The sequence below is a fragment of the Rutidosis leptorrhynchoides genome, chromosome 2 (genome assembly GCF_046630445.1).
Source record: "Rutidosis leptorrhynchoides isolate AG116_Rl617_1_P2 chromosome 2, CSIRO_AGI_Rlap_v1, whole genome shotgun sequence".
Taxonomy (NCBI): domain Eukaryota; kingdom Viridiplantae; phylum Streptophyta; class Magnoliopsida; order Asterales; family Asteraceae; genus Rutidosis; species Rutidosis leptorrhynchoides.
In genome coordinates this window covers 457285219-457357307 of record NC_092334.1, presented here as the reverse complement: position 1 = coordinate 457357307, position 72089 = coordinate 457285219, and the positions used below count along the sequence as shown (strand labels likewise).

Genomic DNA, 72089 nt, shown 5'->3' with positions numbered 1-72089 from the left:
AGAATGATCAAGAGCACGAAGAACATTTGAGAAAAGTGCTAGAGTTGTTGAGGAAAGAAAAATTGTATGCTAAGTTTTCAAAGTGTGCATTTTGGTTGGAAGAAGTTCAATTCCTCGGTCACATAGTGAACAAAGAAGGTATTCAGGTAGATCCGGCAAAGATTGAAACCGTTGAAAAGTGGGAAACCTTGAAAACTCCGAAGCATATACGCCAATTTTTAGGATTGGCCGGTTACTACAGAAGATTCATCCAAGATTTTTCCAAAATAGCAAAACCCTTGACTGCATTAACGCATAAAGGGAAGAAATTTGAATGGAAGGATGAGCAAGAGAAAGCATTTCAATTGTTGAAGAAAAAGTTAACTACGGCACCTATATTATCATTGCCTGAAGGGAATGATGATTTTGTGATTTATTGTGACGCTTCAAAGCAAGGTCTCGGTTGTGTATTAATGCAACGAACGAAAGTAATTGCTTATGCGTCCAGACAATTGAAGATTCACGAACAAAATTATACGACTCATGATTTGGAATTGGGCACTGTTGTTTTTGCATTAAAAACTTGAAGGCACTATTTATATGGGGTCAAAAGTATTATATATACCGACCACAAAAGTCTCCATCATATATTTAATCAGAAACAACTGAACATGAGGCAGCGTAGGTGGATTGAGTTGTTGAATGATTATGAATTTGAAATTCGTTACCACCCGGGGAAGGCGAATGTGGTAGCCGACGCTTTGAGTAGAAAGGACAGAGAACCTATACGGGTAAAAGCTATGAATATAATTATTCGTACTAACCTTACTACTCAAATAAAAGAGGCGCAACAGAGAGTTTTAAAAAAGGGAAATTTGAAGGATGAAATACCCAAAGGTTCGGAGAAACATCTTAATATTAGGGAAGACGGAATCGGGTATAGGGCTGAAAAATTTGGGTACTAAAGTTTGGAGATGTGAGAGAAATGGTACTTAAGGAAGCACATAAAACCAGATACTCAATACATCCTGGAGCGGGAAAGATGTACGAAGATCTCAAGAAACACTTTTGGTGGCCGGGTATGAAAGCCGATATTGCTAAATACGTAGGAGAATGTTTGACGTGTTCTAAGGTCAAAGCTGAACATCAGAAACCATCAGGTCTACTTCAACAACCTGAAATCCCGGAATGGAAATGGGAAAACATTACCATGGATTTCATTACTAAATTGCCAAGGAATGCAAGTGGTTATGATAGTATTTGGGTAATAGTCGATCGTCTCACCAAATCAGCACACTTTTTTCCAAAAAGAGAAGATGATAAAATAGAAAAGTTGACACATTTATACTTGAAGGAAGTCGTCTCCAGACATGGAATACCAGTCTCTATTATCTCTGATAGGGATGGCAGATTTGTTTCAAGATTCTGGCAAACGTTGCAACAAGCATTGGGGACTCGTCTAGACATGAGTACTGCCTATCATCCACAAACTGATGGGCAAAGTGAAAGGATGATACAGACCCTTGAAGACATGCTACAAGCATGTGTTAATGATTTTGGAAACAGTTAGGATCGACATCTACATTTAGCAGAATTTTTCTACAACAACAGTTACCATTCGAGTATTGAGATGGCGCCATTTGAGGTACTTTATGGTAGAAAGTGCAGGTCTCCAATTTGTTGGAGTGAAGTGGGGGATAGACAGATTACGGGTCCAGAAATTATCCAAGAAACCACAGAGAAAATCATTCAAATTCAACAACGGTTGAAAACCGCCCAAAGTCGACAAAAGAGCTACGCGGACATTAAGAGAAAAGATATAGAATTTGAGATTGAAGAGATGGTCATGCTTAAGGTTTCACCTTGGAAGGGTGTTGTTTCGATTTGGTAAACGGGGGAAACTAAACCCAAGGTACATTGGGCCATTCAAGATTATAGATCGTGTCGGACCAGTAGCTTACCGACTTGACTTACCTCAACAACTCGTTGGGGTACATAATACCTTTCATGTCTCGAATCTGAAGAAATGTTTTGCTAAAGAAGATCTCACTATTCCGTTAGACTAAATCCAAATCAATGAAAAACTACATTTCATCGAAGAACCCGTCGAAATAATGGATCGTGAGGTTAAAAGACTTAAGCAAAACAAGATACCAATTGTTAAGGTTCGATGGAATGCTCGTAGAGGACTCGAGTTCACCTGGAAATGTGAAGATCAGATGAAGAAGAAATACCCGCACCTATTTCCAGAAGATGCGTCAACACTTCCAACAGCTTGAAATTTCGGGACAAAATTTATTTAACGGGTAGGTACTGTAGTGACCCGAACTTTTCCATGATTATTCCATGATTATATATTAAATGAAAACTATATTTGCATGATTAAATGTTTCCAACATGTTAAGTAATCAAACTTGTTAAGACTTGATTATTTGAAATGAGTTTTATGTAGACAATTGACTACCCAAGTTGACCGGCGATTCACGAACGTTAAAACTTGTAAAAACTACATGATATATATATATATATATATATATATATATATATATATATATATATATATATATATATATATATATATATAGTTATCATAAAATTATGATAAGTAAGTATCTCATTAAGTATATTAACAATGAGTTATATACACGAGAATGAAACTGTTAAATTAAGAAACTCGAAACGATATATATAACGATTATCGTTATAACAACATCTTATTAAATACATATGTATCATATTAAGATATTGTTACACTATATTTAACATGATAAAATGATAATTATATATATCATTAAGTATGTTAACAATGAACTACATATGTAAAACAAGACTACTAACTTAAGAATTTCGAAACGAGACATATATGTAACGATTATCGTTGTAACGACATTTTAATGTGTATATATATATATATATATATATATATATATATATATATATATATCATATTAAGATATATTCATACATTATAATATCATGATAATGTAATAATTTAACATCTCATTAGATATAATAAATGGGTTAACAACATTAAATGAGATCGTTAACTTAAAGGTTTCAAAACAACACTTACATGTAACGACTAACAATGACTTAACGACTCAGTTAAAATATATTTACATGTAGTGTATTTAGATGTATTTGTACACTTTTTAAAGACTTCAAGACACATATCAAAGTACTTCTACTTAACAAAAATGCTTACAATTGCATTCTCATTCATTTTCATCAACAACAACAATTCTACTCGCATGCACCCGTATTCGTACTCGTACAATACACAGCTCCTAGATGTATATACTATTGGTATATACACTTCAATTATCAACTATTAGCAGCCTTAATGAGTCACCTAAACATGTGGGAACCATCATTTGGCAACTAGCCTGATATATCTCACAAAATTACAAACTAATGGAACCTATATGAAGGCTCATAATTCACGTGAATGTGTACTCACCACAAACACATTCTCATTCAATTTTTATGCATCAAATTGATCTCTCTCAAACTCTCTTGATGTTATAAGTGTTATTCATTGATAGTGTTCCAAATGAACATATATTTAGTAGCAATATCGTTCCAATATGTAAAGTTTTTAAATGTAATTTCCTTATTTTTAGTTGTAATAGTTAAATAAATAAGTGCGAAGACGAAAGACGCAAATCGCTCGAAAATGAAGATTTAAAGACAAAAACGAAGATTTGAAAGACCAAAACGTCCAAAAAGCTCAAATGTACAAGATACAATTCAAAAGGTTCAATTTATTGATGAAGAACGTCTAAAAATGACAAGAGTACAAGTTACAAAACGCAAAGTACAAGATATAAAATTGTACGAAAGGACGTTCGAAAATCCGGAACCGAGGCATGAACCAACTTTCAGCGCTCGACGCAACGGTGTAAAAATTACGAGTCAACTATGCACAAGAATAAAATATAATATTTAAATAATTCATAATAAGAATAATATTAAATAATAAAAAGTTGTTAATTGAGCATAGTTCAGGGGTCGTAAATGAAAATTTCAAATTCTAATTTCGGCTTAAAACGATGATTTACGATGAATTGAAAAAGGAGATTTTTTTTTCCCGATCTTTTTTTTTCTTCTACCTTTTTCTATTCGATCTTTTTTTTTATCCTTAATATCAAATATCAATATCTATATTCTATATCTCTATCATAATGTTAACTTAATAAGATATAACAATAATCTTAATTTTAATTTTAAATTATGATAATAATAAGATTTATGATAGAGATCGTTTGAGTGTGTAAGTCGAAATTCTGTCCGTGTAACGCTACGCTATTTTTAATCATTGTAAGTTATGTTCAACCTTTTTACATTAATGTCTCGTAGCTAAGTCGTTATTATGCTTATTTAAAATGAAGTACTCATGATGTTGGGCTAATTACTAAAATTGGGTTATTGAACTTTGGACCATAATTAAGGTTTGGGCAAAAGACCGACACTTGTGGAAATTGGATTATTGACTATTAAAAGATGGGGGGTATTGTCTAATTGAGTGACAACTCATTGGAGTCTGTCGAACCTATCTTCAAATTAATTAACCTAATAATTAATAATGATTATGGTTGTCCTATTTAGTGATGTTCATATGGAATCTGTTATAATCATTTAATTAATCAATTGGGTTGGGTAATTGATTATTCATTCTGATCAAGTGGATGAATTAATATTCATAAACTAATTAAAACAGGGGTGGATTACATACAGTGATAACTGGTGTAATTGTTGACAGAAGTGATAACTGCGTCACAGTTTAAATCCTTAATCAGTTGGAATATTTGACTTCGGGTATAAGGGTAATTTGACGAGGATACTCGCACTTTATATTTATGACCGATGGACTATTATGGACAAAAACCAGATAGATGTATCAAATAAACCAGGACAAAGGACAATTAACCCATGGTAATAAATTAAAATCAACACGTCAAACATCATGATTACGGAAGTTTAAATAAGCATAATTCTTTTATTATATTTCTCATCGTATCTTTATTTACTGTCATTTTATTACTCGCAATTTTATTTTCTGTCATTTTATTTATCGCAATTTATTTTACGCACTTTAATTTTTGTCATTTATTTTTACGCTTAAAATCGACAAACCGGTCATTAAACGGTAAAACCCCCATTTTATAATAATACTACTACTTATTTATATATATATTTTTACAAATAAACTTAATAATATAGCGTTAACTTCACCAGCTCCCTGTGGAACGAACCGGACTTACTAAAAACTACACTACTCTACGATTAGGTACACTGCCTATAGTGTTGTAGCAAGGTTTAGGTATATCCCATCCGTAAATTAATAAAACTTGTGTCATATTTTGTAGTATTTTGTATTAAAAATAATACTATTTCGTACTACTCTGCTCCAACATCAAGTTTTTGGCGCCGCTGCCGGGGAGCGCTAAAACGCTATATTTTTAATTATAATAATATTGAAATAAAATATAATAATATAATAATATTGAAATAGAATATAATAATATAATAATATTTAAGAATCAAAAATATACGTAAATTTTAAAAAAAGTCGTATTTATTAAATACTTCAGGGGTATATTATGTAACTTATAATTAATAATTGCTATCATGTCGCTTTCATGTGAATAGTAAATTAATTAATTTATTTTCATTTACTATTTATGAATAGTAAATGAATTAAAAAAAAAAAAAAAATCGTTTTTTTAAAAAAAAAAAAAAAATCGTTTTTTTAAAAAAAAAAAAAAAAATCGTTTTTTTTTAAAAAAAAAAAAAAAAAAAAAAATTTCGTTTTTAAAAAAAAAAAAAAAAAAAAAAAAAAAAAAAATTTGTGTAAAAAAAAATCGTTTTTTTTTAAAAGAAAAAAAAATTCGTTTTAAAAAAAAAATTTGTAAAAAAAAAAAAAAAATCGTTTTTTTTTTAAAAATTTAAAAAAAAAAAAAAAAAAAAAACGTAAAAAAAAAAAAAAAAAACGTAAAAAAAAAAAAACAAAAACGTAAAAAAAAAAAAAAAAAAAAACGTAAAAAAAAAAATATATATATTTTTAAAATTTTGTCTCTAAAAAAAAAAAAAAAAATGTTTTTTTTTAGTTTTATTACCTTTAGATTTTTAGACTATAGTCGCAACTTTTAGTATTAAGTTTAGTTTTGCCATAGTTATTTTTACTTCTAGAATTTTTAGGCTTTGCCGTAAAATCCCTTAAGTGCTTATTCCTTAGACTAAGTTTTAGGTGCTTTAGAATTTTACGACGCCGTATTTCGCACTACTTTCTTATTTTTATTTTTCGACGCCTATTTTTCGACCTTTTATTTTTCGATCTTTTTCGACGAACTCTTTTTCTTTCTTATTTCTCGCTATTCTAGTTTTAGGACATAGATTTTTATTCTACTTCTTATCTAAATTTCTTAAAATTACGAAAATTTATTTTAAGTGGTTAAATTAATAGACATCAAAATTTTCTGGTTCGTAGTAATAGTTGGATTTGTACGTGGACCGGGTTATTGGAGCCAAACAGTACTCAATTATATTGAGACCAAACGAATCCTGCCCCTCTGCTGCATCTTTTGGCTATTCGAAACGTGGGCAAAATCAGAAAAGTCTATTAATTGGATAACTTATATAATTTTTCTTTCCTTTTAAAAACTAATAGGATATTCAGTGAATGCACCGAGTAAAACGTTCACCACCTTTCATACGTTCACCACCTGTAACTCGATCAAGACATTTAGCAAATATTGTCGCCGTTGATTTTTCTTTAGAATCGTCATCTAGTCGAACAAGAACTCCAACTCAAATTTCCGATAATCCATCTTTTGAACCCGACTTCACAATTAAGAACCCGGAGCATATTCAAGGACAATTCCAAGATCCTGAACCACAAACCGTTAAATCAGAGTCCTCTAGTGATTCGTATTCAACGAATTCAATTATGGAAGTAACGGAACCTCTAAGTATGGAAGATCGAATGAGAGCCACACGCACGGGCCAAGGTCACGCCATTATTAAACCAGAAGTTAATGCTCCAGATTATGAAATTAAAGGACAAATCCTACACATGGTAACTAACCAATGCCAATTCAGTGGTGCACCGAATGAAGATCCTAACGAACACCTTCGTACGTTTAAAAGAATTTGTACACTATTCAAAATCCGAGAAGTGGAAGATGAGCAGATCTATCTCATGTTGTTTCCCTGGACTTTAAAGGGAGAAGCCAAAGATTGGTTAGAATCGTTACCTGAAGGGGCGATTGACACATGGGATGTTTTAGTTGAAAAATTTCTTAAACAATTCTTTCCGGCATCTAAAGCCGTGAGACTTCAAGGAGAAATTGTTACGTTCGCGCAAAAGCCAAATGAAACATTATATGAGGCGTGGACAAGATTCGGAAGGATGTTGAGAGGATGTCCTCAACACGGTTTAGACACTTACCAAATAGTACAAATATTCTACCAAGGTGTCAACGTTGCTACACGAAAAGACATCGACATAACAGCTGGTGGTTCCATTATGAAGAAAACCGCAACTGAAGCTTACAAAATTATTGATAACACAGCCTCCCACTCGCATGAGTGGCACCAAGAAAAAGATATTTTTCGTTCATCTAAAGTGGCTAGAGCCGATTCTAGCCATGACTTTGATTCCGTTTCCGCAAAAATAGATGCTTTCGAAAGACGAATGGAAAAGATGAATAAAGATATTCACGCAATACGAATCAGTTGTGAGCTATGCGGTGGACCACACTTATTGAAAGATTGTCACATTGAACCAACATTGGAACAACGAGAGAATGTTTCCTATATGAACCAAAGGCCTGGAAATAATTATCAAAATAATTATCAACCGCCAAAGCTAAACTTCAATCGAAATCAAAACATTCTTTACAATCCAAAAGGACCCGAAAATAACTGGTATAACCAACAAGGTCCGAATAACCAACCAACTCAAAACAACACTTTCAATCAACAAAGACCTGGCTTATATAAACCACAACAACAAACCGAAGAGAAAAAGTCAAATATGGAAGACGTGGTATTCAAGCTAGTTGAATCTCAAACACAATTTATTGAAACTCAAACCCAAACGAACGAGAGATTTGATCAGTCATTAAGAACTCAACAAGCTTCCATTTTGAATCTAGAAAAACACGTAGGTACTCTTGCTAGCATGATGAGTGAGAGGGAACAAGGAAAGCTACCGAGTAATACTGAAGTAAATCCTCGGAATGAGAATGTTAATATGGTTTCAACGAATTCTGAAAAACCAGCACCAGAAGATGGGAAGGTTTTAGATGAGAGTAACAATGAAGAAGTTACACCACCACCACCCGAGTATGTAAAGCCAGTGGTGGCACCATACAAACCACCCATCCCGTTTCCAAGAAAAGGAGTTGAGTATGAGCAAGTGATAGGTAATAAAGATTGTGATACCTCTGGAAAGAAGAAGAAGAAAAAGAATAAGAAAGTGCAAGAAACAAAAGCCGTAAATATAAACCCGGTGAAGACAGTTCCACCAAAACCTCCACCTAGGGTAGGTGATCCGGGTGAATTTATTGTTCCTTGTCTACTTAGTGATTGTGTCATGTATGATGCACTAGCAGATTTAGGTGCAAGTGTGAGTGTTATGCCTCTTTCATTATATAAAAGATTAGGTGTAGGTAAGTTAAGTCCAACGGATATGAGTGTTCGACTCTTTGATCAAACCATTAAGCACCCAGTTGGAATTGCTGACAACCTACCCGTTCAAGTAGGCAATTTAACCTTTCTAGTCGAATTTATTGTCATTGACATAGAAGAGGACCCAAACATTCCTCTAATTTTAGGTCGGCCATTCTTAGCGTCCACCAAGGCGTTATTTGATGTAGGAAATGGAAGAATGACACTTAAAAGTGGTGACAAATCGATCACCTTTATGATTCGAAAGTCTAAATCTCCACCAGCCAAAACCGTTGAACCAGTAAAAACAATTGGTAAGAACCATGTGCTTTTACCAACTCCAACGGTAATACTTAGCAATAATGAAACGCCTAAGTGTGGGGAAAATGAAGTAACACCTAATGATGACATGATAACAAAGAACCCCGTTGTTGATACGAAATTAAATGATCCCGTTATTAATAGTTCAATGAAGAAACTTATTAAACGGATTCGCGATGCTAGAACCAAGGGGAACTTTAAGTTATGTAACCGGTTAGTATCCAATCTATCACCTAAAGAAAAGGTGAAGCTAGTTGAAATTGTGGATATTACACAGGAATCCGACCAATGGCTTAAAGAAAAAGTCACGGATATGCAAGTTGATTATGGACCAAGAGAAATTAACGATGAAGTTAATCACAATTTTGACACCACGGCTACCTAAGTGTGGGGAGATTCAAATGTTCTAAAAAGAAAATGCTATCTAGAGTTAGTTGTTCTGTTCTCGTGTAGTTCCGAGAATGGAACCCGATTGGTCTTTTCCGCTAGCAGACACTAAAGAACTAGTTTTCTCCCTCCATTCTGAATTTTTGTTTTGTAGGTTTTATATAAAATTAATATTTTTTTTTTTAATTTAAGTTTTGTGTGAATTTTAAAAACAAAATTTACTTTAATTCATTAAGTTGAAAAAAATGATTTCTAAAATTCGTCGTGAGTTGAAGACTAGGTCATTAAGCCGAAATTACTTTACCCGAGGGCGGGGCGACAAATTTTGTTATCATTATTTTTAATTTTATTGATTTAAAGTATGCCAAAAATATTATACTTTATAAATTTTTGAAAAGTGGGGTTATAAACCAAACTTCAAAAATATGTATATATGTTTGTATTTTATCTTATGTACAAAACAGGGTAAAACAGCGCACTTTCAAAGACTGTCATGAAGTTCAGCAAAAGCTACTGATTTTGACAAGACGCAAAAAATCAAATGTGAAATAACAATATGTTTGCAAACTCGATATTTTTAATCACTTTTCTACGCTAATCACCCTCATGAATTTATAATTATAGTCTGATTTCATGCAAATGAGGGCATTGCATGATCTCAAGTGTGGGGAAGGGTTATAAATTCTCTCAGGTTTATACTTGGTTTATTTGCCAAATTTTGTGAAAATTTGAAAAATTTTCAACTAAATGAACTCAAAATCATGTTTATACATATTTATGAACGATGAAAACTAGGTGTTAATACCGAAATTATCGTTACCTCGAAAAGGACATAAATTGAGAAACAACTTAAAACGCTTGAATTCATTTAAAATGGAATAAAGGAGAATAAAAAGGCAAAGAAAGAAACTAAGTGTGGGGAGAATGTACCAAGTTATTCAATTAAAAACTATCTATCACATATTTTTGTACAAACAATTGAAAATACTTTTGTTTTGAACGATAATCAACTGTTTTATCCGATGAAAGAAAAGAAGAGATGGATCTACACGATGAATCAATTCCATCATTTGAAGGAAGTAAAGTCTTCCGAAAAAGACACGCGCTTCTTGATTTAGGTCATGAAGTTGTCGTCCAGACCAGCTGTAGGTTGACAAAAAATCTAGAAAAGTCATCACTAAAATCAGCAGGAAATCCACGGACCTCAGCATCAAACAGGGTCGCCAAGTGGTCAGATTTATCCTAACCATGAGAAGGATTTATCTTGTACAATGGGGAGGCACCGTGCAAATTAGCTTGATAAGACTAATGAATCAGATCCCCAGAAAGGATAATCTCCTTAAAGATTAAAAATCAGCTTTTAAGACTGATATTACTCAATCCTTGAGATTGAACTTAAAGATTGAGAATTCAAACTCATGGAATTCAATGATATCTAAACTCGAGCTTGAACGAGAAAATATTTTGATCAAAAATACAAACCGATTTGTTTTCTGAAAATCCATTTTCAATGCGTTCATTACCATTGAACGTAAAATCCTAGGAATTCACCTGGAATTCATTAGGTCACCTGAACCAAATCGGGTGTCAACCGTAAGAACGGTGGTTGCATAGCATGGTCGGAGACAGGACCTTGTGCCAGACCGAAAAATCATAGGATGATCTTTACTATCGCTCCTACCAAGGATAGTTCTAGCATCCGACACGTTAAAAGACCATAATCATCTGCATATCACGGGACATTGCCTTAACAGTTTCTTGTTCATCGCTTTCCTTTACAACCGGACGGTAGTTTGCCGAAAGGTAATATACGGAACAAGTAAACTGGATGTGTGCTTTCCGATACCGGGATAGCAGTGGATTACACGAACCTAAATGTTTTTAGCCAAAATATTGATCCACAAATATATTTTGCAACACCAATGGTGGATCAAATCAGAAAACTTATCTAGGGTAAAAGCTAGATTGAATTTTCAAAAGATCAAATGTTTTCATAAAGATCCTATTTTCTAAAGGATCTAAATTTTTATAGTCATGTGGGACTGTAAACCGCCTTTCAAATGTGCACTTTACTTTGGAAACCGAAAGTAAATCGGCTATTTGATTGCAAGTGTCGTTGACCTAAACCCAAGGCAACTGTGGATGACACACCCACCTTTAACCATCATTACTGTCATTGTTTATACCGCTATATCAAAATCACTGATGTACAAAATGTGATGAATAAAAAAGTGATTCATGTATGTTTTTATTTCAAGTTCTGTATTGCTTGAGGACAAGCAACGCTCAAGTGTGGGGATATTTGATAGTGTTCCAAATGAACATATATTTAGTAGCAATATCGTTCCAATATGTAAAGTTTTTAAATGTAATTTCCTTATTTTTAGTTGTAATAGTTAAATAAATAAGTGCGAAGACGAAAGACGCAAATCGCTCGAAAATGAAGATTTAAAGACAAAAACGAAGATTTGAAAGACCAAAACGTCCAAAAAGCTCAAATGTACAAGATACAATTCAAAAGGTTCAATTTATTGATGAAGAACGTCTAAAAATGACAAGAGTACAAGTTACAAAACGCAAAGTACAAGATATAAAATTGTACGAAAGGACGTTCGAAAATCCGGAACCGAGGCATGAACCAACTTTCAGCGCTCGACGCAACGGTGTAAAAATTACGAGTCAACTATGCACAAGAATAAAATATAATATTTAAATAATTCATAATAAGAATAATATTAAATAATAAAAAGTTGTTAATTGAGCATAGTTCAGGAGTCGTAAATGAAAATTTCAAATTCTAATTTCGCTTAAAACGATGATTTACGATGAATTGAAAAAGGAGATTTTTTTTTCCCGATCTTTTTTTTTCTTCTACCTTTTTCTATTCGATCTTTTTTTTTATCCTTAATATCAAATATCAATATCTATATTCTATATCTCTATCATAATGTTAACTTAATAAGATATAACAATAATCTTAATTTTAATTTTAAATTATGATAATAATAAGATTTATGATAGAGATCGTTTGAGTGTGTAAGTCGAAATTCTGTCCGTGTAACGCTACGCTATTTTTAATCATTGTAAGTTATGTTCAACCTTTTTACATTAATGTCTCGTAGCTAAGTCGTTATTATGCTTATTTAAAATGAAGTACTCATGATGTTGGGCTAATTACTAAAATTGGGTTATTGAACTTTGGACCATAATTAAGGTTTGGGCAAAAGACCGACACTTGTGGAAATTGGATTATTGACTATTAATAGATGGGGGGTATTGTCTAATTGAGTGACAACTCATTGGAGTCTGTCGAACCTATCTTCAAATTAATTAACCTAATAATTAATAATGATTATGGTTGTCCTATTTAGTGATGTTCATATGGAATCTGTTATAATCATTTAATTAATCAATTGGGTTGGGTAATTGATTATTCATTCTGATCAAGTGGATGAATTAATATTCATAAACTAATTAAAACAGGGGTGGATTACATACAGTGATAACTGGTGTAATTGTTGACAGAAGTGATAACTGCGTCACAGTTTAAATCCTTAATCAGTTGGAATATTTGACTTCGGGTATAAGGGTAATTTGACGAGGATACTCGCACTTTATATTTATGACCGATGGACTATTATGGACAAAAACCAGATAGATGTATCAAATAAACCAGGACAAAGGACAATTAACCCATGGTAATAAATTAAAATCAACACGTCAAACATCATGATTACGGAAGTTTAAATAAGCATAATTCTTTTATTATATTTCTCATCGTATCTTTATTTACTGTCATTTTATTACTCGCAATTTTATTTTCTGTCATTTTATTTATCGCAATTTATTTTACGCACTTTAATTTTTGTCATTTATTTTTACGCTTAAAATCGACAAACCGGTCATTAAACGGTAAAACCCCCATTTTATAATAATACTACTACTTATTTATATATATATTTTTACAAATAAACTTAATAATATAGCGTTAACTTCACCAGCTCCCTGTGGAACGAACCGGACTTACTAAAAACTACACTACTCTACGATTAGGTACACTGCCTATAGTGTTGTAGCAAGGTTTAGGTATATCCCATCCGTAAATTAATAAAACTTGTGTCATATTTTGTAGTATTTTGTATTAAAAATAATACTATTTCGTACTACTCTGCTCCAACATCATTCATCATCTTCAACAAAATCTAGCTCAATCTAGTTCATAAATCCTAACTTAGATCAACTTTCAAAACAACTACTCAAGTAAACTTCAAGAACACTTTCAAGTTTGCAAGTCTACTTCCAAGCTTTCTAATCCATTCCAATCAATCATCTAAGATCAAGAAACCTTTGTTATTTACAGTAGGTTATCTCTCTAATTCAAGGTAATACTCATATTCAAACTTTGATTCGATTCCTATATTTATAAACTATCTTAATTCGAATAAAAATCTTTTTTGAACTTGTTTTCGTGTCATGATTCTACTTCAAGAACTTTCAAGCCATCCAAGAATCCTTTGAAGCTAGATCATTTTCTTGTCACTTCCAGTAGGTTTACCTACTAAATTTGAGGTAGTAATGATGTTCATAACATCATTCGATTCATATATATATATATATAACTATCTTATTCGAAGATCTAAACTTGTAATCACTAGAACATAGTTTAGTTAATTCTAAACTTGTTCGCAAACAAAGTTAATTCCTTCTAACTTGACTTTTAAAATCAACTAAACACATGTTCTATATCTATATGATATGCTACCTTAATGATTTAAAACTTGGAAAAACGAAGAACACCGTAAAATCGGACATACGCCGTCGTAGTGAAACCGTTGGTTGTTTTGGGTTAAATAATTAAAAACTATGATAAACTTTGATTTGAAAGTTGTTCTTCTGGAAAAATGATTTTTCTTATGAACATGAAACTTTATCCATAAATCATGGTTAAACTCAAAGTGGAAGTATGTTTTTCAAAATGGTCATCAAGACGTCATTTTTTCGACAGAAATGACTACCTCTACAAAAATGACTTGTAACCTGTATTTCTGAATATAAACCTATACTTTTTCTGTTTAGTTTCATAAAATACAATTCAATATGAAACCATAGCAAGTTGATTCACTCAAAACGGATTTAAAACGAAGAAGTTATGGGTAATACAAATTTGGTTAAAAATGGTTAATTTGACTACGGGATGAATTGATAAAAATCTATACTAACCATATCCTAACTAACTTATATTGTATTATACATGTATTCTAACATATATTATGTAATCTTGATATACCATAGACACGTATACTATGTTTTGACATATCATATCGACGTCATCTATATATATTATTTGGAACAACCATAGACACTCTATATGCGGTAATGTTCGAGTTAGCTATACAGGATTGAGATTTATTCCAAAATAATATATATACTTTGAGTTGTGATCGAGTCTGAGACTTGTATACACTGGGTCGTGGATTGATTCGAGATAATTGATATTGATTTATTTCTGTACTACTAACTGTGGACAACTAACTGTGGACTACGAACGTTGGACTGTTAACTTAACAAAACTTAAATCGTTAAAACATAATAAAACATATTGTGAATTTATTTCGATCATGCTTTGATATATATGTATATATTTGTTATAGGTTCGTGAATCGACCAGTGGCCAAGTCTAATTTCCGACGAAGGAAAAATCTGTGAAAGTGAGTTATAGTCCCACGTTTAAAATCTAATATTTTTGGGATGAGAATACATGTAGTTTTTTAAATGTTCTACAAAATAGACACAAGTACTTGAAACTATATTTTATGATTGAATCATTATACCGGATATCACCCTTTCAGCTTGGTAGTCTAAGAATTTGGGAACAGACCTCCAAATTGACGCGAATCCTGAATATAGATCTATGGGCTTAACGAACCCCATCCATGTTATGGATGCTTTAGTACTTCGATTTTATATACAGATGAGTGTACCTGTATATTGGGGATATTCTAGATGCATTTGTTAATGTCGGTTACCAGGTGTTCATCATATGAATAATTTTTATGCAGATTGCATGTTGTTTATGAGAAATGGAAATATGAAATCTTGTGGTCTATTATTACGATTTGATAAATATATAGGTTAAACCTATAACTCACCAACATTTTTGTTGATATTTTAAGCATGTTTATTCTCAGGTGATTATTAAGAGCTTCCGCTGTTGCATGTTAAATAAAGACAAGATTGGAGTCTGCATGCTTGTATAATATTGTTTAAAAATTGCATTCGAAGGCTTAAGTTGATGTGTAATATTATTGTAAACCATTATGTAATGGTCGTGTGATAACGCTATATTTTAGATTATCATTATTTGATAATCGTCGTAATGTTCTTAAAACCTTTATCGATAAAATAAAGGTTATGGTTGTTTTAAAAATTGAATGCAGTCTTTGAAAAATGTCTCATATAGAGGTCAAAACCTCGCAACGAAATCAATTAATATGAAATGTTTATGATCATTATGAACGGGACATTTCAATTATTGTGTCAGATTGGTCACTCTTCTTCATGAGAGTGAGCAATTGTTGATAAAGGTTCGTTGGGTGGAAGGTCGGATGATCCCGACCGAAATGCACGACTGATTAAGCAGAGTGGCATATGCCTAGGCTTAGAGGCGTATGTGGGAATTTTTTTTGAGTTCGCTTTGCGAACAATGAAGGACTATTAATTGTGATTTAAGGTATGAAGGTGCAATGTCGTCGCGTAGACGGCATTTCAAGTGAATGTGTATGTCGGTTCTGAGAGCCTGAAGTGAATATATGGTGATTGGGAGTATATGACCAACGATGAGAATGGTCATGTGTGAATTGGAATTACAATTCCGCGGGATGTTACCATCTTGGCAGTAAGAATGTGGAGCTGAATCCTAAGTGGGGGAGTTTTTACTGCCGCCCCAGGAAGCACCTGTGGTATTATGTGTAGTGAAGTGTCAGAGGGTACCGTGCTAAGCCTCTATAGGTATTCGAAGTTCCTAACGAGGAAGAGTGACGGGTTGTTAATGTTGACTCGAGATCGTGCGTTACGATTATGAGTTACGATTCCGAAATGTTATGTGTGGAGTTGTGATGACGAGATCAAATGAAGCGTAAGACTTCTTATGTAAGGTGGTAGTGTAGCACCATAGTGCGGTATGAGACCAAATGTGAAGCTTGAGATCTCGGAGTGAGAGAATGAAGTTGTCGTTACGGGTGCTCTCATAATGTAAATCTGGGAAGCTATGAAACTCGAATAGTACTATTGAGTAAGTACAAGTTAGATATCATGGTAGTTGATGTATTTTTCCCTGTCGGGAAATGTGATCGTGGAAATTGTCAAGTGGATTATTCCACTTTACGGACGATTGTGAGGCGGAAGTGTCGGTATTGATTATCTCACGTAGAGACACGCAGATGTTGTTTGGTTGCGAGAGTGTGTACCCTAGTGATGTGACCCGTAGGATTGCATCGAAATGTCGAGACCACCCTTAACGGACGGTCTAGGTAGGAAGGTTCACCCGGATTTGGTGACTATTTTGTGAGTCGTGTGGCGAATTGCGGAAATTTTGTGATGATAATTCGCCGTTGACAGGATTCTAGTATACGAATAGCTTCTATGCTAGAACTAGGAAGACGTATTGTATGGTTCATAGGAGAAACCCTATGACGATGTGTTGATGTTTCGTCTAACTCGTGGTGTATTATTATCGTCCTGGATTAATCCAGTGACAGATAGTCGTGTGTGGATCGATCGATGGAAAGGTGGTGCTCCTAAAGTGTTTATTTCAAGGTTACCGAAATTTCTTCGTGGAAGGAATGACCTGGGTATGGAGCCGGAGGAAGTTGGTTCTTGGTCTAGCGAATATTCAGGAATTATCGGTTGAGTAGTACGTTTGTTAACCGATGGAGTACGGAGTTTTAAGGAAGCATGAATCATTCTCGATTTGGATTAATGCAAGACATGGTTCAGGACGTAGTGGATTTAGTAGATTGCGTTGGGTGATATGGTTATGGATGTAGCTTGTTGCGAGTTGTAGCCAAGAGAACTTGAAGGAATATGTGGTGTTTTCGTATTTCCTAAATGGGAATTCTGGACATTGAGTGTATGAGATATCGCTTGTTGCTGTAGTACATGCTAGTGATTATTAGCGCGTGGTGAGATCTTAGAATTTACGGAAGATGTCATGGATGTCGGGCTTGGTTGTGTTTTCGTAGGATCGTGAGGCGTGACGACGATGATTGTCGGTGAATTGTTCTACTTTTAGGACGATGGTGAAGTGTATGGTACGAGTTTGGATACTCGACGTAGGAGAAACGGTTGCGGTTGTTTTGACTCGTGGGTTGATTACCCGATATCGTTGAAAATGGAAGTGTGATGTACGATATCGTTGTAATATGATGCGTTAGTGTGCGAAGCGAGAATTCGGATACGTGATTACTACATGTGTGACTCCGCGTTGGAAGCGGAAATGTTTGAGGGAGAAGTGCTTGACTTATAGCGTAGGTGCGGATCACGAGGACGTAATCCAATTTAAGTGGGGGAGAGTTGTAACACCCCGTTTTTCAGTTACGCGTTATTTTAAACGTCACTCGAAATACGAGGCATGTAAGTGTATATTTGAATCCCAAATAAAGTTTTAGTTAATGTTCTAAAACCTTACCATTGGATAGTACACGTCATTACGTTTCCAACGATATTTGATTCATCAAAAACGGAGCTACGGTTTGAAAGTTACAACCAAAACAAGTTCCAGTTTCTGTCTCAGCTCATTGGGACGCCGTCCAACCGTTTTGGACGCCGTCCAAATGGCCTGACGGACCAGTTGTGAAATTTTAAAGTTTTTAAAAGAGGGTATGTTGGTCCCTTGATAACAACAGGAGTATTGTAAGGGGGGTGAATACAATTTCTTTTAAAATAACTTAACAGTTAAACACTATTAGTATTCAAACATGCAAATAAATAGTCACAGGTAATTTTCAACAGTTATTCTTTATTGATTGAATCACAAAGAATCACAACTATCCTTGGCGGAATGATAGTTGGTTGATACAGATTACCTAGATTATAGCTAAGAGGTAAACTAAAAGCTATTACATGTTTTTGACTCTATAAAAATAAACCCACACCACTGGTTGTTACAATAGTGGATACAACAATTTATAGTAGTCCTATTAACCGTGTAATGGTTCTATTGTCCACTGGTACATAGGATGTCTGTACTTGTGGGAAAAACTACATCAGAGAGCATGCTCTCCTCTTTCCTCTTTGGTAGCTATTCGCAGGAACACCCCAATTCGGTTTGGCACCACTATTTGATTAAACAAATAGAATGTTATGTTCCCTAGGTGTTGATAAGGTATAACCCATGTCTGCACATGCGTTAAACTTCTGCATTCCCACGTGGTCTTGTAAGGTCACTTGTCAGCCGCCGACGCGTGTCCTTTTCTGTTCAACTTTGTCTTTGACTTCTGTTGAATAGTACCATTGATGTAGACCACTCGGGAAACTACTATGCGTATAATGGAGCATAGCTGTCTTGTGTAGTAAGCTGCATTCCAGCTGTGCTGGTTCTTCATTGCTGAGACACTTCATATTCTTGATTTGCTGAGTACACATCTTGTGCTGATTGAAGAACACTGTCTACCTTGTGCTAGTAGACTGAGCAGCAAACTAAACACTCGACACAGCAAAATCTACTGTCTATACATAAACAAACTTGTGCTGACTGCACATAACATTTTAGTGTAAATAAATTACAGTTTTGTCATAATTAAATCCTTAATTATTTTGGGGACTCAACAATCTCCCCCTATTTGATGATGACAAAACCTATGACATATAGAGAAAACACTAAAGTCAGCACCGATGGACCTAATGAAAAATAGGTAGTAAATTTGTCCCTTTTTATGTTTGTTTTTTGGGATCTTTTGCTGAGTTATCCATATCTTATAATTTGATATGATTTTGAAGATAAACTCATTTCACTTTCAAAACAATAGAGTATGTACAGTAATTACAGCAACAGCAAAATGAAAAGTGAATCAAACAAAAGATACAATTTGAGCACATGGGAGATTATCTATCTTTATCTTTATGTCGTCCTTCTTCAGATAGCTCCTCTTGTTTGATTCTCCAGGCTTCAGGGAACAGATAAGGTATATCAGCAGGGTCAAATACAGGGATATGAGGAGGTAGAATGATGAGGCCTCTTTCGGTTGGTCCTTCACCAGTAGATTGCTTTCCTTTAGGCTTTTGAGAAAGAACTTCTTCTACATTCACTACTGGTGCATTTCCAAACCTTGTGGCTTTCTTGAAGAGCTATTGAAGTTCAGATTTAAGTGTATTTTTGATAGCACTTTCACCTTTACCAATGAAATACTCCAAGATCTCCATCCATTCACTAAATCCTAGGGATCTTAACTCGTCATAGTTTATTCTTTCTTGAACATAATTCTCCCTTATGACATTGAAAGCTCTTTTTGACCCTCTGTTCACTTTGATGATCCTGCTGGGATTGGATTTTCTATTCATCACATCACCATACTTACTCCTATAATAATGATCAGGAAATTCAATGGTATGGACAGGTTCTATAGGAGCAGTAGCAGGTGCTTTCTCAGCAGCTTCCATCTCATCAAGTGCCTTATCCTATTCTTTGACAATGGCTTTGGCTAATTTTAGGGACTCAGCCTCTTGCTTTCTATCAGCAGCCAATTTGTCTTCTATCTCCTGAAGCCTTACCCTCTCAGCGAGTTCAGCATCAGCAGCCTCCCTTCTTTGAATTTCAGCTTGTAAGCCCAACAAATAATCGCCGGCAGTAATTTTCAGGGATTTTGCTGTTTCAATCATCTTTCTACCCTCTTCAGTTCTAAGGGCAGCACGATACTCCTTTAGATCTATACCCAGCTGGCGAGCCTCTTGAAATTGAGCTTTCTCCTCATCAGTAGAGAGCCTTTGACCACTGTTGTTTAAGTATACACCAATTTCAATGCCATAAGTCAAGGCAGTGATGTAGAGTGGCTGATCAAGGGGATGATGCAGCAATCTAACTTGGCGTATCCTTTCATTAATAGCAGCTTGTCTTTGCTCAAGCAATTCTTGTACAGCGATCTCCAGTCTGTAAGCATCTCTTTCATCTGGATTCATTTTAAATAAGTCTGGCTCACCACGGGTAACTGAATCATCTTCCCAAGTTCTGTGTTTACCATGACGTTTTGGGGAAGATGGAGGATACATGATTGATTCACCTATGCCAGATGAACTCACTGGAAACTGATTAACACGATTATCCTGTGTTCTGTTAAAATAAGTGAGGGTCTGGGGAGAGATAGGTGATTGAGCAAATAAGTGATCTCCACTACCCCAGACTGTAAAGTCAGCAGGATTAACCATATCATCATCTTGATTATCTCCCAGCGCATCCACCTTTGCTGGGTCTTCAACACTTGTTTCACCCAGCAGTACACTACTGGCTGGGTCTTCATTCACAGCACTCCTTGTTTGAGTCCAACGACATATGCAACATTTGAGAACGTGACATTCTCATTAGTCAAAGTACCAAAACCCTTTGTGTAACCCAACGAATTATCTCCATACGAAACAACTGGACCATCCTTTTCTTGATAGTCCATCAGCAGGGACTTACATCCGGTCATATGTCTCGAACAACCACTATCGAGATACCAGATTTGCTTGTTTTGAATGCCCTGCACAGTAGCTAAGAGATTAGTTCTTTTTGGGAACCCATCCGAGGATGGGTTCTGGAAGGGTCATCTTTGATGATCTCTTCCTGTCTGCTGGTTTTCTTGAAGAGGCAGCAGCAGATGGGGTTAGGGTAAAAGGATACCGGTTGGCTAAGTGAAACTTGCTGCCACATTTGTAGCATTTTCTCACATTTGGTATCGGTGACTAGTCATACAATGAGTAAAGGGGTGCAGTAAGATCGGGTCAATTTTTGGTTACTGCCTCAATTAGCTGGTCAAGCTTGACTGTCATAATCTCAGTGATAGACAGCTAATCATTCGAGTCCACTTTTGCTTTTTCCTTAAGGGCAGCTTTCTTCTTGGAACCAGTACCATAGTCATGACGTATTGCTTTGCCTTTATCATTTGGAGAGCCTGAGTGGGAAGTTACTGGCTTGTCTACTGAAGCTGATGAGCTAGAGGAAGTTTTTCCTGCTGCCTTGGACTTGCCAGTATTACGTTTGACTGGCTTGTCTACAGCTACTGGTTTACCAGTAAGTTTGTCATCAGCTGGCTCAGCACAATTGGAACTCGAACAAGAAGGGAAATCAGTTGGTTTAGTTTTTCTAAGATTATTTTTAGTGATTTCTCTTTTGATACGTCTTTCTTTTGGAGTCATGTAGTAGATGCTTGAGGGGTCAGTAGTCTCATCAATTGAGGTACTGGCTTCTCTTGCTCTAACTTCATCCTCCAAAATCTCTTTCATGGCAGGTGGTGGGGACACAGCAGGTCTAACAAACTTATTTGTCAAGACCTTTTTACCCTTAACTATCTTGGCAAAAGTATTTGGCAAGACAGCTTCAGGATCAGTTTCAAGAATTGGGTCCATGAAAGTAACTTCTGCAATAGCAGCAGCAGCATAGTCACCAGCAAAGAAAGCTTCAACTTGGGCAGGCACCTGCTCGTTAACACATTTGCTGTGCGTTGAGCTGATGTACACCACGAAGCGACAACCTTTTTAAGATTATCCAGCTGGTTCTTGACTTCTGCTGCCTCAACGTGAAGAGACCTTAAAGCAAAGTTTTGTTTTTCAAGTTTGGAAATATCATCTTTCAAGATTTTAATTTCATTATTTTTGCATTTAAGTTTCTCATTTAAAGATTTGTTATCAGTTTTCAAAATTTCTTCACGTTTGCTGCCTCTACATAAGTCAACTCTTAGGTAGTCAAACATTTCGGCTTTTTCATCATCAGTATAAGTTCAAAAATTATCAACCTTATACATCAATTCAGTTTTCCATTGAGGTGAATCTCTTTTCTGATCAGCTTCCCTCATATCAGCCAAAAACTTGCTACCACTATCATCCTCATCAGACTCATTGACCTCCTTGGCCATTAAACACAGCTTTTTATCTGGAGCATAACCAGCACCATCATCATCAGTATCACTATCAGAGGAAGACGACGAGCTGGTTTCATCCCAATCATGATGCTCAGCAACTAGAAACTTTTCTGGCTTTTTACCCCTCTTATCAGTCTTAGCACTTTCCTTCATCCGAGCTTTCATAGCTTTGTACTTGTTCTTGTACTTGTCAGCTTTTGAGAAAGAGTTAGCATGTGAAGTTGAAGGTTTCATGGACATGCATTCCGCGGCAAAATGTCCAACCTTCCCACAATTATAACACTCATATTTAGGACCCTTGACTGACTTGCTGTTATACCTAGCACTCGGTTTCTTACTCTCTTTGTATGACTTGTTGGTTCTATTACGATTGAACCTTTTGAACTACCTAGCCAGCAAAGCCATACCTTCAGCAAACCCTTCAGCATCACTTTCATCATCACTGCTTTCTTCAGACCCGGTACCACTATCCACATCACTCTCAGCTGTCTCTTCTTCTGCCAACAACTTTTGAAACAGTAAAGCCTTTTGAGCTTTCTTTTTAGCAGCAGCAATAAGAGCAGTATCATCTGTCTCAGAAGATTTTGAAGTGGTGGGGGCAGACCTAAAGTTTTCTTTCAAGTTAAGTTCAAATTTAGCCTCTGCCTTCTCATGGTTCCAAAGTGAACTGTAGAGAGAAGACATGTTAAAGTTCTTTAGGGTCTGAGTGGTTCTTAAAGGGTCAGTAACAGATTTCCATTTAATAGGCAGTGAATCTATGAATTTGTTTACTTGTTCAAACTCAGTATAGGTGACATTCAAAGTGATCAGGTCAGCAATCAAGGAGTTAAACCTAATGAAGGTTTGCTTAAGGGTTTCATTCTTGTAGGCAAAGAACATTTCATATTCTCTTTTTAAAGAAATCATTCTGTTCTGTCTAACTTCTCCCATACCCTCATAGGTGACATCTAGATAGTCCAACATAAGCTTGACATTTTCTTTTCCCTTAATCAGTTTGAACAATGGGTTAGGCAAAGTTATGGCTAACAAGGTTCTGATTTTAGGGTCAAGTCCAACACGACGTTTATCCTCAGCATCCCACCTAGAAGGGGTGAGAATAACCTCTCTGCCAGAAACAGCAGGAGTGTCAGCTGGAGCACTACCAATAGTCTCAGTGGGTACAAATGGACCATCTGTGGAAATACCAGGCATGAGTGGGTCAATAGACTCAAGGTGAAGCATGAATTTTGCCTTCCAAGTTTCATACTCATCTTCATCAAATTTGGGTGGTCTATTGAATGAGCCATTTTTAAGGTAAGCTGTATTTGAATATGCAGCCATGAGAGAATTCAGATCCAAGATATTAATTATCAAGACTGAAGCTCTGATACCAGTTGTTGGTCCCTTGATAACAACAGGAGTATTGTAGGGGGGTGAATACAATTTATTTTAAAATAACTTAACAGTTAAACACGATTAGTATTCAAGCATGCAAATAAATAGAGTCACATGTAATTTTCAACAGTTATTCTTTATTGATTGAATCACAAAGAATCACAACTATCCTTGATGGAATGATATTTGGTTGATACAGATTACCTAGATTATAGCTAAGAGGTAAACTAAAAGCTATTACACGTTTTTGACTCTATAAAAATAAACCCACACCACTGGTTGTTACAATAGTGGATACAACAATTTATAGTAGTCCTATTAACTGTGTAATGGTTCTATTGTCCACTGGTACATAGGATGTCTGTACTTGTGGGGACAACTACATCAGAGAGCATGCTCTCCTCTTTCCTCTTTGGTAGCTATTCGCAGGAACACCCCAATTCGGTTTGGCACCACTATTTGATTAAACAAATAGAATGTTGTGTTCCCTAGGTGTTGATAAGGTATAACCCATGTCTGCACATGCGTTAAACTTCTGCATTCCCACGTGGTCTTGTAAGGTCACTTGTCAGCCGCCGACGCGTGTCCTTTTCTGTTCAACTTTGTCTTTGACTTCTGTTGAATAGTACCATTGATGTAGACCACTCGGGAAACTACTATGCTTATAATGGAGCATAGCTGTCTTGTGTAGTAAGCTGCATTCCAGCTGTGCTGGTTCTTCATTGCTGAGACACTTCATATTCTTGATTTGCTGAGTACACATCCTGTGCTGATTGAAGAACACTGTCTACCTTGTGCTGGTAGACTGAGCAGTAAACTAAACACTCGACACAGCAAAATCTGCTGTCTATACATAAACAAACTTGTGCTGACTGCACATAACATTTTAGTGCAAATAAATTACAGTTTTGTCATAATTAAATCCTTAATTATTTTGGGGACTCAACAGGGTATTTGAGTCTTTTCACTTGGGGGTCGGTTGAGCCATTAAAACTGATCCAATCTCATTCTTATCCCCATTTTCACCTTCTCAAACACTCTCATCCATTCCTAGAGAGAGAGGAACCCATTTTAGAGAGAGAACTTGGTTTGAGGAAGAAGAAGAGTGAATCGGGTCAAGTCGCGAGAGTTAAAATTGTTCACCTCGTTCACGGCTACGTTGTGGTAGTGTTGGTAAGTCTCAACTCCGAATTTCATTTTGTTGATTTGATATTCAAGTTAGGGTTTGAGCTTGTTTAGTTGTGAAACCCGTTTATATGACGAAGTGGGTTTATTGTGACTAGTTATTTTTGATACTTGGCGGGTTTTGGGTTGGTTGACGTTTTGGCCATGATTAGACTTTGATTTTGGGTGTAATCACTTAGTTTAGTGATTATGGAAGTGTTGAAACACTTTTTGAGTGTATTTGGTTGACTAATTTTGAAATGAGTCAAAATTAGGGTTTATGTGTCAAATTGGGTAAGATAAGTGTTTAACACTTGTGATTTGATTTAATTGGTGTATTAGGGCCATTTTCACTTGTGTTAGTGATTATTGGTTAGTTTGGGCGTTTTTGGACTTATGTCAAAACGGGTTGACTTTGAATTGGTCTAATTTGATGATGACACTAGTTTGGATTAAATGGATGTTAAACGCTTTTGTTAAGTATTAAATGGTGTTTTTGGGTGTAATTACTCGCGAGAAGTAATTTTGGGTTAAAATGATATTTTAACATAAAACGTGGTCTAAAGCAATATGGGTCAATGTTTCACGTGTTGGGGTTTTGGTGTAAATGACGTTTGAAATGATTACTACCTAAGTAGTAAATTAGTGTTAAGACCTAAGCTGGTCTAATTGGTGTCAAGTATAATTTGGGTTAAATTGTACTTTGTTGAGTGGGTTTAAATTACCACCCGAAGTGGTAGTTGGTTTGTGTCCATTAGGTGTTAAATGGGCGGGTTTCGGCGAGCGAGGTGTAATCCCTCGGTTAAGGGATGTTTGTGTCGGGTTCTCTTTTAGAGAATGGCTATTTATGTGTATATTGTACCTATATGTGATATAGGTGGTTACTTGCTCGGATTTGAGGACGGAGATCATGTTATACATGACCTGTGCGGGCATTCCAAGGTGAGTGGAATAATTATATGTGTATGTATATGATTTATTTATTTGCAGGGTATGGGTTTAAAGTTCAATGTTGACGATACCATATCCTCGTGTGAGTTACTTTTGATGAGGGTTTAAAGTTCGGTGTTGACGATACCTCATGTATGGAGTTAAAGTTCGATGTTGACGATGCCATACCACTATTGTAGTGATTTTGATGAGGGGTTAAAGTTCGATGTAGACGATACCTCATATGTGGGTTTTAAGTTCAATGTTGACGATACCACATTAAATGGGGCGGATGGGGTTTAAGTTCGATGTTGACGATACCATTCGCGGGGCTAGCCTTGAATACTAATGGATGTTGTGAACATCAACGTTTTATTGTGTTATAATGTAGCATATTATATTGTTCGGATTTTATGCTATTGTTGTGCTAGCTTGCGGTATTGAAAATTTAGCATTATACTTTGCGATGGTATGCTAATTAAATTGCTAGTGTGTATGAGGTAAATTGTGTAAGTGATTGCAAGTAAGTAGGTTATATATGTATGTGTATAATTATTGCATTCACTAAGCTTTTAGCTTACCCCTCTCGTTGTTTACCTTTTTACAGGTATTGTGTTATGAAGCTAGCTAGTTGTTAGGCTAGATGCGTAGAAGCGCTTGGGCTCGATAGGGTAGCTTTTGGATGTTTGGACGCGGATTTGGGGGATTTGGTAGTCCCCGGAATTATGCTCTTGGTATTGGGTTGGGTTATTAAGTCTTAACCCGTATTCGTGGTGTAAATACTTTTATGTAACGTTTTGTTGATGTAAAACTTGATTGGGTTGTTACAAATCGTTTTGGTTTTGATTCGAAGTGTTTAATGTATTTTTAAATGAAATGGGGCTGATCAGGTCTGCTGGACGCCGTCCAAATTGGTTGGACGCCGCCCAGTATAACGTGGGTTGCAAATTTTTGGGACAGTCAAAGTTAGAACAACTGGACGCCGTCCAGATAACTGGACGCCGTCCGAATGAACTGAACTATTAAATTTTTTTTTAGGGCGTGTTTTTGGTAAAACGAAGTTGGGTCGTTACACATACAAATAAAATATAATGAAACTAGAAGCACTAATTTATACAATATTGGATAGGATTTGATAACCACTCGAGCCATTCGAGCTTTTGTTTTTGAGACGGCAAGAAATCCAATCAAAGGAGACTAATTGAACTTCCATTAAAGCCCCCGGACCATTCCAACATTCATTCGAGAACACTTTCTGATTTCGATTCTTCCATATTAAATAGCCGCATACCCATTCCATTGCTTGCCATATACCCGCCCCCCAAGGAGTTAAATGTCGCCCACTTGCCCCACGAAAAACTTCATTGATACTTAGATTTGAAAACGATCCCATATTCTACCACTTGTAGACTCTTTCCCATAAATCCAATGCTTGTTGACAAAATCCCATATGCCATATAGTCGCCGGAAATTTTATACAACAACAACAACAAGAAAACACAATCTCACAAAAGTGGGATATGGAGGAGGTAAGATGTAGACAATCCTTCCTCTAATCCTAGAATAAAGAAAAGTCATTTCTGTACCCAGAGTGAAATACCCAAGAGTATAATAAGTCCTCCCTCGTCGGTCGTTTTATCTTTTGCCAAATCAAAGGAACATCCTTAACCCGACCCCGCGAAAATGCCTTCTTATCTACTTGGCCACCCAAAAAACAAGTTTTGAATAGATTCCCCGTAGTCCAAGTCTTCGTCATGATCAATGAGCTTAAGAGAACCCGATGTAGAAGCGGTATTCCTTCTCAACCGCAAGTTCAAGTCTTCAAATTGATCTCTATGAACTTCTGTATTCAAAACTTACCACGCTTTGCAAAAATCTTCGCACGCGGGGTCCTCACAACCACAATAAATCCTTCCACTACGACCTATCGATATCGGTAGAGGCCTATCTTCCTTCAAAACATCCCCTCGACTTGCCTTCAAATCTTCCTTCTTTTTCTTCTTTTCTTTCTTCAAACGAATCAACCTTTCCGCAAATGTAATATTGTCTTCATTACTATACTATCTAAAAGACAAAACCATGTAGCACTGTTCATCAATAGTAACCAGGGGTATTTTCATCATTTCACCTTCTTCTTTTTTTTTTTTTTTTGTCTCCAACGATAAAAGAAGCAACTTTCGTAAAAGAACCAACCCTTCAATGTTACCAAAAGATGTCGAAAAAAAATTCTTTTTTACAAAAAAATCAACTACCTTTTTTTTTCCTTCCTCAACGATAAAAGAGGCAACTTTCATAAAAGGAACAACCCTTCAATGCTACCAAAAGATGTCGAAAAACATTCTTTTTTACAAAATAGATCAACTAACTTTAAAAAAAAAAAAGGAACGCTAAAAGAAGCAACTTTCACAAAAGGAACAACCCTTCAATGTTAGATGTCGAAAAAAATTCTTTTTTACAAAATAGATCAAGATTTTTTTTTTTTAACTCGCATTCAAAACGGAGCACCTGGCGCGAATCAAGGGCTCCACACCTAGTTTAGCTCAAAATTATCAAGTTGTGCATCATTATCGGTAGAGGCCTATCATATAGGATGTCACCCCCCTTATTGAGTTATTGGTAGTGGCTTATCTAGGAAGCTGTGCATCGTTAGATGTTTTTTATAGGATCTTTTGTCGTAAGTTTTTTTTTTTGAGGGTGGTGATGCGCGTACTCTTGCAACCTCTTTGAACGATAATTGGAAGGTATTTTAATTTTGCTAGTTTGGTCACTCAATGAGAATTGCTATTGGTGTGATTGCCTAGTGTATGCTTGAGCATTACAGAGCATGCGCCAAGTTAAATGCTTTTGATCAAGTACAAAACTACAGATCATGACACGTTGATAATGAATATATCATTATTCTTAACGAACATTGTGATTTCAAAACATGATGACTAATATTGAACCATGAGAAAACTCACTGCTCGAATTTGGTACGTCTCGAATTCGGTTCCCATGGATAATATACCGAAAATACCAGTACCGATACCGATTTCTTAATTCGGTTCCGTATTCGGTTGTTAACTTCGGTACCGATACCGATTTCTTAATTCGGTTCCGTATTCGGTTGTTGACTTTAGGTACTTTAGGTTTCGATACAGTTCAATTTTCGTACCAATCTCATCCCTATTCAGTATTGGTGCACCTCCTCCAAAAGAACCAAGAATTACCAAAGAAATGCATGTTCCCTTCATTTTCATTGGTGGCACCCGGTGACTATCAAGTGGCTCCACCCTCATTTAGATTATTCATATCCATTTTAAAATGAGATGAATATCAATTGTCATTGCTAGACTTAGGAACAATGAAGCCTTGTAAAATGGTACTATACTACTGCACAAGTTTCATGACACACCTAAAGTTGCAAAACGCAAGCATGTAATTGCACAAAAGTTAACATGAAACACAAAAGCCAATAAAACTTGAGTTATTGACCATAAAAAGGTAGACCGAAAACGGATATTATAAAAGAAGATTTCGATAAGGAATTGAAGCTAATACAGAGTTTTAACACAAGGGGTCTTAAATAAAAGGGGAAATGGAAGGAGAGAACTACATGCTTAAAGATCGATAACACGAGAAAGCTTCTGAATCCGATTCAACAAGAAGTCCCCTTGCTTAATAGTTGCTTGATACAAAGCATTCTTTGCATCTGGACGATTAGTTTCAAGTACACCTGCTACTTTATCAATCTTGCAATGAAGCTTCCCTGCTGCAATGAATCTCGACAGTTCTCTGTTTGTAGGAAAATTAGTCTTGTTAGATGAACTAACTATTGTGTTATAAAAGGTAGGGGACATCCAAGTTTTCATTTCAAGTGCGAATGAGGGTACATTCATTTACTTACTAACGAGTTAACTCTGCTTTTCTCTAATAAATAACAAGTAAATGAAACAGATAGCTTAAAAGAAGCAAGTCAAACAAGTCAAAAGTCATCCTAAGTATACTTGTCGCAATAAACCTTCTAAATCAGTTGCATATTAGACTATTATTTTGACATAATGTGAGTTTTAAAATCACATCACATCAAATTAGAGTTTATAGAAGAAGAAATAATAATGATAAAAATATTTAAAAAGTGTTTTGAATTACTTACAGATCAATGAAGTCGACAGTCACACCAAAAGCCTTGGCCATTGCGTCAATAGTGACACTCTTGTAAGATTCCAGGAATTGAGAATAGACAACTGTCCTGATCTCTCTCATGTAAAAACGGAAGTGTGGGTGCAAATAGCGGTCCAACTTAATTTGCTCCGAGATCCCAGCTGTAAATTAATAACGTTAATCATAAAAACAACATTCTGGCTTCACGTTTTTATACGATGCTTTAAATAAATTACTATGCGCCTAAGGTTCATGACAATAGATTACTATGAATAGTTAAATAACTCTTGAAATACTGAACCACCATTTTGCATACTGGGTTATTATATTAGCATGGCTTCATAATGTATCAAGAAATAAAGCTTTGACGGCCTACTTAATGGTATCGAATGCTATCAGTTTACTATGCACTGGAGGTGTATTTAACTTATGAACAACCGGCATTGAGTGAACATTTGTTGAAGACAAATCAAAAGAGTAATAATAATTAAAAAATATCTATAAACAAAATGAAAACCAAGCGAGTCAAACAATTCAAAGTGCACATACCACTGACCACACAAGTAATTCTCCAGCAGTAGTATTGATAAAACACAGATTCTTCTTATTATAGCTGACACACTAACTGGTTATAAAAAGCTATATAGTTTCAGGACAAAGAAGTGTTTTGAGGCAAACATGCCATCTTTTCGGTCCCTAAATCACTTGAACCCAACCCCGAACCCATACCCATAACCCATTTTGACTTGTATGAAACCCACCCAACTCACCCATTTTGCAACCTCTAATGTGTGCAAACTTTCAATTACAATTGTCTGATTACTCCATATGTGGAATTTTTAGATCCATATAACTATATAAGTATATAATTACACAAATCACATTACTAAGCACAAATCCCATGCTACCGTTAAGACCATAACTTCTAATTTCCTATGCATATGTATGGCAGCCTTAGTGTAGCTTAGATGTTTATATCAAAAATAACATTCGTCTTATAGGTTCACTATGCAGTCCTATTTTACAAACACGCTAAGCAGATGACACATTGAATAAACTCACCAAAAGCAGAGAAGAATGATTTGTATTGACACTCATACAAGGAGTTCATAAATTCTGACAAGTGTGGAATTTTTCCTATCACGGTCAGAATCTCTGGTGCATCCACAACCTGCAAAGTAAGGAATACTTCAAATTCGCTTAGGATAATAATGAAAAAAAAAAAAAAAAAAAAACTTTAAAAAAAAGCCAAACAGAGGATTACTGGCTACCTTTTGCTTTAGTGAAACTCTATCCAATGAAATGATGCTTGCTAGAACAGTGTAGAATATGAAGGTGTCATATGGGAAAATTTCATAAGTAGTGAATGTTGATATGGAATCAAGGAACAAATTAGCAGCTTTCTTGAAGTTGCGAGTAGACATGCAGTATAAGCCTTCATACACTTTCAGTCTATTTTTCCTCTCCCAATCACCTCCTTCCTCAAACAAACTGCCATCAGAGTAAGATTAATGAATTGAAAGCAAACATAACTGAAGAATATAGTGGGATAAAAAAAGGAACTTCAACTCACTTCTTTGCTTTATCGATACTCTTCGATATAAGATCAAAATCCATGTAGAAAAAACCCATTTGCAGTGTATAAAATACCAAATCCATTTTTTGTCCTACAGCAACTGTTTTACCTTCTGTCAACTTGAGTTGTTCTAGTGCTTTTTCCTGGTTGCATTTAAAGACATGTTACACACTGGAAATATGAAATGGCTAACTATAGTTTATGTGTACCTTGTCACCAATTCGGACGTAAAACAAAGATTTTGCCAGATGAGCTTCTCGGACTTCACTTTCTCCTAAATTTTCTTCAGCATCAGCTATTCTGATAATGACAAGCAACAGAATAAATGGATGATAAAACAATCAAACCCTGCAATCTAACACATAGACCCTTAACTTTCAAAGGTACGTACAATGAAAATACTGTACATTATTAACCATTGAACCTTAAACAACAAGTGATCTTAAACCATGTGTATGAACTTGAGATGGGAAGCTCATAATAATGTTCATATCAAGAAGCTAGTCTCTTATTGTACAAAAAGCCTGACTATAACATAATAATTTTTATGTCACCGCATAAAACTGCACTAACATGATATACTCTTCTGATTGCAGGAAGTGAAGGGCAACTAAACATTTCAAGGATCTACATATCAACAACTTTAAATAAACAGAAAATGTGTTGATCAACCAGAGAACAAAGTCAACAAACCAATTTCTAGGTTGAATTCATGTGTCAAGCACTATCATTAAATAAGCTCACAAGTCTTTACATAAACTTGGGTCAGAACTCAAGTTTATTAGAATAGAAAATTTATATAGAGGATTCCATATACCATCTGGAGCCCAGAAAGTTACTATGCTATCATAACAGAATATAATCATAAAAAATATGCATGCTCATACAATTAATATGTGTCAGACCACACTTCCTAATCGTGTGTTGATCTGACATCAACAACAATGTTTCGTCAGTAATGCAATTCACGTGACACCTAAAACTCGCTTACCTAAGATATGCAAGTGTGTGAAGAAGGTGCTTCATGTTGAGTAATGGAACCATATATGTTTCAGGTTTGTTCTATAATCAACTTCAATAGCAAACTGTAATCTACATAAAACAGAACTAGAGTTCCTAAATACACCCTTCCATTAACTTCATTTCCCTCATAACAGCAAGCTAGGTTTGCTCATAAAGTGTCTCAATTCAAAAATTCTTGGCTTCTTATAAATTTGTAAAAAGTCAGGCTTAATCACAAAGCCAAAACTGCAATAGCAAGTATATGGCTTTCAGACCTTATTATGTCTTATGTCTGCGGGGGCGCAGGCGTTTTTACTGCAGACAGTTGTTTTTCTGAAGACATAAGATAAAATAATGTCTTATTATGTCTGCAGCCTCGCAGACTTAGAAATGTGCTTCTAAGTGCTACAGATAGACTTAAGTTATGTTGCAGACATTAAAACAAACAGTCTTCATTATTCAGCATACAGACCTTGACCACATCTTCTTAACAGACATGGTCCGCAGATCTTCAGACAAAAACATCTTAAAAAACAAACAGCAACTTAGTTATTTACGCTGAGACGCTATTAGGGAACGAATCTCAACTGCAATGAACACGTAACACGTACAGTAAAAAAAGAAAAAAGAAAAAAAAAGAATCAAACAACTAAATAAGTATAATCAAAATTAATTACATCCACACATATACGATACAAGCAACCATAAGCTTACTTTTCATCAAGCTTTTTAATCTCCTCCGCAATCTTAACACGCATCGAGTCCAGAACCTTCTGATCAAGCTCCAGTACCGAACTCGCAGCTAGGGTTTCGTATAACGGTGCCATATCTTCAAAATACAGAATACACACAATTACAACATATTAAACCTAATTTAAAACAAATGACCAGATCTAAACAGTTACGGTGGAATTAGTTACCGTCGGCGACAACGGCGGACATGACTTCATCACGGAGACGGACTTTTTCGATGTCATCAACATCGGGCTGAGTAAGAAGAAACAATTTGTTAGCGAGAACAAGATGAGGTTGTTGTGTGCCTTCTGTACCTTCCATTACGTTAAGCTATATCTTATCCGGTTGAGTTTAGTGATCGGAATAATAATGCTTCTGATTTTGATTTTGTTCTTCACGTTCACTTGACTTGCAGAAGGAGATAACTTATTCTTATTTATTTGGCTAAGTTGCGGTTTATGCCCTTGCTCTTTGGTTATTGTTCATTTTAAGTCCCTTAATTTTTATTAAGTAACATGGTGGCATTGGTGGGACAATTTACATTTACATTTACATAACACTTATTTAATTGATGATTTTAAGTTACGATTGTGATTTGCTAATATGTCCCCTTAAAAATAAGTTATATAACTCGTTCAATGTATTCTTCTTTTGTTTTAAGGTTTTGCTCAAATGCATTACATTACATATATAGAAATTCATATCTCAATGTTTAATCTCTTGTTAGTTTCATTTTTTAGTTACTTCTCGACATACACACCTCATATTGTTTCGATTCCAGTTTTTTAACTTGATTTCATATTAAATAGAGTCAGTCAGCTTAGAGCTTCTCAAGGTTTGATTTTTCAAGGTTTTCGGATTTTAGTTTATAAAGTTTGACCATCTTCATATTTCTTCTCAATTTTATAATTTGTTCGGCATTTGAGCGGAGATGGCGATGATTTGTTTTGTTTGTTTTTATTATTTATATAGCTGACCGTAGTGTTCTAAGAAATATAGAATGACATGTTTAAATAACCCATCAATTATATATATATATATATATATATATATATATATATATATATATATATATATATATATGTGTGTGTGTGTGTGTGTGTGTGTGTGTGTGTGTGTGTGTGTGTTTGTTTATAAAATTATGTTAAAAGTCAACGTCAGTCAACGTTCGCTTCGTCCTTGATATGTCCCCGTCCCGACTGACTCGTCCCTCTAAGGCCTTGACCGACGCATCCTTGACTTAGAGACTTTTACAACCTTGTTATTTGTTACATTGTGGACTACTTATTGTGGACTACTTAAACAAGTGTAATATTTCTTGTTAAGTTAAATAATGATGTATTTACGCTTTAATAAAGTGACTTTGGAACGAGATTCCTGATAAAAACATGATGATTTAACCTTGTGTTGTAGCTTACGTGGTAGTGGCTCGCTTCTCTTAGCGAGAGGTCAGGAGTTCGACTCCCGTGGGGTGCACCATTGCACACAACGTTGCCCCTTAACCCTTGAATTTCACCCAATGGTACCTTTCGCACATCGCGTTGTGGGGCAGTGGAGGAGGGGTTTTTACCGCTTATGCCTTCGAATTGGGTAGGGTTTCCTTCTTGGCAGCAGTTGAAAGCGAGTTATGCAATTGCGGTAGATGAACGTGTGGGTGGTTTAGTCTCCTGGGTAATCCCGAATTGCTGTTAAAAAAAAAACATTATCATTTTCAAAGATTCGTTCGTGTAATACGTACACCCTCTTGTAATCTTATTGTATACAAAGAAGTCAAGTTTATGGACTTATATGTCAATATCTTAAAATTCAGGTCCATTTTAGAAACCATCATCCAAAACCTCACAAAAAACCCTCGCACTTTATTTCTTGAGTCTGCTATTTGTTGCCGTACTGCCGTCAAGAATTATCATTATCATTATCAATATAAACTGAAACTGTTCTCCGGCAAGGATATTAATAAATTTACAACCGAAAAATATGGGAAAGAAAACAAAAAAGCCAGGAAAAGGAAAAGAAAAAACTGAGAGAAAAACAGCAAAAGCAGAGGAGAAAAAAGCTCGTAGGGAGTCTAAAAAAGTCTCCCCTGAAGATGACATTGATGCTATTTTGGTACACTTTTTATACCCATTTATATAAACACATATACATATCTTTAATTTTGTTTTATCAGTTAAAAAGGTTATATCTTTGAGTGTTTAGTTAAGCATACAAAAGGAAGAAGCTAAGAAAAAAGAAGTTCATGTTGAAGAAGATGCACCTAGGCCGTCTCCCAGGTCTAATTGTTCGGTAAATTAATCTGCTTTTTTGTATTTAGTGTAGCAAAATTAGGTATATGTTGTGAATTTGGGAATATTGATTTGGGATTATTGGTTGTGTAGCTGAATATTAATCCGTTAAAAGAGAGCGAATTGATACTATATGGTGGTGAATTCTATAATGGTACCAAGGTCTGTGTTACAGTTATTGTTGTGTTATGTTTTTGCTAGTGAAATTGTGTAGGGGACTTACATTAAGAATTATTTGATTTGATATATAATAATGCAGACGTTTGTTTATGGTGATCTTTATCGGTATGATGTGGATAAAGGGGATTGGAAGCTAGTTTCTAGCCCTAATAGTCCGCCTCCTCGCAGTGCTCACCAGGCTGTTGCGTGGAAGAATTATTTATATATATTTGGTAAAGTTTTAGAATTTCGATTAATCACACAACTAATGTACTAATTCACTTAGAAAAAGTAAAGATTATATATACTTTGACAAGGTTTAAATTTACTTGGATTATACATTTATCTGAGAAAAACTTACAAGCTACTACATAGCATATACTATATCTTTATGGTAACTACTATGAATAATGTGAAGATAATGTCGAATGTTCAACAGCCATGTAAACAATACATAAGTACTGAACTTTACAATTACAATAAATAAAAAAGGAATAAGAGATAAAAGTTGATTGTTTAGACATATTAGTAATATTGAATATGCAAGCATATGTATAAAGTAACAAACTTTTTATTTCGCTTGTCTTTAGGTGGTGAATTTACGTCTCCTAATCAAGAGCGTTTCCATCACTACAAGGTAAAGTACCTACGGGCCTTGAAGTTGACATTTTTTTCATATGGGGCATGAATATACACATTAAATTAATCATGTTAACCTGTAATTTGATGGAGTGTGTTTTATGTTGATTGCAGGATTTTTGGATGTTGGACTTGAAAACAAATCAATGGGAACAGTTGAATTATAAAGGCTGTCCTAGTCCACGTTCTGGTCATCGGATGGTACATTATTTGGACCTTTAATAGTTAATAGTGCTTACAGTTTTTGCCTTTAAAATAAAAATAAAAATATAAATTAGTGCTTACAATTTATGTTTTCCAATGTATCATTGTAAACTTATGCCTCATTTGTAGGTTTTGTATAAACACAAGCTCGTTGTTTTTGGTGGCTTTTATGACACTCTTCGTGAAGTGAGGTTGTTATTTCATCTGTTAAGAACATGCTAAATGCTAAACTAACAAAAAGCTAAATTACTATTCCTTAGTATATATCATATATTATTGTTGCTTCGTATCATTTTGCAGATACTTCAATGATTTGTATGTCTTCGATCTCGACACTTTTAAGGTAAAATTTGCAACATAAGTTACTTCAAAAAAATTTGGTGGATAATTTTGTTATATATACAAGTGAAATGTGTTAACTGGTTTGCTGCAGTGGCAAGAGATAAAACCGACACCTGGATGCCTGTGGCCGAGTGCTCGTAGTGGTTTCCAGCTGTTTGTTTACCAAGACGATGTAAGTTTTATTTGATTCAAATTTAGGATTTAGGATACATATACATGAAAACCATTGTTTTTTAATTTTCATTTTAATATTTGATTGTAGATTTATTTATATGGCGGCTATTCGAAAGAGGTATCCTCTGATAAAAACAGCTCGGAGAAAGGTATTGTTCATTCGGATATGTGGGTTCTTGACCCTAAGACTTGGGTGTGGAACAAGGTATTTATGCTTTCTTTTAAATCCTTTTTTTATTTAATTAAGGTTTAAGCATCCAAAATCTGAAAATGTATAAAACTTTACCCAAATTCTTTTGTATGCATTAAAACTCAAAAAATTATATTACAAGTATTCAACTATTGCTATTATATGTATCCATTGACTTCATCATTAAGTAACTGGTATTTTCTGCTGATGTGGCAACCATATCAGCTGCCACCTCATCAGAACGTGCCACATCACCGGTTTACAAGGTAAAGATGTCGGATGCATACATAGCAATCAATTGGAAATTTGATACATACAATGGAATGTATGGTAAAGTTGGATACATTTTCAGACCCTATTCATGTGGTAACTAACGGTGTGATTTTTGAATGAATTCATTAAAGCCTTTGTAAAGAGCAATTGTTGTTACACGGAAACATACTTATATAAAGCTAATTAATGGAAACGGCATGATTTAAAAGCCAAACGACAAAATTACGGGCCTCTTTTAGTATATAAGATAAATTTGCAACTGTGAAAATGATTGTTTTATATATTATGTGTTTCTATATAAACTTATCGTGATCTTAGGTAAAGAAAGGTGGGATGCCACCTGGGCCTCGTGCCGGTTTCTCTATGTGTGTCCACAAAAAGCGGGCCGTGCTCTTCGGCGGAGTTGTAGACATGGAGGCTGAAGGTTGGCAGTCTCTCTAAAAAATTTATCTTCTTTTCAAATTTTTGGTATTTTAAAATCTAACGTTGTTCATCTCCTACCTAATGTGTATTCAATTGGATGTGCAGGTGATGTGTTAATGAGCTTGTTCTTGAATGAACTTTATGGCTTCCAATTGGACATTAATCGTTGGTAAATCTTTTTATTACTGCATAACATTGTCACTAGAAGAAATTTTACTTAATCTTAACCTAGTTTGTATATCGAAGTGTATACAGATTTGTTCACTATTCTACGTTATCTCTAAATTTTCAGGTACCCATTGGAACTGAGAAAGGAGAAATCTACAAAAGATAAGGTATTTTTGGCATATATGTTTAGTCTCATTTGTCTTTAAATTGGCCTTTTTCAAGAATTATATAGCTTATGTGCTAAATGTATTAATTATCTATAGACTCTTTATTTGTATCATATAATAAAATATAATAGTAACTGATATACTGCTGAAAATGGTTTATTGAATCAAATTTGCAGATGAAGAAGATAAAAGATAAAGAGACTCTTTCTAATGTTATTGATCCAATGGAAGTATGTACTAATGATGAAGATGATAATATGGATTGCAATATTGATGATATCTCGTCTAATATGGAGAGAAACATTAGGGTTAATGGTTCTGAAGTGTCTGGTGAATCTAATACGAACACTCGTGCATCAAGCTCAAAATTACTCAGTTCGTCATCTACTTTAGAAGAGGTACGTTTATAATAGAAATACATTTTTTTTTTTGTTTCATGAATGATAATAGTAACTGATATACTGCTGATAATCTGACTTGTTGTGAACGTCAGGTAGTGAAACCATGCGGGCGTATAAATTCGAGCATGGTGGTGGGAAGAGATACGTTGTATATCTACGGGGGAATGATGGAAATAAGAGATCAAGAAATCACACTTGATGATTTGTATGCGCTTAATCTAAGCAAACTTGATGAGTGGAAGTGCCTTTTACCGGTTTGTAATTTTTTTCGTAGTTAACTTTACCCCTGTGGATCGTTAGAAATAAAACATACCCGAATTGATCCATTTTTAAGTAAATGGGCCAAAATTGCCTTTTTATGTTCTTGGGAACACGTGGGATTCAATTGACTGATATCATGATTTTATCTCGTTAGAAATAAAACATACAGGTTTGATCTGTTTTTAAGTAAATGGGCCAAAATTGTCTTTTTATGTTCTTAATTGAAATCCGTAACAAGTTATGTAGCGGGTCAAAGTGGTCCACTTTTTTTGTCAGTCGAAACAAACTAGTTGCTCAGAGTTTATAACTTGTGTGTCAAATATATTTTGGAAGTAGTTAAATTTTCAAGAATTATATAGGAGGCTTTATGCATTAATAATACTGTTTACGTGATTTTCAACTCGTCGCTTTGTAAGTTAACTTCTTATTTTTAGTTAGAAATAAAACATACCCGAATTGATCCATTTTTAATTAAAAGGTTCGAAATTACCTGTCTTAATCTTACTAGAAAACAAATGGGATTCAACTGAATGAATTGACCGATTATGATTTTATCTCGGTTATGAGTTTACTTATCTTTTTCTTTATATAGGCATCAGAGTCTGAGTGGGTTACAGCATCAGAAGATGATGATGACGATGATGATGATGATGACGAAGATAGTGAAGATGAAAACGAAGACAAGTGTGATAGTGATGAAACCGATGATGATGATGATGAAGTTGATGATGAAGATGATGTGGAGGTGTTTTTTTCTCTATTATTTCACTGTCACACTGTTACATTTTCCCCCTAGAATATACTTAGTGTTGGTTGTTCTCGATTTTAATTATATATATTATATTTTTTGAAGGCTCCAAATGACGGTTTGTTGGGAGATGCTGTTGCTATAATTAAAGGTCAAGGGAAAAAACTTCGAAGGAAGGAAAAAAGAGCTCGAATCGAACAAATTAGGGCTAGTCTTGGTCTTTCAGACTCTCAAAGGACTCCACTGGTAATTATCTTTAACGAGTATTTATAATTAATAATCAAAATAATCAATTATTATACATACTAGAATGGTTACATAACAAGCTCAATTTTTGACTTCTATTTCCAAATAAATTTGGATTGGTCGTTGATATATTGATTATATTCCGTATAGCCCGGGGAAGCTTTGAAAGACTTCTATAAGCGGACGGATAGCTACTGGCAAATGGCGGCATATGAGCATACTGCACACACCGGAAAGGTCGCCCCAAATCGGTTACTTTTACTGAGTGTTATCTTAGGTTTGACTTTTCGTCTGATTGACTTTTTATTTTCATTACAGGAACTGCGTAAGGATGGTTTTGATCTTGCTGAAACTCGGTACAAAGAGCTGAAGCCAATTCTCGATGAGGTATGCATTTTATTTAGTTATAAGCTTGCAATTGGATTACTAATTAACCGGCCAACATACAATTAATTTGTTTTCTCGTTATTCATTTTGTGTTATGTTGCAGCTCGCTATTTTAGAGGCAGAACAGAAAGCTGAAGAGGCTGAAGGTCCTGAAACCAGTAGTAGTACAAGAAAGAAAGGCACCAAGAAAAACAAACACTTGGGTTCAAAATAGTACTTATGAAAGTAGGCTCGACGGTTCACTCAGATGCATTTGTTTGTTCAATGTTTCACCAAGACAATTCTTAATGTTAAATTTTTTTTGCCATCGTCTAGTATTGCGGTCTGTCCTTGTGTATTTTGGCGATAGATATTTGTATGCTCTATAGTTAATGCGAGTAATGTGACAATGTATATGATCTGCTCATTTAAGTCAGATGCGTAATCTACAATATATACATCCCCAAAAAAGAAAAAGGCTTCGGCGGCGGGATAAGAGAGTGCGGGAAAAGTGGCTTGGCTTTTCGGACTGAAGGAAGAATCCTAAGGGTGGAACCAGAAATCAACGGGGATCAAATCCTCCTCCCCCAAAATGTACCAAACTCAACATAGATGACTTATCCACCAAGGGATTCGTGGAATTTCTGTGGATTGCGTGTGTGTTCGCGAGAATGGATTCCTCGTCAGATTTTTCCCTGATTCAGGAGCCTTCTTTGGACGCGGCTATTGCTCCGCGGCGATACGGACTCGACCCGCTCCTACCCACCCAGTAGCTTCGGTTGTTGAATCTCGTAGTTTATTCTCTTTCGCCTATCGGCCGGCCGGTTTTCAAAAAATGGGGTTCGATATAGGGAGTCCTCTCATGCGAATTAAATCAACTTACGCCGCTACTAACGGGGTCTCGGTTGATTTCCCTTCCTTTGTGAATGAAGTTAGGGAAAGGGAAGAAAAGAAAGATGGTCACTGACCGGTTCCATGTTTTCCCCGAATTTCACTACGATGAGCTGGTCCCTCTTTTAGTAAGCAAAAGGACTTCTTTGGGAACTCCATTGAATCATTAGTATTTTTGCTAGCAGAATAAGGGAAATTAATTAAAATATACTTCTAAAACTGCTTATATCAAAACACACTTTATGTAAAAAAGTTGCCAATTTACACCATTTACTTATAAACCACCAAAATAATGATTTACTACAACTAGATGTTGGTACAAGATAAACCACAAAATACTAGTTCCACAATTAGACCATTGCCCAAAACACATTCCATCTAGTTAACATTTACAACATAGACAGTTCAAAAGATTAGATGTCTTGGTGCCATAATCTGCTACTTTATAATGCACTAACGCGTACGCTAAACATGTGACGATTCGTCTTTGATTCACTTTCAAGCACAAATTCACACTTGTGTCCCGGCTTAATACCTCTTTCCTTTGCAAAATGTCCCCAATTTTGTGTCAAAGCCTTTAATCCCATATTGGTTCCGAATTTAACTGGCCAATGTCTAGAACCATTTCTTAGAAGAATAACGTCAGACAACTTCACCCAATCCGGTAGCTCCTGCAAATATAATCATGAATAAATTTCCACATTATATATTATATTATATAAGATTATAAAGCATACGTTTAATAAAAACACATGGAGGGTTTTATATACATACAAGATATCGGTAACTACTCATCACTGCAGAAAATGAAGGTTTGATTAATTCGGCTAGGTGTTCCTCATAGTCTTCAGGTTCTTGTTTGACCTCATTATAACTATTGCCATTTACTTCTGCGTCAAAATTCGTTCATGAACTCGTTGTCAAGATATAAATTTGAGAGCAAAACAAAAAATATGATTGGTGACAAAAAAATGTCGCTTTTAGTGTTCTATGTTTGCAAGCGGTTTGACATAAATAAGAACAAAGGAGTATAAAACTTTCAATAGATAACAATCATACCTTTTGGACTCGAGGTGTAAGGTTCCTTTTTAGGCATCATTGGCTGTGTAGCTGTTCAAACAAAGAAGCATGTTAAGGATAAACAGATTTGAAACAGAAACAAAGACGTATATTAAAGTAAACAAATTTCAATAAATAATCATCATACCGATTGGTTTGAATGAACTTTCAGTCACGTTGAATGGGCGATTGACACTAGGCACACGTGTACTTGAGATGTAAGGTTCTTTCTTGAGCATCTTTCCCAGTGTACCTGATTGAAAATACAAGCGTGGTAAAACGTTAAAGGAAAAAAGGAGATACTTTGTCCTCTGACTTTCAAAGTCAAACTTGTACTTTGCAAAGTTAAGCATTACTTGTTCTTTTATAGTTTGAACAAAGCCTTTTTTATGTACCTACAATGGTTACTGTAGCTTTTGATGGTATTCATGAACGCTTTCTCAAATAGCTGCATCTAGTGAACTAATGCAGTTAAATTTCAACACTTATAAATGTATTTAGGAAATCACATACGAGAAATGACTATGTTACAGGCCTTCCCATCAAAGATCATTAGTGAAATATATAAAATATCAGTTAATGCTTTTTTTCTTTAATTACAGTAAAAAACTGACTTTATATATAAAAAAGCAACTTACTTGAAACATTGTTAGTCTTCAATCGCTTTGGAGAACTGCCACCTTCACTGGGCGTCACAATGCTTACGCTCGGTTTTTTTTTTGCCTCCACCTCTTTTTTTAACCAGGTCTTAAAATCCACACGGTTTTGCTGGTCAGAGGATTTATCAGACTTGAGTTTAGTGTCTATTATTCTGCATTCAACATCTTCTAGGTTTTCGTTGTTGTTTTGGACCAAATCAAACTGTTTCACAGTTGTTGGAGTCCCTGAAAACAACGGTTTAGATCCTTGACTACTTTCTTCATTCAGAACAGATATTGTGGTATCATGGTTTGCATTTCTGATCAACGGTTCAGATCTTTGACCCGTTTCTTTGCGTGAACCAGAGGTCACGGGTCGAGACAATGAGGTATCCCGATTAGGGTTTGTAGTGTTCCCAATTGGTGATACCATATCACCGTCTTCATTTTTCTTACTTCTTTTTAAAACTGGTTCTGAACGTTCAAATTCAGATGAAGATCCATGTACATATAGATGACCATTTGGGTAAACATCTAATGGACTACAATCATCTGCAACCAAGCTTTTATTTTTCTTATTTTCCTTTAATCTGCATTCATCCTCTACGTTTTCATCATTGTTTTGGCCCAACTGTTTCACAGTTGTAGGAGTCTCAGAAACCAACGGTTCAGATCGACCCATTTCTTTATTCAAACCAGATGTTTCGGGATCATGGTTTGCATTTTTGATCAAAAGTTGGGATCTTTGACCCGTTTTGTGTGAACCCGGGGTAACGGGTCGAGACGAAGAGGCATCATGATTACTTCGTTTTGAAACTGGTTGTGAACGTTCAGACTCAGAAGAAGATTCGTTTACATAATGATGACAAGTTGTGGTAACATCTAACGGACTACAATCCACGATTAAGTTTTTCTTTTTCTTATCGGAAGTTTTGTGTGCATTATGATGATGATGGCCATTAGTCTTGACATTTGATGGGTTAGAATTTTCAGCATTTGATTTATTTTTTTCCTTCATTGCTATCAGTTGATGTCGAATTTCAGGACAACCACTTTTTCCATACATCAAGACAACGAAGTGAGATTTCATTATAAAATGAAACACCAATATATCGCCCTGTTCTAGCCTATGATCTAATGCAAACTCTTTCCAACCGTTTTCGAAACCAAATAAACCATCTATCTTCTTGTATTTTACAGGCCATTGAACACCAGTTGAATCCTCAAGATTTGTTGTCTGACCAGCCATGATGTATCCTACACTTTCAGCGAATCTTGGAGGTAGGAACTGTTAATTAGCACGTAAATTAATTAAAAAATTTACATCTTGATGATTCTAGAAGTGGCATTATGGGTGGGTCACGTAACGGGTCAAAACGAGTACATTTTGGTACAGGTTAAAGCAGACCAATCAGGTTGAATTAGCCCGAAAAGCTACTTGTCTGATTTTTTAGAATAAAATATAATGAATAACTTATTGATTGTAAAATGTGATTACATAAAATGAAGATAATATAATAATAGTAATAATCATTTTTTTCTTGTAGGAAGGCTAATGTATTGAGAACACATCTTTACTAGCTTTTGACTAATCGACCACTCATATAACTCGTTCCCCTTAACCTAGCAGTTTCCATATGACTTGTTGGATTTCGAATCAGGCCATTCAAAAACACAAAATCATAGCACATAAAATGTGAACATCACGACTGAACAGATGAAGAAAAATGCAACAAATGAGTGTGAAAGGAATCATTATGGGTCAAATGGGTCAATATGGTTAAGCTGAAAAACAGAAGCGTTTGGGAAGTGGAGGTTATTTCAAATGATAGTTGGGGATGTAGTAAATTGTTGGAATTAAAGGATAAAGTTAGATGACATGTCTTTCATAACCTAAACGGTCTATCTACTTCAATATGGTATGATAAATGGAATATAATTGGGCCATTATCCAAGATAATATCTCAAAGAGAATTATCTGATGTCAGGTTAAGTGCAGATTTGAAGGTAGCAAATTTAATCCAAGATAATCGATGGCAATGACCAGCAGATTGGAATTCAAGATTTGAAATTTTGCAGATGATTATTGTCCCTGATTTAACTGATTGTTAAAGGATGAGATTTTAGTTTCTGATTTAATTGGTGATATTGCTTTTTTGGATTCTGTGATTGTTATTAGATTGATTGTTGTTTTAGTTTGCAGCAGATCCTGCTGTTTGTTTGTTTAATAGACAATGAGTGTACTGCTCCATTGTTTTTTGGTTGTATGTTTAAACTTTAATCTCTTATTATTATATCTTTCACAAATGAAATAAAAAATAAAAAAATATTAATAATGAAAATAATCACAATCTGCTGAAATTCACACTTCAAAGGCCACTATGATCGACAATGGGGTGTTCGGATCAAAACGTGTAAGTTGGCAGGGACACGCTAACCCTGTGTGCCGTAGCACCCACCAATCCCACCCCGAAAGAGACCTGTGCCGGCAAAGTACCTACTCCCAGGTACCACAGTGACGGCAAGGCGATTTTTACCCCAGCTAGCTAGACCCCCGAAACACTTCACAAATTTCCCCCCGGAGGGAGAAATAATTCCATGCGGGGCGCCCAGACTGAGAATCGAACTTGCGCCTTTCTTCGGATCAAAGCTTCCCCCACTGTGGGCCCAGGGATCAAAGGCATCGGGTACCACTGAGCTATAAGCTCGTTGGTAATGGGGTGTTCACAATCACATTCAAAGCAAAAAAAAAAAAAAAAAAAAAAAAAAAAAAAGATTAACAAATTAAGAAACAATGAAAAAAAGTAGATACCAGAACATTGTTATAATCGTCCCCAATCAAGACTTTAACGAATGTAGTAACAGTCGGCGATGGATCTCGCTCCTTTTTATGCATCACGAGACAATTGGCGGTGCACTCTTCACAAGCTCCTTGTTCTTCCATGGGAACCATTTTAATTTAATCTAATACTCAACAAAATCATCACAAATAATAACTTAATGAGCAAAAACTTGACTTAAAACCTTCAAAAACTGCATTAACTTTAACCACTTCCTGTTATAAACAAAACCCTAAAAAATAATTTGTTCTTTAACTTAAAATTCTTTAACCCATTGTCATCACAAACTAAATTCTTTAAAGTTTTACACTTTTACCTAACTTCAAGCAAAACACACATATACATATATACATAAAACATAAATAAAATAAACTGGTAACTAAATAGTAAAAACTGAAAAAGTCTCAAACCCTAAACCCTAAAAATCACATAAAAAAACCTACAATTGTAACAAGAATATAAGTCAGAAATTTAAATCGCTTTGTGCGTAACGATCATTACAAGAAACCTAAAAATTTTAATGCAATGACGATTAAGGATTATATGATAAAGAATGACTTACATTATGAAGCTTGGGCTTTGAAAAGATAATAATCGGAAACGATCAGAAGCAGGTTGGGCTATAAAACTTGCATTAAGAACCTACTCCGTTTGTGTGTTTCTGAATTTCTGAAGTGGGCGAGTTACATAAACAGGATACAAAAAGTTTTAACTTTATAAATAATTTATTTATTTATTTTTTTTATATATAAAATTATATAATCTATCTATTCAATTTCAATCAAATTTAATTATATGCTTCTAAAATTGTAACATGCCATTAATAATGTAATAAAAATATTTAAATTTAAAAATAATCTATTTTGTTATATCTTACAAAAGGGATTTTGAGGGTGATTTGATGATGTTTTTTTACTTCAGTTTGGAATCGTTCATGGAGGAGACTTAATCATCACGCGTTCATATCTCGTAGTTGCATAACATGCCTCTAACTACTGCCCTGAAGAAAATTCGGACCAATTCAAGGGCATCGACGGTAAAACCCTCATCTCAACTGCCCTCGCACTTAGCGAAAGGCAACCTGGGTGAATGCTTCAGGTCAGAGATAACATTGAGTGCAATGTTGCAGCCCAGCGAAGTCGAACTCGTGAGCTCTCGCTAAGAGGGCATACCACTACTAGCTGAGCTACAACTCAATGTTAAATGTGATGTAATGATGTGCTTAAATGTGTTCTAATATATGCTTATGAGATTTGTAACATGCCATTTGATGATGTAAAATTTAAGAATATTTAATTCTAAAAATAATTTATATCTATATATCAATTCCAAACAGGTTTGCATTATTTTTATTTTTCTACTATAACCACTTCTTTCACCTAATTTGCTACAACACTTATAACCTAACTGGCTTCTAAATCCAAGGTCGTTTGATTCGGGTCCAATTAATAGAAAAAGTGTTGGTTGATATTTTTGTGCTTCTGAGTGAGTTAAAATTGTATAGGTGATTTAATACTTATGTAAATGTAAATTATGTAGCTTCTATATTGATTAAAATTGTATAGGTGATTAATACTTATGTAGCTTCTATATTGGTTAAAATTGTATAGGTGATTAATACTTAGGTAAATTATGTAGCTTCTATATTGGTTAAAATTGTATAGGTGATTAATACTTCTCTAACTTCTATATGAGTTAAAATTGTATATGTGGGTAATAGAATATGAATACATTGTCTTTTGCCTACATCTCCTATCCATACATAATACTTCATATACATAATTGATTGATATTTATAAATGAAATAATTTTCTTTCATAAAAATTTCTAATTGAATGAAAATATTTCTAAACCAACAGTACTATTTTAGTCCTATAAATATAGATACATCGTCTAATATTTTTTAGCGTCCTCGTAAGTATTAATGATATTTCATTGAAATGATTTTGCATGGAATTGAAAAGTTGTTTTAGTTGTTGCATCGAAAATCTTCAAGATAGTCACGTCAAAAACATAAAGGGTGCTTATATACAATCTTTACAACATTAATTTTATCTCTTTCCGTCTTCACGCATGTTAATCTATATGTCATTTTTCAGTAAATAGTTAGAATGAATATGCGATAATAATGATATTGTGATGATCCGTCCAAATCCCTTTGGACGAACACATCATTCATCGATTTCACAGTGAGGTACTGACCTCTACATGATACGTTTTGTAAACATTGCATTCTTTTGAAAAGGCACACCATAATTGAATATCAAATTCCAAGGTTTTTGACGTTTGATGATTTCTACATATAGACAATAACCGTAATTAATAGTTTACAATACTACATCCATTGAAAATGCAGTCAAAATAAGATACATGGTGATGATTTTGTGAATGCAACGTTTTCTCGAATAAAGCATGTATGACTCCATGCACATAGCGTGTATCACATATAAGCAAACAGCGGAAGACTTCTAGGAACCTGAGAATAAACATGCTTTCAAGTGTCAACACAAAGGTTGGTGAGTTCATAGTTTTAATGTTGCGCATAATCCGTATATAAAGGTGGATCACAAGATTTCAGTTGTTTCATCCAGAAACGTTTATCAAAATATTCTACGAAATTGAGCACCGTGGTAACTAAACTTTAACGTTATAATAAGTACCCCTGTTTTAACATACATGCAACCAACATGTACAATACACGCAATCTAACGTGTACTAAACTCAAATAGCATACGTCTGTTTTATAGTTCAGGCTAGGGTTTCTATACCTGGAACAGACGGGGATGTCAAGCCCTATGGATCCATATACAACTACTCGCGCCCATCAGTTCTTATAACCGGCAGTTACTAGTTACCAAAGCTAAGAGATTTTCGGTTCAAACTCGGTATAGAATTTAGTATGTACTTGTATCCATTGCGTTTAAAATAAAGTGCATGTATTCTCAGCCCAAAAATATAGATTGCAAAAGCAATTAAAAAGGGAGCAAATGAAACTCACCTTAGCAGCACATAAGGTCATTCACCGAAATGTGACCGAAACTGGGAATGCAAAATAACCGTAGATCTCAACCTAGAGAACATATGTTGGTCAATACATATCTAACAAGCTAGGTCAGGTCATAGTGTATCACAATCCTAATGCTCGAGACCATCATACAAAAGTTAACAAAAGTCATGTGAAGACCCGTCCTAATCCATCCGGATGAAGTCCACATCGATTATAAACGATTCACAACAGTTGATTACATCGCGAGTTAATTGACCTCTATATGATACATTTTACAAACATTGCATTTGTTTTTAAAAGACAAACTTTTATTTCATCGTAAATTGACAGGCATGCATACCATCTCATAATATATCTAAACTATAAATGACTTGATAATAATCTTGGTGAACTCGACGACTCGAATGCAACGTCTTTTGAAATATGTCATGAATGATTCCAAGTAATATCCCTAAAATGAGCAAATGCACAGCGGAAGATTTCTTTCGCACCTGAGAATAAACATGCTTTAAAGTGTCAACCAAAAGGTTGGTGAGTTCATCAGTTTAACATAAATAATCATTTCCATCATTTTAATAGACCACGAGATTTTCATTTCCAGTTCTCATAAATATACGTCCCACACATGGAGACAAAAATCATTCATATGGATTGAACACCTGGTAACCGACATTCACAATATACATATAAGAATATCCCCATCATTCCGGGATCCTCCTTCGGACATGATATAAATTTCGAAGTACTAAAGCATCCGGTACTTTGGATGGGGCTTGTTAGGCCCGATAGATCTATCTTTAGAGTTCGCGTCAATTAGGGTGTCTGTTCCCTAATTCTTAGATTACCAGACTTAATAAAAAGGGGCATATTCGGTTTAATAATCCAACCATAGAATGTAGTTTCGATCACTTGTGTCTATTTCGTAAAACATTTATAAAAGCAGCGCATGTATTCTCAGTCCCAAAAATATATATTGCAAAAGCATTTAAAAAGGGAATAATGAAAACTCACTTAATGTATTTTGTAGTAAAAATACATATGACGACTTTGACCAATGCAGGGTTGACCTCGGATTCACGAACCTATATCATTCGTATATATACATCAAAATATATACTTGTAATCGAACAATTTCATATCTTATAACCTTATATATTATATATTTTGTGTATGTATATATTTGAAAATGATTATTATTTATATAGTTATATTAATATGTCTATATCTGGAAAATACCTTAATTTGTTGTATATAAGTTTGTATAAGGTTAATATGCTTTATATATAGTTATATGGTTTATTAATATAATTGTAGTATGTATAATAAGTATGTTTTTATATTCAAATTATTTATTTGTTTAAAAATGATGGTATTGATATTAACGTTTTATTAAGAATAATAATAATGCTAATACTAACTTCATTAAAAATGATAATTTTTAATTATAGTAATGATATTGTTAATAATGATACTTTTATCTAATTATAAGATTAATAATACTAATAGTTACAAAAGTGTTACTAGTACTAATATTAATGAGAAAAATAATAACTTGTATTATATTCCATAATAATAATAATAACCCTAGTCATAATAATATTAGTACATACATTAGTAGCAATAGTCATAATACATAAATGATAAAATTAACCATAATCAACGTATTAGTAATGTTTATAACAATAATAATAATAATAATACTTTTTATGATAATTATAATTATGATAATATTAATAATTGTGATAGTTATAATTCTAAAACTAATACTAGTTATAATAATTATAAATATAAATATGGTAATAATTATAATCATAATATGAATCATAATCATAATAACAAGAATAATACCAACAACAACAACAACAACAACAACAATAATAATAATAATAATAATAATAATAATAATAATAATAATAATAATAATAATAATAATAATAATAATAATAATAATAATAATAATAATAATAATAATAATAATAATAATAATAATGATAATGAAAATAATAATTAATTATAGAAAACTACCTCACAAGCTTTTGCTAAAAAGAAATGTCACGAGCAGGGATTGAACCCACGACTTCTCGAAACCCGACACCATACCCAAACCATTGCTCTGAGTTCTGTCTTTTAGTTTTAATTCATTCATTCATTTATATAACCCGTATCATCAATTCATCTTCTTCCTCTTTGACAACCTCAAATCGACTCCACTCATTTAATCATAACAGATGCACATACTAAATGTTATCAGATTCATTAACAAACGAAACGTTTTAATTGAGTGTTTGATTAAATTAGAACAAAATAAAAAATATATATATAGGTATGTTTGCTGCTGCTCGACGTGGAAGAAAAAAAAATATAATTTTGATTCAGAGTTCGTTTTGATCAAAAAATTTCAACATCAACTATCCTTCAAATCATCATTTAAATACTCGTAAGTTTCCAATTTAACCTGAAACAACTTTTAGATTTCGAATTTTGCCAAGAACAAAACAGTTGACTTTTTAGGATTAAACTTTGACTCGAAAATTCGTACACAATATTAGGAATTGGAATTTGAAACTTTGCAGATAGTTTGAGTGAATGATTCCTAACAACTCTGCAATTTTACATTTTAACGAATACTTCGATTTCGAGTTTTGAAAAAAAAAAAAGAATATGACACAGAGGTATCGAACAGAAATAAAAAGAAAAAAAAATTAATTTCTCAAAATTCTAAATTACATGTAGTTGATATTGATAAGGAGGGTGGAGAAATTGTATGAGTTGATCAATTTTCAAATGAGAATCGATTTTTATAAAAAAAATTATGTCGACGGTAATCTTAAAGTAGACAAAATAAGAAAGAAAAAAAATAATAAAAATGAATAAAGTGAAATCGATAGGCACGGATTTTGGCTGGTATTGGCTCCATGATTTCAACTTGTACAGTAACAGATATGAACAAATCAATTTCAGATTTTAATTGATACGTGAAACGAATTCTGTCACTAAATTTATATATAAATGATTTTTTTTTACACTTAACAATTAATGATTATAATTATATTAATTATATAAATACTAATAATAATAATAATAACATTAATAATCATAATAGGAGTAGTAATAATAATAATATGATGGCATTAATAATAATGATCTTAGTAAGTTTATTAATAACTAATAATGATAATAATAATAAGAACAATGATAATAATAATAATAATATTACTAATGGTACTAATAATATTAGATTTAATATTATTATTATTTATTAAAGATAATACTATTAATAATAATCATATAACAAATTATACATAATACAAAACAGATTTCATAATGGAAAATATAAGATTAAAAATATAAATATAAATATTAACCTTAACATTAATAATAATAATAATAAAAGTAATAACATTAATATAGCAATTATATTTCAATTTGTGATTACATTTTATATACTAATCTTTTATATTATTAATTATGTATTACTTATATCATATTTGAATTGTTAATATCTATATATATTATATTTACTACAATATACGTATAATATTAATTATATATATATAAGTCATTTATTTGTGTATATAGATTCATTTTTATCATTTTATATCTTATTTACTTATTTAACTTTAATGTTTATACTATATTTTATTCTTTCCAATTATTATTATATATATATACTTACATTTATATTTACATATTTATTTACACACAATTGTTCGTGAATTGCCGGGAATGGTCGAAGGTCAATTGAATGTATGATAATAGTTCAAAAACTGTGAGACTCAACATTACAGACTTTGCTTATCGTATCGAAATCAAATAAGATTCAGGTTTAAATTTGGTCGAAAATTCCCGGGTCATCACAGTACCTACCCGTTAAAGAAATTTCGTCCCGAAATTTGTGTGTGGTTGTCATGGTTAACAATAAATATGTTTTCATGACGAATATGAGTTGATAAAATAGATTTTTATCATTATTGAGTAATATGGATAAAACAATTCAATTTTTCGAAGAGTACGAATGAAACTATCATGAGAGAGGTCCCAACGGGCATCGTCCACCTTCGCCCAAAAACTTGCCCAAATTTTTAGCCGTTAAAAAAAAAAATCAACGGCTATCCCAACGGTCACTTTTACACTATATAAACACCAACCATATACTTCATTTTATACACACAAACATATATTTCTTTTATATTTCCACCTTTCTCAAAATCAAAATCAAACACTCCCAAACTGCAAAATGTTAACACTTCCCCCAATGATTGTTTCATTCAATGTTCATTACGGAGGTGATTTCCGTAATCAAATGAAGGAATATAAGTGGGGCGACAGTATTTCGTTTGAAGATATCGACATTCGTGATGTTGGTTTACAAGATTTGCTATCCTTTCTGAAGGAAAAAGTTCCGTGTGAATTCAAGTCTGTGTTCTTTTATAAAGACGATTATGATACGGATTGTAGGGCAAGTTTTCTATGTACCGATGATCAATGGTACTTTATAAAAGATACCATTGAAGATCGCGGTAAACGCATTTCTTTGTATGTGGTTCTTGAAGATGAAGAGACGTTGGGTTATCGTTACCTCGATGAATCAGTTGAAGCAGTAGTTGAAGCATCAAGAGAAATACCGATGTCTTCAGAGTACCTCACGGATGGTGAAATGACTGGTGAACGCTACTTTGCAGATGACAATTGACGACGACGAGTAGTTTGATTGTAATCTTTTAATTTTTAATTGTCGTGATGTTTTAATTTTTAATTATTGTAATTTCAGTGTTGTCGATTTTTATATCTTCCTTTATGTTTCAGAGCTCTTCGTCTTTTTAATCTCCTCTCGATCTCTAGTAAAACGAGTAATGGTCCAGAATTTGTAGATATAGAGTTCTGAATGATTATAATGTTCTAAGTAGGGTGGAACGTGATAGCACGATTTGATTTTCAAATTTATCAAAATACAAACGATAGAACTATCAAGAATATATTCTTCTTGATATGTTCGGAGGTTATGTAGAATGAAAGAGTTATGTAACATGACACATGATGATGATATAATCTACTGTGAACCATCATCACGTTTCATTAGAAACTCAGCATGACTTACTGTAATATAATCACGTTGATCAAGTGTCATTATATTATACTAACTCATGCATCAGTTCCCATCACTACTTCAAAAACATTCATATTTTAAGCTCGAAAATTTACAGAATATAGAAACTAACAGTTTCTATATGATGTAACATTGATAGCAAGAATAGATTATTGATTTCAGATAAGAATAGTTATGAAAATATCTTCAGAAATTTGGAGGATATTTATAATGAAAGATACGATGATATCTTGGAATTTCTAATATCAATGGATGGTGAAGAAAATTTGTCCGCAAGAGTTTGGATTTGGAAGCAAGGTATTCGCTAAAGATTTCATCAGAAACAGAATCATTTGAATTCTTTGAAGTCAAACTTATTCTTTGTGATTTGTTCACGGCTTCCTTCATAGTTTGGCATAATCCGCTTTTCGGTACTAAATTTTCTATTGAATGTTTCCAATATAATGATACACAGGAAGCACGAAGAGGTATATAATTTCGGACGAGAATATTTATGAAAATATCCTCAGAAATATCGAAGATATTGCTGATGATATTTTGGAATTTCTAAGTTCGATGATTGATGGAGAAAGATTTTTCGCAATATTTTAACATGACTTCGGAGCAAGATATTCACTAAAGATTTCAACGGATCCAGAATTATCTGGATTCTTTGGATATAGTGAAAGGACCCGTTCATATACATTATAAACGATTCACAATAGTTGATTACATCGCGAGGTATTTGACCTCTATATGATAAATTTTACAAACATTGCATTCGTTTTTAAAAGACAAACTTTCTTTACAACGAAAGTTGACGGCATGCACACCATTTTATAATACATCCAACTATAATTGGCTTAATAATAATCTTGATAAACTCAATGACTCGAATGCAACGTCTTTCAAAATATGCCATGAATGACTCCAAGTAATATCCTTAAAATGAGCTAATGCACAGCGGAAGATTTCTTTAATACCTGAGAATAAACATGCTTTAAAGTATCAACCAAAAGGTTGGTGAGTTCTTAGGTTTATCATAACAATCATATCAATATATTAATAGACCACAAGATTTCCGTTTATAAATATATGTACACTCGCAAGTGTATAAAAGTATTCTATAAGTTGTAGGCACCCGGTAACAAGCCTTAACGTTCATGTTTTACCCTCTGAAGTACACCAGATCAGGTGTGTTTAAAATAACCTCGAAGTACTAAAGCATCCCATAGTCAGGATGTGGTTTGTCAGGCCCAATAGATCTATCTTTAGGATTCGCGCCTACCGTACATAGACAAGTAGTTTAATGTTACCAAGCTAAGGGTATATTTCTGGTTTAAACTCACATAGAATTAGTTTTAGTACTTGTGCCTATTTCTTAAAACATTTATAAAACAGCGCATGTATTCTCAGCCCAAAAATATATATAAAAAGGGAGTAATGAAACTCACATATTGTATTTTGTAGTAAAAATACATATGACTATATTGAACAACTGAACAATGCAGGTTTGGCCTCGGATTCACGAACCTATATCATTTATGTATATATTAACACATATAATAACAATTAAACAAATTTTATATGTATTAATATTAATATACTTAATAATTTGTATGTTACATTAATAAATAGTTTAATTATAACTATATTATATATTTTAATTAAATAATTAATATCTTTATATATATGATTATATTAGAATATGTTTATCTATTATATATAATTTAGTTGATATGTTATAATAATAATATTTTATTTAATTCAATATGTAATGTTAGTATAGTTTTGATATATGTAAAAATATATTTTTATATAAATATCATTCGTTTATTAAAATTCTAATTATATTAAAAATAATATTGAAAATGATAAAAATAAGAGTCATGATAATAATAATAATAATAATAATAATAATGATAATAATAATAATAATAATAATAATAATAATAATAATAATAATAATAATAATGATAATGATGATGATGATATTGATATTAGTTATTATAATAATAATCTTTGATAATGAAAATGATTAGGTTTAATAATGATAATAATATTAATAGTTTTTATATTAGTAATAATAATAATAATAAATAAAAATGACTACCTTAAATAGGAAAGGCTTTTAAAATAAACTGCCCCGGCCCGGGTTCGAACACGAGACCTCTCATTAACTTGACACCACACCATAACCCTCCATCCATTTCTTTCATTTTAGTTTTATATTTAGGCATGAATGTATTTAACCCGATCAGTTTTGTTTCCTTCTTCCTCTTCTAAATCCAAATCGACAAAGATGATTTTTAATCAGAACATCTTATTCACTAATCATAATATTATCATCTTCCTCAACAATACCACATCTATCATTATCTTCTCGATACCGTAACTCCAAAATCATTGTACCATCGTCTTCATCAAATCTATCGCCCTATTTACAGCTCATCTAATCATCTTATATCATTATCTTCTTCGAGGGTTTTGTTTTGATGAAAGAGAACTAGAACATACAAAAATTGTAGCAAGTAGTCGATCACTCTTATTAATTCTACAAAGTTGATATCGAGAAAAAAAAATATGAAATAGCTGTAGCACGTCGGCAGGTGACAAGGTTAACCGAGTGGGATTTGGGCCGATTGGAACTAATTTAAGTGTGCATGGACTTCAGATTGGGCTCACAATCAAAGCAAAAACTGGCCCTGATTACCTTACATAATTTGATTTGGTATATGGCACTGTTAACGACCGAAAGATGACAAAAACATAATTAATCTTTATCACCTGCTCCACCATTGATTGTCTACCATAGTGAGAAAAAAAATGACATCTATTGGACCAAAATTGTTTCTAAACCGAATAGGAAGAGTCAAAGGCATTGGATACATATGAAGGTGGGGTTCGATTTATATTAAAAGAGTGGGGTTTGGTATAGCAGCGACTAGAATAATCATGGAGGGCCTTCTTCATAATTGTTTTTATAATAATTCCTCTTCCACTAGCAATCCAAGTCCACATAAATTGATTATATATATCGTTTAAACCAGCTCGAAGTGTGTAATTATATGTGGGTTTCGAAAGTGGGTCTTCACGGTTGCAAATTAAACGAGGCATAGCAGCAATAATTGGTGCAGCAGGTGTGAAGACCCGTCCTAATCCATCCGGACGAAGTCCATATCGATTACAAACGATTCACAACAGTTGATTACATCGCGAGGTAATTGACCTCTATATGATAAATTTTACAAACATTGCATTCGTTTTTAAAAGACAAACTTTCGTTACATCGACAGTTGACAGGCATGTAAAGCATTTCATAATATATCCAAATATAATTGACTTAATAATAATCTTGATGAACTCAACGACTCGAATGCAACATCTTTTGAAATATGTCATGAATGACTCCAAGTAATATCCCTAGTATGAGCAAATGCACAGCGGAAGATTTATTTCGTACCTGAGAATAAACATGCTTTAAAGTGTCAACCAAAAGGTTGGTGAGTTCATTAGTTTATCATAAAGAATCATTTCATAATTTTAATAGACCACAAGATTTCATACTTCCATTTCTCATAATCATACGTCCCATGCATAGAAACAAAAATATCATTCATATGGATTGAACACCTGGTAACCGACATTCACAATATGCATATAAGAATATCCCCATCATTCCGGGATCCTCCTTCGGACATGATATAAATTTCGAAGTACTAAAGCATCTGATACTTTGGATGGGGCTTGTTGGGCCCGATAGATCTATCTTTAGAGTTCGCGTCAATTAGGGTTTCTGTTCCCTAATTCTTAGATTACCAGACTATATAAAAAGGGGCATATTCGATTTCGATCATTCAACCATATAATGTAGTTTCAATCACTTGTGTCCATTTCGTAAAACATTTATAAAAACAGCGTATGCATTCTCAGTCCCAAAAATATATATTGCAAAAGCATTTAAAAAGGGAGTAATGAAACTCACAGTACTGTATTTTGTAGTAAAAATACATATGACATCATTGAACAACAGAACAATGCAGGGTTGGCCTTGGATTCACGAACCTATATTATTCATATATATATTAAAACATATATTTGTAATCGAACAAACATATATATTATTATTAGTGATATACTTTTATATCAAATATTTATATATTTCATTACATATTCATTTTATATATTTTAAGAATATAAGTTTTGTTAGGTTATATGTACTAAATACATTTTATTTATATATACCATTTGTTTGTTAAAACGGTATCTTTGATAATACTAAGATAATATTTGTAATGATAATATAATGATAATGGTAATACTACTAATAATTTTAATGTTAAATCTTATAATAATAATAATAATAATAACAGTAGTTTTTAATAAAATGAAAAATTTAATAATGATAATGGTTCCGAGAATGATGATTTTTAATCTTATAATATTTATTACTGGATAATAATAATATTTATAACTATCTTGTTACTAATGGTAGTCTTAATAATAATACTTTTGTTACTAAAAATAATAAGTCTAAAATGATGCAAATGCTAATATTACCGATAATTGTAATGGTTTATATTACTTTCTTGATAACTATAATAATAATTTTTAATCATAATAATATTTATATTGATATTAATATTACTAATAATATTGCTAATAATACCTAATGACGTTACTTAATCAAAATGTTAGTATTATTAGTCAGAGTATTTATGTGAACATAATGATAATAATAATTCATCTATTATTAGTTAATAAATATAATAATCATAGTAATAATAACAATATTTTTAGTTATAACTTTACTTGTAATAATAATAATGATAATTGATAACTAACACTTATTAGTAATAATAATAATAATTGTAACACTAACAATAATAATAACAATAACCATAATAATAATAATAATAATGAAAATGAAAATGGAAAAGGAAAACTACCTCAAGGCCTTTTTAAAAAATTTATGCCATACCCGAGACTCGAACCCGTGACCTCTCGTAACCCAACACGATCCTTAAACCAACTGGGCTGTCGTCCATTATCCAAAATAACACAGCAAAAATTTATATTTAACCCGTATTGCTTATGCTTCCTTTTTCTTCTTCTTCTTCTCTCAAGTACTCAATCGATCAAGCTCAAAATTAGCCTCAACACATTATGTCTCTACTTTAGGACTTTCATACGAATCATAATCAGTCCATATGAGTCTTTAAATTTCTTGAAAAAAAAAAAAAAAAAAATAACAGAAAGACAGCCAACAGCGACGGCTGTTTAATAGCAAAAAAAAAAAATTAAATTTGATTTTTGGGACTTTTTGGTAAATGATATCTACATGAAATAGTTTCTAAATCATCATTGGAATATACAAGAATCATCAATTGAAATTAAAACACAAACAGGTAATCAAAGTTTGTGATGAATCAAATGTTTGACTTTTTAAAATCAAATTTGACTTCTGAAATTGATAATCGATACTAAAAATTGAAACTTGTAAATTTACAGATAGATTAAATGAAGGTTTCCTAACATCTCTGCATTAACACAATTTGGAATTAAATAGGAAATCGAGACATTGTGAAAAAGTATTAAGAACAGGACACGTCGTCTGTTCTTGTTTATATCTGTTTTAAAAAAAAAATTTGATACAGCAATTTTAATTGATACTGATAGGAGAACGTGCAGTTGCTTGAGTGTGTCCAACTTTGATTAAAATCCTTGGTTTAAAGCAATTTGATCGACACAAAATCATTTGTTCAGTACGAATATTAATAAAAAATTTAAAGTAAACTTGTGATTTTTCAACAGCTTGTACGATTGACTAAGTTGTTTAACATATTCATAGATAGAAACAAAATTTGTTATGATTTGATTGTGATGTAAATGGATTCTGCATATATATATATATATATAACTGATTACATACAATTTTGTGTTAATAAATAAATAAGTATATATAATACTAGTAATAATTATATAAAATATAATAAAATTAATAATAATAATACTATCAATAATTCTATTAATAATAATAACAAATAATAATGATCATAAAAAGAAATTGATAATTTTATTGGGTTTAATAATAACAATCATAATAAAATGATAATAATAATAATAAAAATAATATCACTACTTTTATTAACAATAATAACAATAAATAACAATGATTCTAATAAGATACTAATAATCATATTAATGTTAATTAATAAGTTTAGTAATAAGAATGATAACATTAATAATCATAATATTTATAACTTTTAATATTAATTACATTAACAATAATTATATTACTAATACTTTATAACAACAATTATAATAATGATAATTCATAAATTACAATTATAATATATTCAATAAACTAATATAGGTATTGAGATTAGTATTGTATTAATAATTAATAATGAAAATTATTATGTTAATTATATTCTTAACTTGTATTTACATTTAATATATACAACTTATTTAGTTTATATCTTATTGTACTTATTTAATTTTAAATGTTTAAATTACCTTTTTATAATTTCTATCTATTATATATATACTCACATTTATATATATATATATACATATTTGGTTACAAGAAATTGTTCGTGAATCATCGGAATTAGTCAAGGTCAAATGGATAATTAATTACATGAATATAGATTTCAAAACTTTCGAGACTCAACATTACAGATTTTGCTTATCGTGTCGAAATTATATTAAGATCAAGTTTGAATTTGATCGGAAATTCTCGGGTCATCACAGTACCTACCCGTTAAAGAAATTTCGTCCCGAAATTTGAGTGAGGTCGTCATGGCTAACAATAAAAATGTTTTCCTGGCGAATATGAGTGGTAAATAGAGTTTTATCGTTTTCGAGTAATATAAATTAAACGATTCGGTTACTTGAAGCGTATGAGTGAAGCTATCGTAAAAAAAATGAATTGAAGAAAATAAGATTTTCCTTAGCTTTTGACGTAAATAGGGTTGAATTTAGAAAATAAGGTGCGTCTTAACCTTTTACGTTGTCTTGGTTGGATTCCGGATTTCAAGGGATTTAAAAGAAAATCTATAAGATCTGATTCTTCGGGATTTATGGAAAATAAGATCTCTATAATTAAATGTGATCATCTGTCTCGATTTCTCTGTCTGGTATTTTCACTATAAATGAACTTCTTCCGTTCTATTACTTCTCACCACTTCCAATTTCTATATTTTAATTCATACTTTCAATTCATCAGTAAATATGCTTCATCCAGTTTTAATCCTTGTCCTTATCCTTACTATCGCATCAATTATTCTCCTTTTCCAACTACCACCGGAGGAATCTGTTTTCTTCTACTTCGCCCTTGGGGTTATAATGTTTTTAATTCTCCCATGTCTTTATGTTTCGATAAACATTGATATGCACAGTTTGTAATTCCTGTGTTTATGATCAGTTTTCTATTTCCTTTTATTTTTTGGTGCTCCCTGCTCTTGTTTTCTCTTCCCGACTCCAAGTCAAGCGAATAATGGTCCAGAATTCTTAGATATAGAGTTTCGAATGATAATAATGTTCTAAGTAGGGTGGAACGTGATAGTACTATTTGATTTTCAAATTTATCAAAATTACAGAAGATAGAATCATCAAGAATACATTTTCTTGATATGTTCCGAAGTTAAGTAGAATGAAAGAGTTATGTAACATGGCACATGATGACGTTAAGATCAGTGAATCATCACGTTCCATTAGAAACTCAGCATGACTTACTGTAATATAATCACGTTGATCAAGTGTCATTATATTATACTAACTCATGTATCAGTTCCCAACACTACTTCAAAACATTCGTATTTTAAACTCGAAAGTTTACAGAATATAGAAAAATAACAGTTTCTATATGATGTAACACTGATAGCACGAAGAGATTAATGATTTCAGATTTGATTAGTTATGAAAATATCTTCAGAAATATGGAGGATATTTATAATGAAAGATACGATGATATCTTGGAATTTCTAATATCGATGGATTATGAAGAAGATTTATCCGTAAGGGTTTAGATTCGGAAGCAAGGTATTCGCTAAAGATTTCATCAGAAACAGAATCATTTGGATTCTTTGAAGTCAAACTTATTCTTTGTGATTTGTCCACGGCTTTCTTCATAGTTTCGCATAATCTGCTTTTCGGTACTAAATTTTCTATTGAATGTTTCCAATATAATGATACCCAGGAAGCACGAAGAGGTATATACTTTCGGACGAGAATATTTATGAAAATATCCTCAGAAATATCGAAGATATTGATGATGATATTTTGGAATTTCTAAGTTCGATGGTTGATAGAGAAAAATTTTCCGTAAAATTCTAACATGACTTCGGAGCAAGATATTCTCTAAAGATTTCAACGGATCCAGAATTACCTGAATCCTTTGAATATAGGGTTTGGTTCTTGTATTTGTCCTTGGTCTCCTTCATGGGTAGCTTAATCTGTTTTTCAATACCCAATTTTCTATCGAGCGTTCCTAACACTCCTTTCTTTATCATCAAACTTTTGGTTGTTTAGGCCATCTACCATTTTTTTCTGTTTCCTCTGCATTTAATGCTGTGATATCTGAATCACCGGTTATTAATCCGAGGTGGTTTCAGGAAAATTGTGTTTTTAGATGATTAAACGCTGATGGTAATATGGTGGAATATGAAAGGTTCCCTGGTAACAATAAAAGAGCATACATATAAATCAAGGTGATAATAAGGTTGTTTCGAACGAAAAGTCGAAGTTGATTTGCTGGAGCTGTGACAAAATTTGCTACTTTGAAAGGAATTACCAAGTTATTTTGGGTAATAATAATACTAAAGGAATTAGCACAACTATGTGTTAAACGTTTACTCAGTTTCTGAGAGTTTTTCAGATGCATAACTAAATGCATCAATCTTTTCTCCCGTAGATGAAGTGTGGTTAGTTCATCCTTTCGATTGATGTGTTTTCAAGCATCATGAAAAGTTTGAACGCAGATCGTAATTGTCAAGATATAATTTGAAGTTTAGGATGAAATCAAGTGGCAAACTTGAAGAATTATTTAGTTTCATATTTTATAATCAATATTTTAATTCATATTAATTGTCCAATGTCGGCAGTCTACAGTTGATAGTCCACAGTTGACAGTCCAATAATTCATATATAATTTAATATATAATATTCAAATTGGTTAATATGTATCGTGACCCGTATACGTCTCAGACTAGATCACAACTCAAAGTATATATATTATTTGAGAATCAACCTCAACCCTGTATAGAGAACTCGATCATTACTGCATATAGAGTGTCTATGGTGATTTCAAATAATATATATAGATGTGTCGATATGATATGTCAAAACTGTAGTGACCCGGAAATTTCCGATCAAATTTAAACTTTAATCTTTATATGTATCCGACACGATAAGCAAAATCTGTAATGTTGAGTCTCGAAAAGTTTGAAAACTATATTCATGTAATCAATTACCCTTTGACCATGTCTGACGATTCACGAACAAAAATGTGTAAATAGAAATGTATGTGTATGTACATATGTGTATTTTTTTAAGCTAAGAAATATTGATAAAACATTTAAGAGCTTGGTGATACAAAAATAGATTATGAGATTATTATGTGACTTGAAAGCATTGAACGAATTAGTTGATATGAATATAAGCTACGAGATCTATTTTATGAACATAGAAATGCTATCACAGTAGTTAGTGAATAATACTTTACTTGAACGTATTTGTTCGATGTAAGTTTATCAATGAGATTAAAAGATAATATCAAGTGATTGATTTATCAGGTACATTGAATTATAATTACGAGTCTTTGTTATGAGGTCCACTTGAATTAGAAAACTCTTACTTTTAACGGTATTCGGAATATTTAGTAAAGTGATTCCATGTAAGAACAAAAGTGTTATTATTGAGGATTAGACAGAGGTTAGCGGAGAGTCTCGTTTAATTATCAAAAGCGTACCTTGCAATGATTGACTTGTGTCACTTGGTAGGTTAATTATTTAGTTTTCTTAATATTGAAGACGTTTTACGATATAGATGAAACCTTTTAAAGAATGATTTTGAATATAACTAATTCTGGAAAACTAAATTATATTTATTCAATTTAGTACAAACACATTTTTTTTCGATATAATAGAATTTGATTATAAAATATTTTTATGGATTTTCAATGATATAAAAATAAAAATAAATATAAAATAAAGATTTCTAATGAGCACCAAAAGACTACAACATTTCATCACAAGATTGAAAGTTAAAATGTTGGAAATCACTAAACCTGCGCACTTGCACGAGAAAAATCATAACTAAATCATACTGACTCGAAAAAGGGTGATTCCGGTGTCCAAACGACCGTAACTCAAAAATCTACAACTTTCATGAAGACACCATACACGAATCGTGTACCTATCTACACGAAACGTGTAATCTTGTGCCGACATATTTTGGTGGCGGCTCACTATGCAACATGTTTTTAATTTTTATTAATATTATATTATATTATTATATTATTTATAAATCTATATATATAGGATCGATCATAATTGTTTTCTAACTATCTATCTCTCACACTCTCTCTATAATTATATTTATTATTATTATTGTTAGTGTTATTATTATTATTATTATTAGTATTATTATACATAAAATACTACGACGAGGTCATGGGCGAGTTATTTCAAAACGGGTTTTATGAGCGGGATAGAGCTAAGGAAATTATGAGTTATGGTTATGGAGGTGATGGGTATTGTTCATGGGTATGCTTGTGAGGTTAAACTAGTGTTTGTCACCTCCATTGCGTCTACGTACCTTTCCTACAATATTGAACCTCAATATTGATACGTGAGTACTCCTAATTTAATTTTTACATACTAATAGTGTATCCCTGACTAGTGCTCGAGAAAATAGGATTATGCATGCTTGCAAATTTGATAGTGCCCTTAGATAAGTTATGCCGAATCTTAAAGGTTGTTATATTATAGTTGAAGGAAGATATAAGATTTGCATGTCCTTAAAAAGCTAGAAAAAAATTAAGAACTTTTCCTTTAGATGCCAAATAGATTTGATGGACGGATTAAAAGTTATAGTCAATTAAAATTTCGTAAAAATGATTATTATCGTCGTTAATATCGTTGTCTTAATTTTTTTTATCAAATTGTTATTATTCCAAAATAACACGACTGTTACTTATTATTATTATCAATACTATATTATTAACTAGAAATGTAATACAAATTATATAACTACCTTAATAGAATCTATCGCAGTATTTTTATGATATTAAATGAACTTTATAAGTTTTATTACTTAAGATATATAAAAGTATATTTTAATATAAAATTTTATTTATAAACGAATTATATTATTTACTTTATTAAATCTTTAAAAAAAAAATATTTTAAAAATATAAAACGACGATATTTAAATTATATAATAAAACATTTATAAAGTTTTGAAATCATTTGGAGTTAAACTAATTTTTGTCGACCTTTGCATACTAGACTCGAGCATTAGGATTGTGGTACACTATGACTTAACTTAATGTATTAGACAAATATTGACAAATACATAATTATATATAAATAATTTAGGTTCGTGAATCCAAGGCCAACCTTACACTTGTTCAATGATGTTATATGTATTTTTACTACAAAATACAGTATGGTGAGTTTCATTTGCCTTTTTACCCTTTATATTTTTGGGCTGAGAATACATGCGCAATTTTTATAAATGTTTTACGAAATAGACACAAGTAATCGAAACTACATTATATGGTTGAATTATTGAAATTGAATATGCCCCTTTTTATTAAGTCTGGTAATCTAAGAATTAGGGAACAGACACCCTAATTGACGTGAATCCTAAAGATAGATCTATTGGGCCTAACAAACCCCATCCAAAGTACCGGATGCTTTAGTACTTCGAAATTTATATCATGTCCGAAGGAGGATCCCGGAATGATAGGGGATATTCTTATATGCATATTGTTAATGTCGGTTACCAGGTGTTCACCATTTGAATGATTATTTTTGTCTCTATGCATGGGACGTATATTTATGAGAACTGGAAATGAAATTCTTGTGGTCTATTAAAATGATGGAAATAAATGATTATGATAAACTAATGAACTCACCAACCTTTTGGTTGACACTTGAAAGCATGTTTATTCTCAGGTTTGAAAGAGATCTTCCGCTGTGCATTAGCTCATTTTAAAGATATTACTTGGAGTCATTCATGACATATTTCAAAAGACGTTGCATTCGAGTCGTTGAAGTTCATTAAAGATTATTATTAAGTAAATGACAGATTAGGTCATTTATAGTTTGGATATTATGAAATGGTATGCATACATGTCAATTTTCGATGTAAAGAAAGATTGTCTTTTAAAAACGAATGCAATGTTTGTAAAATGTATCATATAGAGGTCAAATACCTCGCAATGTAATCAACTATTGTGAATCGTTTATAATGTATATGAACGGGTCCTTTCAGTTGGTATCAGAGCGGTGGTCTTAGCGAACCAGGTCTGCATTAGTGTGTCTAACTGATAAGTCGTTAGGATACATTAGTGAGTCTGGACTTCGACCGTGTCTGCATGTCAAAAGTTTTGCTTATCATTTCGTGTCGAAAATTACCTGCTTATCATTTTTAAGTCTAGACGCGCTTTCCTGCATTTATTGCATAATAGTGTATAGACGAATTCTTATCTTAGCATATCTGATACTGTGAACTTTGACTGACATTTTTCAAAGATTCTCCGTAATTTATGGGATTTTGGTATTATATATACATATGTAAATTATGTATAGAAAGATATCAAATCTAACTCCTATAATCTATTTCATATCAAAAATTCATTCCCTTGATCATACGAGATGGATCCCTCAACCAGTTCGAATTCCTCAGATTACGACAGCTATTCCGATATGGAGTCTCATTCCAGCTCCGAAAGCAGTATGACCGGAATAGATCAACCAATCAGTCATCACCTATTCTGGATGAAATGGGGATGGGTTCGTAGCCTCCTCAATTATTGGAGACAAGAAGAAGGTGATCCTTTCCATCCACCAAATTGCCCTATTGACAATGAACCTGAAGCACTTACCGGCGAACCTGTTCGAGAAACCATTTTCTCTCTCATCTCCAGAGTATCTCGTCACGATTATATACTACACCAAATTCTTGATTATATTTATCCGCTCGTCCGAACCGACGATCACCCCGGTGTAATAGAAGAAGTTAACGAGCTTCGCGCTCGGGTAGTGGCTTTGGAGAATACGGTGCGAAGGTTACAAACACCATCAGCAGCACCAGCAGCGTAACCAGTACCGCCAGTAACATCCACATCGCAAGTCTCAATACTAAAAGCACCAGCAGCATCACCGACATCAACATCAACCACCATTATTAACATCAACAGGATCATTACCACCACCAACAATCACATCCGCATCACACACCTCAATATCCCAATCTGTATATCGGATATCAACGTCACACGCACCAAAGATACCAAGGAGTACCAACAACAACAAACGATGAAGTATTGATTCATAACTTCATCGGAGAAACATTCTGTGGTGATTAGGTAATCTCTAAAGTTTTAGAGATTATCTATCTCAGCCTTAACCGTAAACCAGATGAGTGGACAGAGATGATAGAGAGAAGAACCGAAACCCTAACAAGACTGGTGCGTAAGGTACAAGATAGACTTGTTTTACCAACATCATCAGCAGTACCAATAGCCTCACCAACACAGTCAATGCTGTCAACATTGTTAGAATCGTCAGCACCTCTAACCTCACAAGTTTCGCCAATTCAAGAATCACTGTGGAAACCATTACAAATTAATAACAAGTATATTGTATCAACGAGTTATGAAGTATTAACTCAGTTCCTCCGAAGAATTTATATGTATATTCTATAAAAAATTTTTTTACCATAATAAATCTTTCTGTACTAAGCTATTATGTATGGAACTTAACTATCTGGTTAATTCATATTACTAATTTGCTATGATGTACATTCTTCGTTAACAATTTAATCATTGTTAACTACAATCTCTGCTTCAACTCAATGAATTTTATTTCATAATAAATCAAGTGTATCATTCAATAACATGTTTGATTATACACTTTCATCTTTGATATACCCGAAATTTACGGGAAAACAATATTCGTATCTTGCGAAGTTAGCAAGAGTTCCATGAGCATCAGCATGATTCACTAAGGAAATACATATAAATATTGAAGCATTGATTACATTAGTGAAATACTCCGCAAAGTTTATGTAATCTCTAATGTTTTAGAGAAAATTCATTTCTAATTCAATCCGAAAATCAAATGAGCTTAGTATGATATTAACTCATTGAATCTGTACTACATCTGAAGAAAATATACCCACATATATTTTCATAAAGATTGTAATGAGAATTCTTGTTCAAAATATTATTTGTGAAATTTTTTTTACGGGTAGGTAATACCCGAGAGATATATAAAATCACAATTAATATGTTACATTCTTCAATTCTGATTCAATAATCATCAACTAAACCAATATACATTCTTCTATAGAAATCAAAACAATCATACTCATTCGAATCTAATTACATATTCTGATTTTGGGAATTTCAGAATTCAACTCGAGATACAACCAAAATCATCACTCTTAGATCCTTATATTTTTCAAAGCTATACTTTGACTTCAAAACTGTGATAGCACATCACTTTTAATCGTAACACACAAGATGGATATGAGAAATCATTCGGGACTTAGGACGATTTCATCATTTGGATATTGACTATGACAATCTGCAATCAAAACCCTCCGAAATTCTAGAAGACACTTCAAATAATAAACAATTGAGATGATGATCCAACCACACGTTACCCGAAGTTTTGTACCTGAAAAACTCTCGAAACCAAAGTCATAATCTAACATGTACCTGCGTTGAATTCTTCTAGCAAGAACAACATTTCGATTCCTTTTCAAAGTAGCCAATTTTGTCACGGATCCAGCAAGTCAACTTCGATTTTTTCAGTCGGACCAGTCTTATTATAACCCTGATAGATACGTTGCCCTTTCGTCATTATTACTGGGGAACCTTTCATATTCCACCATATTACCACCAGCGTTTAATCATCTAAAACACGATTCTTCTGAACCCACCTCAGATTGATAACCAGAGATTCAGATATTATTGCATTAAATGCAGAGGAAACATAAAAATGGTAGATGGTTTAAACGGTCAAAAGTTTGATGATAAAAGATAGTGAGTTGGTAAAGCTCAGAAAAAGAAAGGATTTGGTACTGAAAAATGGATTGAGCAAAGTATGAAGGAAGCCATGGACAAATCACAGAGACTGAATCTGCCTTCAAAGGATCCAAATGATTCAGTGCCTGCTGAACTCGTTAGCGAACACCTTATTTCTTATTCTAAATCTCCACAGACAAATATTATTCATCATCATCATATCTTGAATATTCTAAGATATCATAGTATCTTTCATTATAAATATCCTTGATAATTCTGAAGATATTTTCATAAGTATTCTCATTTGGAATCAATTATCTCTCTGTAATATCTGCAACATAAAAAGAAACTGTGTTAGTTTCTAAATACTGAAAAATTCGAATATGAATGTTTTTGAAGTAGTGTTGGGAACTGATACATGAGTTAATATAATATAATGACACTTGATCAACGTCATTATATTACAGTAGGTCATGTTAAGTTCTAATGGGATGTGATGATTCACAGCACCATCATCATGTGCCATTTACACGACTCTTACATTCGATCTAATCCTTAAACATAGCAAGAAAATATTTCTTGATGATTCGATCTTTTACAGGATATTCTGGTAATTTGACAAGTCAAAATCGCATCATTAAGATTTCCTTCTTAGAACATTAACTATGTTCATTCCGAAATTCATAACTGCAAATTCTGGACCATTACTCGCTTGACTCGAGGACGGGAAGAGGAAACGAAAGAATGAAGCTCCAAACTAGAAATTGGAGCATAAACCGCAGCAAATAAAAGAGAATATTAATTATGGGTGACAATGATTATAGAAGACAGATGCAGGGGCATCGAAATATAAGGGAAGATATAAAACTCAACAACCACCCTGAAGCTACAAACCGTGCATATCAATACGTATTGCCACGTAAAGGCACGGAAAAATTAATAACACTATAACCCCAAGATAATAGTAGAAGTAAATAAAATCTTCCGGTGGTAGATGAAAGAGAAGGATGACAGATGTAAAAATTAAGAGTATATCAAGGATCAAAATGGGATGGAGCATATTGACGAATGTTTTAAAGTATGAACTGAGGAGAAAGAATAGAAGGTGTGAGTTGTAAGGAAACAAAGAGGGTGGATTTATAGAAAAATATCCGACAGAGCAATCGGAACAGATTATTACATTTACTCAAAGAAGATCCTGATTTCCTAAGTCGCCGAAGAACCAAATCTTATTACGAAAATTTTCTTTAAATTCCTTAAATTCCGGAAATCAATCATAGCTACGTCATCAGTTAAAACAAATCTACATTTACTCATTTCGCTCTTTTACGATAGCTTCACTCATACGCTTCGAGAAATCGAATTATTTTATCCGTACTTCTTAATCATGATAAAACTCTATGTATCAGCTTATATTCGTCATAATAACATTCTTACTATTAGCTATGACGACCTCTATCAAATTTCGGGACGAAATTTCTTTTAACGGGTAGGTACTGTAGTGACCCGGAAATTTCCGATCAAATTTAAACTTTAATCTTTATATGTATCCGACACGATAAGCAAAATCTGTAATGTTGAGTCTCGAAAAGTTTGAAAACTATATTCATGTAATCAATTACCCTTTGACCATGTCTGACGATTCACGAACAAAAATGTGTAAATAGAAATGTATGTGTATGTACATATGTGTATTTTTTTAAGCTAAGAAATATTGATAAAACATTTAAGAGCTTGGTGATACAAAAATAGATTATGAGATTATTATGTGACTTGAAAGCATTGAACGAATTAGTTGATATGAATATAAGCTACGAGATCTATTTTATGAACATAGAAATGCTATCACAGTAGTTAGTGAATAATACTTTACTTGAACGTATTTGTTCGATGTAAGTTTATCAATGAGATTAAAAGATAATATCAAGTGATTGATTTATCAGGTACATTGAATTATAATTACGAGTCTTTGTTATGAGGTCCACTTGAATTAGAAAACTCTTACTTTTAACGGTATTCGGAATATTTAGTAAAGTGATTCCATGTAAGAACAAAAGTGTTATTATTGAGGATTAGACAGAGGTTAGCGGAGAGTCTCGTTTAATTATCAAAAGCGTACCTTGCAATGATTGACTTGTGTCACTTGGTAGGTTAATTATTTAGTTTTCTTAATATTGAAGACGTTTTACGATATAGATGAAACCTTTTAAAGAATGATTTTGAATATAACTAATTCTGGAAAACTAAATTATATTTATTCAATTTAGTACAAACACATTTTTTTTCGATATAATAGAATTTGATTATAAAATATTTTTATGGATTTTCAATGATATAAAAATAAAAATAAATATAAAATAAAGATTTCTAATGAGCACCAAAAGACTACAACATTTCATCACAAGATTGAAAGTTAAAATGTTGGAAATCACTAAACCTGCGCACTTGCACGAGAAAAATCATAACTAAATCATACTGACTCGAAAAAGGGTGATTCCGGTGTCCAAACGACCGTAACTCAAAAATCTACAACTTTCATGAAGACACCATACACGAATCGTGTACCTATCTACACGAAACGTGTAATCTTGTGCCGACATATTTTGGTGGCGGCTCACTATGCAACATGTTTTTAATTTTTATTAATATTATATTATATTATTATATTATTTATAAATCTATATATATAGGATCGATCATAATTGTTTTCTAACTATCTATCTCTCACACTCTCTCTATAATTATATTTATTATTATTATTGTTAGTGTTATTATTATTATTATTATTAGTATTATTATACATAAAATACTACGACGAGGTCATGGGCGAGTTATTTCAAAACGGGTTTTATGAGCGGGATAGA

At 33.1% G+C, this 72089-nt stretch overlaps 3 protein-coding genes across 4 annotated transcripts; 1 reads left to right on the top strand and 2 right to left on the bottom strand.

Annotated features, from left to right (window-relative positions):
* Window positions 1-29374: 29374 nt before the first annotated feature.
* LOC139892521 (26S proteasome non-ATPase regulatory subunit 6 homolog) lies at window positions 29375-33785 on the bottom strand. The gene is made up of 8 exons (XM_071875631.1): window positions 33579-33785; window positions 33373-33487; window positions 31866-31956; window positions 31654-31799; window positions 31352-31571; window positions 31143-31251; window positions 30073-30241; window positions 29375-29711 (listed from the first exon to the last, which is right to left on the bottom strand). The coding sequence occupies exons 1-8, from the start codon at window positions 33712-33714 to the stop codon at window positions 29537-29539; spliced, it is 1161 nt and encodes a 386-aa protein (XP_071731732.1). The 5' UTR covers window positions 33715-33785; the 3' UTR covers window positions 29375-29536.
* A 1477-nt stretch (window positions 33786-35262) lies between these two features.
* On the top strand, window positions 35263-40892 carry LOC139892520 (uncharacterized). The gene is made up of 20 exons (XM_071875630.1): window positions 35263-35502; window positions 35593-35679; window positions 35772-35840; window positions 35938-36070; window positions 36428-36474; window positions 36591-36677; window positions 36810-36871; window positions 36981-37023; window positions 37114-37194; window positions 37285-37401; window positions 37978-38083; window positions 38188-38251; window positions 38375-38417; window positions 38594-38815; window positions 38911-39072; window positions 39672-39824; window positions 39933-40073; window positions 40224-40310; window positions 40392-40460; window positions 40564-40892. The coding sequence occupies exons 1-20, from the start codon at window positions 35371-35373 to the stop codon at window positions 40672-40674; spliced, it is 2016 nt and encodes a 671-aa protein (XP_071731731.1). The 5' UTR covers window positions 35263-35370; the 3' UTR covers window positions 40675-40892.
* A 699-nt stretch (window positions 40893-41591) lies between these two features.
* Window positions 41592-45990, bottom strand: LOC139892519 (uncharacterized). 2 transcript variants are annotated; one of them, XM_071875628.1, is made up of 6 exons: window positions 45840-45990; window positions 43028-44315; window positions 42538-42642; window positions 42390-42440; window positions 42105-42220; window positions 41592-42001 (listed from the first exon to the last, which is right to left on the bottom strand). In XM_071875628.1, exons 1-6 carry the CDS (start codon window positions 45978-45980, stop codon window positions 41774-41776), a joined length of 1929 nt encoding a protein of 642 aa, XP_071731729.1. In that variant the 5' UTR covers window positions 45981-45990; the 3' UTR covers window positions 41592-41773. The 2 variants fall into 2 exon arrangements, with proteins under 2 accessions (XP_071731729.1, XP_071731730.1); XM_071875629.1 differs by having other exon boundaries at window positions 42105-42217.
* Window positions 45991-72089: the final 26099 nt, after the last annotated feature.

Bases quoted from the DNA above. Each gene is read 5' to 3' on its own strand.
- LOC139892521 (XM_071875631.1), bottom strand. From the start codon at position 33,714: ATGGAAGGTACAGAAGGCACACAACAACCTCATCTTGTTCTCGCTAAC. The intron at 31,957-33,372 runs GTAAGCTTATGG...TGTCATTATCAG, and splicing joins ATTAAAAAGCTTGATGAAAA to AATAGCTGATGCTGAAGAAA. The intron at 30,242-31,142 runs GTGAGTTTATTC...ATTAATTTACAG, and splicing joins ATCATTCTTCTCTGCTTTTG to CTGGGATCTCGGAGCAAATT.
- LOC139892520 (XM_071875630.1), top strand. From the start codon at position 35,371: ATGGGAAAGAAAACAAAAAAGCCAGGAAAAGGAAAAGAAAAAACTGAG. The intron at 36,475-36,590 runs GTAAAGTACCTA...TGTTGATTGCAG, and splicing joins AGCGTTTCCATCACTACAAG to GATTTTTGGATGTTGGACTT. The intron at 38,418-38,593 runs GTATTTTTGGCA...TCAAATTTGCAG, and splicing joins AGAAATCTACAAAAGATAAG to ATGAAGAAGATAAAAGATAA.
- LOC139892519 (XM_071875628.1), bottom strand. From the start codon at position 45,980: ATGGTTCCCATGGAAGAACAAGGAGCTTGTGAAGAGTGCACCGCCAAT. The intron at 44,316-45,839 runs GTATCTACTTTT...GCTAATTAACAG, and splicing joins ACGATTATAACAATGTTCTG to TTCCTACCTCCAAGATTCGC. The intron at 42,643-43,027 runs GTAAGTTGCTTT...ATTTTCAATCAG, and splicing joins GAAGACTAACAATGTTTCAA to GTACACTGGGAAAGATGCTC.